The 53,993-nt window shown below is 40.7% G+C and overlaps 4 protein-coding genes across 5 annotated transcripts; 1 reads left to right on the top strand and 3 right to left on the bottom strand.

Moving 5' to 3' along the window:
• Positions 1–723: 723 nt before the first annotated feature.
• LOC311492142 (protein-glutamine gamma-glutamyltransferase 2-like) lies at positions 724–13,106 on the bottom strand (the record flags this gene model as incomplete). Its single annotated transcript, XM_084550321.1, has 16 exons — positions 724–874; positions 1,456–1,589; positions 2,115–2,269; positions 2,706–2,827; positions 4,437–4,659; positions 4,768–4,894; positions 5,181–5,296; positions 5,472–5,581; positions 5,850–5,973; positions 6,060–6,237; positions 6,313–6,441; positions 7,328–7,446; positions 7,715–7,966; positions 8,715–8,882; positions 12,404–12,630; positions 13,102–13,106. The coding sequence occupies 16 exons, from the start codon at positions 13,104–13,106 to the stop codon at positions 724–726; spliced, it is 2,340 nt and encodes a 779-aa protein (XP_084406447.1).
• Positions 13,107–14,027: 921 nt separating this feature from the next.
• Positions 14,028–22,426, bottom strand: LOC311492133 (protein-glutamine gamma-glutamyltransferase 6-like; the record flags this gene model as incomplete). The annotated part of the gene is made up of 15 exons (XM_084550308.1): positions 14,028–14,809; positions 15,460–15,593; positions 16,085–16,239; positions 16,694–16,868; positions 17,186–17,406; positions 17,559–17,685; positions 17,986–18,101; positions 18,276–18,385; positions 18,622–18,745; positions 18,832–19,009; positions 19,085–19,213; positions 19,961–20,079; positions 20,346–20,597; positions 20,948–21,115; positions 22,417–22,426. The coding sequence occupies 15 exons, from the start codon at positions 22,424–22,426 to the stop codon at positions 14,659–14,661; spliced, it is 2,169 nt and encodes a 722-aa protein (XP_084406434.1). The 3' UTR covers positions 14,028–14,658.
• Positions 22,427–23,212: 786 nt separating this feature from the next.
• Positions 23,213–40,639, bottom strand: tec (tec protein tyrosine kinase). 2 transcript variants are annotated; one of them, XM_084561878.1, is made up of 18 exons: positions 40,255–40,639; positions 38,255–38,458; positions 37,407–37,508; positions 36,347–36,428; positions 35,052–35,180; positions 33,649–33,701; positions 33,348–33,562; positions 32,267–32,332; positions 31,425–31,479; positions 31,074–31,156; positions 27,364–27,497; positions 27,192–27,266; positions 26,933–27,104; positions 25,806–26,022; positions 25,629–25,693; positions 25,435–25,553; positions 25,196–25,353; positions 23,213–25,025 (listed from the first exon to the last, which is right to left on the bottom strand). In XM_084561878.1, exons 2-18 carry the CDS (start codon positions 38,390–38,392, stop codon positions 24,942–24,944), a joined length of 1,947 nt encoding a protein of 648 aa, XP_084418004.1. In that variant the 5' UTR covers positions 38,393–38,458; positions 40,255–40,639; the 3' UTR covers positions 23,213–24,941. The 2 variants fall into 2 exon arrangements, with proteins under 2 accessions (XP_084418004.1, XP_084418003.1); XM_084561877.1 differs by having other exon boundaries at positions 37,407–37,511; positions 40,255–40,637.
• A 3,449-nt stretch (positions 40,640–44,088) lies between these two features.
• txk (TXK tyrosine kinase) lies at positions 44,089–53,756 on the top strand. Its single transcript, XM_084543943.1, has 16 exons — positions 44,089–44,269; positions 47,966–48,017; positions 48,436–48,517; positions 48,600–48,725; positions 48,804–48,868; positions 48,961–49,020; positions 49,159–49,213; positions 49,839–49,918; positions 50,256–50,380; positions 50,474–50,548; positions 51,278–51,449; positions 51,535–51,751; positions 52,043–52,107; positions 52,470–52,588; positions 52,981–53,138; positions 53,311–53,756. The coding sequence occupies exons 1-16, from the start codon at positions 44,257–44,259 to the stop codon at positions 53,380–53,382; spliced, it is 1,536 nt and encodes a 511-aa protein (XP_084400069.1). The 5' UTR covers positions 44,089–44,256; the 3' UTR covers positions 53,383–53,756.
• Positions 53,757–53,993: the final 237 nt, after the last annotated feature.

Below are 53,993 nucleotides of genomic sequence, written 5' to 3'. Positions count from 1 at the left end.
CTGGAAATAGTCCCTTACTTGGGTAATGTTTGCAAAAGACAAAAAAATAAAAAAAACACATTCTAATCCCACCTGTGAATCTTTATTCTGATGTTTTTAAAGACATTTTTTATCACACATCATTTAATTCACCACCAAATAACTTTTCTTTAGATTTCTTGTTTCTACAATTACAGTCGTGATTTTACACATAGAAAGTACTTAATGTTTTTACTATGAAAAATTAATTACTTATATCAAATCAGGGTTTTTTTCATCAGCTCTACGTTATTATTCATTAGTTACTGCCGTAGTTTCAAAGATTTCTCTTTCAATAAAATCGCTTTCATGTCAAATGAGGCAACATCTGTAGTTTGCACTTATCGCCACAGGGGTCGCCAAAGACAATATGATAATATGAAGTCATGACAATAATTAATAAAAAAAAATAATTTCATACAAATAAGATAAATGCCAGTAAAATGTCAGAAAATACAATTGCACAGTTCACCACAACCGTCCAAACTCTTTGCAAACAGAGAAACTAAACTGGTTCTTTGCAATTAAAAACAGTTGTTGATTAATTTTCAATTTCAAAATGTTTAAAATAATTATCTCCAAGAAAAATATCGTCCTTCACCACATGATTAATAATAATGATTATTATAATGATTATCCATTTTATTTTAGCCATAATAAGAGATTCCAAATGCTCTCTGGAAGTTGTAAATGTTGCGTGGAGAATCATGGTTTGACGTCCACAATGCAGCTGCCCTTCAGGTCCCTGAAGGCGCTGCAGTCAAAGTCAGCCACCACCATCTTTGGTCCGATCTTATAGGGGGTTGTAGTGATCTGAAGCTTCATTGTGTCGTTTGGCCCCATCTCTTTGATGTCACTGGTTACACAAAGACGCATTGGAAGACACGTTTTACCTCAAATGTTATGGTCTCAACAAAAATCCACCAACTAACACATCTTAACTCTATTAACATGACACAGGACGTGTGCTGGAACTATTTCCTAACAAAGAACACCAAAAGACACACATAGAATTAACATCTGGATTTCATTATGGGGCGTGTTTCAAAGGACGGATAGAAATAAAACACCTCTGGATCAACTGGATAGTCCAGCAACCAATCAGAGCCATTTATTGTTAACAAAACCAACTCCATGGTGCTCAGATGACATATATGTCTACTGTTACTCTCCTGTCCATCACCACATAAAGCCACACCCCCAAACGATTTAGTTGGCCTGGCAGATCTTTGCTGAAGCAGAATCAGTTCCCATCGGAGATGTTGTTTAGATGACAGTTTGACCGTCTTTATGCTATGCCTCAAACTATCTATATAATAAAGCAAATTCTCTGTTTTTTTGCATTAAACTAAGAGGAAGGCATATTGCCTTTGAGAAGGGTCAGTGAATAAAGATGTGGGTATGAAATAAGAGGTGATAGTTAGTCTGAACACTGACCTTGCTACGTAGTCTGAAGGGAAAAGTCCACATCCGATGACGGTCAGAGAGCAGTGCCTCAACGTCTCGTTGAGCGGGTTTTTAAATTCTACCTCCATAGTCATTGGACGGTTCACGTGGACTGGACCCAAAACCTAAAACAGCAGAACATTTATTTACTACACACTGCATACACTCGTCAGTGTACATCAACAAGTTATTTTTATCTCTACAAAAAGCATTGAATGTTGGTGCATATATTCATGCTCCCCCGAGGGTGAACTGCAATAAAATTGACGATCCATAAACTTGTCTAGCACCACAATCAGGTCAAATTTTAACTCTCCAAGTCTTTGATGAATAATAATTTTTATACATTTGCTACTGTTTCAATAAACACTAGTATTCGTCTAATCATTGGATTTAACTTAAGAACAGACTGATCTGATCAGAAGGAGTTTTCAATCAGATCTAGAGGAGCATTATAAATTATACAACCTAACACAGCGGAATGACTGTAGATTCTTAGCTCTTAGTTTCTGCTTTGTTGCAGCAATTTTCCGTTCAACATATTCCGCCACTGTTGTTGCAGACATTGGCTGATGACTGATTGTACTCTTAGGTTGGGTTTCTCTACATTAAAGAGAGAAACCTTTAATTAGCTGATGGATTTTACTGACCTTAATGGAGATGGAAGGATCCTGCAGGACAATGTCCGTCTCGGTCTCATAGATGTTGTCGGTGTCGATGGCCATGGCTGAAACCTTCATACTGTTGCAGCCTATCATGGCTACACTATAGACTGAGAATGGAATCTGGATAGGTATGGTCACGGCTGCAGGACACACGGAGACAAAGGGAAGTGAAAAGTAAACTGTGGATTCTGGACAGGAAACTAGTTCAAACTATTTTAAAATCTTAGTATAATTTTGTTATGCTTTGTGTTTTAGGGAGCGTTTTAAGCCTGAGTAACATCTGGATTTCATTATGGGCGTCTTTTAGCCAACACAGAGAAAGAAAAATACCCCTGCAGACAACTGGATAGCTTTCAACCAGTCAGAACCGTGTTGTTGTAAACAAATTCAACTCCACGGCACTCAGATGACGTGTGCGACTACTGTCACCCTTCTGCCCATCACCACTTAAGGCCCTGCCCACATGGTTTGATTGGGTCAATTATGCTACCTGTTTTGTATAATACTCTTGGAATACCGACCATGAAGAACAGATGTGTTCAGTTTGATGTTACATTTACGAGAATGACAGCAGACCTTGTCCAGACAGCAGCGTCTTCTCTTGCACTGTGCTCAGTATGTTGCGTGCCGGTATCCCGTTGTACCGCATGGCTTGGGCATTGACACGGATGAACATCGTCCTGTTGGTGAAATCTTTACTGCACAACCGGAGCTTCAGGTTAACATCCTGGCCATTTTGCACACAGGACTCCTGGTGGGGGACAAGAAAGCGAGTCACAATGAAACTTTGACCTTTATTTCTGCAACAGCTGTTGCAGAAATCATGGCTCCACTGATTGGAATGATTGTAAATAACTGCACTTCTGATGCCAACACTTTCTTTTCTATACTTTCATTTGAGGAATATGACCTAATATGAACCTAAATACACTATATTACCAAAAGTATTCGCTCACCCATTCAAATGATCAGAATCAGGTGTTCTAATCACTTGGCCTGGCCCCAGGTGTATAAATTCAAGCACTCAGGCATGCAGACTGTGAAACAAGACATTTGTGAAAGAATGGGCCGCTCTCAGGAGCTCAGTGAATTCCAGCGTGGAACTGTCATAGGATGCCACTTGTGCAACAAATCCAGTCGTGAAATTTCCTCGCTCCTAAATATTCCACAGTCAACTGTCAGCTCTATTATAACAAAATGGAAGCGTTTGGGAAAAACAGCAACTCAGCCACGAAGTGGTAGGCCACGTAAAGTGACGGAGAGGGGTCAGCGGATGCTGAAGCGCATAGTGCAAAGAGGTCGCCGACTTTCTGCACAGTCAATTGCTACAGAGCTACAAACTTCATGTGACCTTCAGATTAGCCCAAGTACAGTACGCAGAGAGCTTCATGGAATGGGTTTCCATGGCCGAGCAGCTGCAGCCAAGCCACACATCACCAAGTGCAATGCAAGGCGTCGGATGCAATGGTGTAAAGCACGCCGCCACTGGCCTCTAGAGCAGTGGAGACGCGTTCTCTGGAGTGATGAATCACGCTTTTCCATCTGGCAATCTGATGGACGAGTCTGGGTTTGGAGGTTGCCAGGAGAACGGTACATTTCAGATTGCATTGTGCCAACTGTGAAATTTGGTGGAGGAGGAATTATGGTATGGGGTTGTTTTTCAGGAGCTGGGCTTGGCCCCTTAGTTCCAGTGAAAGGAACATTGAATGCTTCAGGATACCAAAACATTTTGGACAATTCCATGCTCCCAACCTTGTGGGAACAGTTTGGAGCGGGCCCCTTCCTCTTCCAACATGACTGTGCACCAGTACACAAAGCAAGGTCCATAAAGACGTGGATGACAGAGTCTGGTGTGGATGAACTTGACTGGCCTGCACAGAGTCCTGACCTGAACCCGATAGAACACCTTTGGGATGAATTAGAGCGGAGACTGAGAGCCAGGCCTTCTCGACCAACATCAGTGTGTGACCTCACCAATGCGCTTTTGGAAGAATGGTCAAAAATTCCTATAAACACTCTCCTCAACCTTGTGGACAGTCTTCCCAGAAGAGTTGAAGCTGTAATAGCTGCAAAAGGTGGACCGACATCATATTGAATTCTATGAGTTAGGAATGGGATGGCACTTCAGTTCATAGAATGAGTAAAGGCAGGTGAGCGAATACTTTTGGTAATATAGTGTATCTTGACTGTTACTGGATCAATTGCCTTAAATGTTTTGTCAAAAATTGGATAGACGTTGGACATTGTGGATGTGTTAGCATGCTGATGTTTAGCTCAGTACCAAAAAGGTTTGATGCTGAGTCCTACATCTTGCTGAAAAAAGCTCTGAAAAAAGCTCTGAAAATATCTGAAGGGATACCTTCAAGCTGTAGACAATTATTTGAAGCTAGCTCTTGTTCCCATTTGGGTTTTACCTCTTCGATCTCCATCTCCACCTTCATTGGCTCCTCTCTACCTTGAGCATCTCCATCATCCTTTGAGTTCACTCTTTTGACTGCACGGTCGAACACCACCCTCTCCATTGAGCTACCTGTTGGGAATATATTCAGTTTAATTTGGGTTGGCTATCAATGGCCGCTGTGGTATTCTAGATGGTGTGTAGTGGCTACGTAGTTGGGTTTCGATCCTTCATCTCTACCTTCTCTGTGTTTGTAGCTGTTTGTGATATCCTCTCTGCTGTAGGAGCCCACAGCCTTGGTAGAGATGTTCTGACCAACTTTCTTGGTGTCAGAGGATATTTTCCTCTTTGAACCATCAGCACAGATCTGAGAACAAGAAGAAAGGAAGGTCATTGGTCTTTAGCCACAATCACTGGAAGAATCTTAGGAGGGAAAATATCACCATTAAGCCAGGTGGCATCAGCTTTTTCCAGATACTGGAAAAATACTCCACATATTGAGTAGGGATCAGTATTGCAGCATTTTTAAAATGATCAGATTGTTATCGACTTCAGCCAAGCCTGATCTTTTGTAGTTATTTATTTCAGGTCTGCTACAAATCACACATTAACTTTGACAGAAAGATTTATTGGAGTGGCTCATTGGTACTGACCATCCACTTGACAATGTCTGCGTTGACCTCAGCAAAGACAAAGGGCACGTCATACTTGAGGTCAGTGTCACCCTGGAGGATGGCCTTAACAGGAGCTGGACCACAGCAGAATGTACCTGAGGCAAGAAAAACAAAGTTGAAAGGGTTCCATAGTGTAGTGGTTATCATGTCTGCATCCATATGTCCTGGTTTCAGCTTGTGTTTTTTGATATAATATTGACCTGGATGACTGACAACCTTCACAGACGTACAAAGCAGGCATGTTTCTGAACATAGATAAAAGCTATTGACCTTCACTTATTTCCTGTGGAGTGGGATCCAGCGCCTGCCAACCATCGTAGCTGTCACCCTTCATGAGGTCTGGTCGCTTCATCCATCCCTCCACCCACACATGGAAGTTCCTGCATGGCAAAGATAAAGTCTGTGATACACCAAGCCAACGGTCAACTGCCACCTACAGGACCATCAGTGAGGGTAAGTAGCCCTGGTTTTGGAGATGGACCCCACACCGTTGGCATCAGACCCCTCATCTGCAGCTTTTCAGCCAAATGAGCTTGTTGAGAGATCACTCTGATCTCGTATCATAGTAGCTCTTCCTAGCAAAAACAAATCAAAAACAATAAAACCAGTCCTCTGTCCGGACATGAACTGTCTGAAAGTTTATCTTACCAGGTCTTCTCGTTTTCTACTCCAGAGTCACCAAAATACTGATCAATAGTCAGGTTGCTGTCGGTGTCGTGAGCCGACTCGAAGTTTGTGACGACGCGACATGGGATGCCGAGGAACCGCATCACTGCAAACATCAAAATCTCTCAGTCCCGCTAACAGATTTTGACAGAATCATTGTGATGCACATTGACAAGAAGACAGGTTTGGTACCTGTACACATGACAGCAGCAAACACCCAGCACTGTCCGTACTTGACCGCCCGGCAGTGGTTTTGAAACCAGCGTTGGAGGATGCTGAGGCTGCCAGTCCAACGAGTGGGGCTCACACCGTCATGATATTCTCCATCCCAGCGTCCCAGTAACACACCCAGATCACCAGCGCAGTTGATCTATAAATGAGATCAATGTTACCTTATGCAGTTCACCACAAATTTTACTAATCATCGCACAAACTCTGGTCCTACCATGGCACTGACCACACGGCTAACGTAGATGGGGTTACAGCGAGCAGACACATCATCAGCTGGGTTTCTCATGTGTTTTGGGTTAACGTCCAACAACTTGAGACAGATGTCCACCATTTCCTCCTCGAACTGGACAAGAAGACACAGGTTAGAGCTAACAAAAGTGATCACTGTTTGGGATTGCTGGGATTCCTGGTTTCACTGATTCCGACGGTAGCTAGAAAATATAAATGTTACTGCTTCTGGATGCTTGAATTTCTTTCGGGATCAATAAAGTATCTATCTATCTATCTATCTATCCATCTATCTATCTATCGATCTATCTATCTATCTATCTATCTATTACAAGGGTAAGTCGTGCGATTAACAATGGTTTCCTAATTGTCTTCCAATTTGAGGTTTGACTAGTGCATTTTTAATCATGTCACCTCGTTGCCTTCCTTGATTCTGCTGTGGTTTAAGGGCAGCTAATTGGGGAATTAGTGCCACAAATGGTTTATCGCAAAAAAGCTGATATATATGAATTAATAGTCCTAAAAAAGCTTCTTTTGTGTATAGAAGAGCATACGTGGCCATTAAACCCAATAAAGTAAATATTCATACTTAAATATCAGTAACAATATAAGTTAGATTCTTAAAGTTGGTAAACACCTTGCTATAAAAAACTGAATAGTCTTCAGTCTTCTGAAAAAGTCTTCTATACAAAGTTATTGACTGCAGAGCATGGATAAATCCACCAGGGGGCAGATGAGAGGTCTCACATTGTTTACAATAAGCTTTTCAACAGGCAGTGAGTATGTGGGTGGAACAGGAGTCTCAGAAACTCATGTATTAAATATGATGCAATTATCCTGACACATGTCGCAAAGTCGCTGATTAAAATGACTTAACAATTAATTGCGAGCTGACTTTGTGACAATTGTGACAGCTCCAATTTTATTATCTTTCATTTTCTGTCATCCTTCAGAAGACATGTACAACATAATTCAAAGTAAAAAGCAAATATGATACTCACCTGTCCAAAGATCCAAGGCAAATGACTCATGCAATGTGACGCCCCAGTAAAGATGAGTCCCTGTTCATTCATCACATATTCTTGTCGCTCCCTTTCATCAGGGAGATATACCCAGTCATCTACAAACAAAACCAAATATGATGTTTAACAGCCGCAAAAAACAGTGCTAACAGCTAGTTAGCAAAATAGTTAGGTTAATGGCTTCATCTTTTGTAGAATTAAAATTGTGCCATAATTTGAAACTGCAAAAAAAAACAAAAAAAAAACAACAAATTTGAACAGTTAAAACTAATGTTTTCCTCTCAAAGGGTTGGTACTGTCAAGTGAAAGGAATTTAAATTACAGCAACGTTTCACCTTTGGTGTTGGATGTTTTCTTTCTACATACCAGAGCACCAGGGGTTGAAGAGCACCACTAGGGTTCCCAGAGTCTTCTTTTCCATGTCGGTCGTCACAGACAGCAAGTACTTCCCCACGGGAGCATCGGCTGGCGGAGTCACGTACAGGGTCACAGTGCCCCTTGATGCAGGGGTTCTTTTGTCCATCTCATACTTCCATATCGCCTTGACATCGCTGGTGTACATGGGGGACGGGTTACCGAACTCAGACCGGGTCCCACGACTTTCCAATGGGACAGAACCTGAGGTGAGGAAGACGCAATTATCATTTCCAACCTGTTTATATTTGAGCCTAAATCTGTTTCAGCACACAGTTAAGAACAAATGATCAGTTAAAACAACAGCATCATCCCCAGATAATGAATCCCAGATGACCCCCCTGACTTTCCGTCTAGCAACGATTGATAAATGTCAGCTGGATTGTGCATAGATTGAGTGTATGGCAGAGAAACAAGGGTTACCAATGTAACTATTCTATGATTAATTCTATGGTCTATGAATTAATCGCCTCTGTGAAATAGAATCTGGAAATTGTCCAAAAAAAAGTTAGTGATGCTCTAGACACAAAATAAAGAAGGATTACATTCTAAAAAACAAAGTGATTAATGGTGAGGATATGTGCAGATTATAATAGATGTGTTTGGGTAAATACTCTTGCTGGGGGTAATCCTTTTATGTTCTAAATAGCATGTTCCCCAGAGGATGAATCGTACTCTTGTTGATGATCCCTTGGCTTTTTCTTTAGCGCCACCACAAGATTAAAAATTGTGATAATCCCAATGATCTCAGGTGCACTACCGTGAAATTTCAGACATACATTTTTTCCATCCATCTCCATCTATGTTCTTGTGTCAGGTCGACATTTCATCTTCTCCAGTACTCTGAGGAGATGTGATCTCCTCTAACTTTTCATCTACCAATTGACAAAATTCTGTCTGTGTAGCACAATGACAGAGCGTTCAATATTCACTGTATACAGTGTCTGTCTACCTGTCTCCACGGTGAGGAGGAGTGTGTTCCAGGAACAGGAAGGCTGCATCGTGTCCAGGGTCAGGAGGAAAGACTGGCCCCGCCTCACGATCAGCTGCTTCTTAGAAATTTCAATGGTGCGGTGGGCGGTGTTATTCGCCTGGCAGTGGAAGTTCACGTTCTTGATCACTGTAACAAGAATACACAAAATAAACACAAACTCACAAATTAGTAATTTTGTAATAAGTGAAATTATAAAAAAAGCAAATAAAACAGACAAAGGACAAAAATTGTAACAGTTTCATATAGTAGCTGTAAGATAGTTTACAGGTTTTGGTATTTAAGCGGGCTGTGAACAAGCCAGTGACAGTTTTGTAGTATACACTACTACCGAGGAGCCTTTCGCAGAAAAAGTTACTAATGTAATCTTGGTTCTATGAAATTACTTTCTAGTAAGGACTCCAGCTAATCTTGTCAGGTTTTTGATGGTCCAGATAAAAAAGTCTAAAAGAGAAAGTGACTGACAGCGAGCAACAGATGTTTGTTTGTTTTCTGGTTTCCATTTTCACAACTAATCTAGATCCCTGTTTTTACATGCCGTAACTATCAGTGATAATCTCAGATTAGTGAAAACTTTCTATGGTACGCACCACACCCATGTAAATGAAACGTCCTCAAAACAACCTGCTGTTACTGTCAGTGATGTACAGTATCAAGGGTTCAGCTACGTTTAATGGACATGCTTTTGGACAACTGATCATTCTTTAATCTAAACCTGTAAAAAGGACAGAAACAAGAACAACCAACAGCTACTGACCTGACTGTGAATTAAAGTATTAAAAATACGGAATTAAAAACAGACAGAAGCTACAAACTGTTAAATAGATTAACTGATTTTCTTAAAGTCAATCAGGACTTTTATGAAGCAGCTTTAAATTGCATTACTGAAACATATATTATATATCATAACATATAGACACAAACATAGTTCGTGTTTAAACACGCATCAAAAATGATCAGTTCACTGTTTCCCATCAATGTGGTGGAAGTATTTTATCAGTTTTACAAACGCTTTTCGCAAGTCTGTAAACAAAAAGTTATTTTGCATTAACTGCAAATAATCCATACTCACTCTTTGCTGCCGTCTTGTCAGTGTTTGCAGTCGTTCGTCCTGAATCGATTCAAGAGTCAGCTGTTCTGCAGTGTCCAGCATCAAGCCTCCCGCCTTTTAAACACTGACACACTGATGCAACATCTCAACTTCCTTAACGTGATAAAATTCCTGCTGATAAAAAAAATGTTGTGGCAGATGGGCAGAGTTACTTACAAATGTGTGATAACATTATTAGTGTGCTCACACCGGGTCATCGTTTAACTGTCAGATTTTATCGTGCGTGTGAATTCTTCTTTTCTGCAGGCGCCATCAAACTCATGAATCTCTAATAAACATGGGCAGTATTCAGTCATGACTCTGCAGCAGGGTCGGTGAACTCAGCTGTACCAGGTTAAAGGATAATACAACCTGCAATAGTCTGACATATCTGTGACTAGTGAACACAGTCAGTGCAGTGGATCCTGAAATAACTGTAATAGGTGCATGTCAGGCTTACATCCCTTGAGATTTATTGGGGAGCACCTGGGAGGTGGACTGAGATCGAACCTATAATGGATTCATGATGCGGTCGGAATATGTGTCCCCAAAACGTTTCACCGTCAGCGGACCGGAGTTTTTTTTCTGTTTTTTTTTTTTTTTTACAGTACTCGTGTTTTCTAATTGAATTAAACGGATTCTGAAATTTTAAAATATGCATTCATTTATTTCATAATAATGGGACTTTTTGAGATATTTGTATGTGATTTTTTTCCATTTTTTTTTTCTCAAAAAAAAAGTGGTCAGTAAATTGCCGTAAATGCTATAAAGAATCAAATATCATACAAAAAACTAAATAAGTTTTATTTTTAAATATATATACCCAAATTAAAATAAATAAAAAATACTTTTTTTATTTGGACACATATACATATATATATGTGTGACCTCAACTGACAGTTAAACGGTGACCTGGTGTGACCACACTAATAATGTTATCACTCATCTGTAAGTGACTCTGCTTTCCTGACACGGCATCTTTTATCAGCAGGAATTTTATCACGTTAAAGAAGTCAACATGTTGCATCAGTATGTATGTATACAGTACATACAGACATGGAAAATGAAAGGTCGAAATTAAACAAATTAATAGTCAGTTGACACGTCTGGAATTTCTGGCTTAAAATATATTTGAGCTTTTCCTTTTACAGTTCAGAAACATGGACACATCTCAGTTTATCCTTCGCATATGGCTGCATGATCCAGATAGATCTGAGAGTGGCACGGCATCGAGCTTGACTGATGAAGGAAAACACGACAAGGCCTTTATCAGATAATACAAGAATCAGAGGAGGCCATCAGGCTAGCGTCGACCGACGTCTGTCCTCATATTACCCCATCTCGTGAGACAAGGAGGAATGCCGTAAACGGGATTTTATCTAATTTATTGCAACGATTTGATGAGTCAAAAATTATATGTTCTAAACATATAAATGAACACGGGCCCACACATGAGACTTGTATTTGACAGTATGGTGCTATTTATTTTTATCAGTACAAAGCACTAGTGTCTTGAACGCTGCAGCTTCTTCTCCACAAAACAAGATTATGAAACAAAGAAAACTTTTGCTGCCGGTGAGCAAAAATGGTAGAACCAAAGAAACACTAGATAGCAAGTGAGCCAAACATCAGACCTACACCGGTGCCGAATGAGAGCAGGAAGTCAAGCAAATGGCAGCTTGCCTTAAGCTCTACAACATATTTTTCCCACGCTGTGTTAAAAAACTGTATATACACCAATCAGGCATAACATTATGACCACCTTCCTAATATTGTGCCGGTTTTCCTTGTGGTGCCTGGTCTGATCTAGTTAAGTGTTACAGCCCTTTCACCCCTGCATTAAGCAAACTGAACATCAAGTCTTTTCAAGTGAAATGGCGAGCCACACAGATAAATCCTTTTCTCTATATAGTACTTTAATATTAATGTGCAGAATGTGATGTAAATAACACCTAAACAGATTTGCGCTGTAGATGAATTTGTCAGTGGAGTTACACAACAAAGACACAGAAATCACGACTCGGCAAGATTCCTTAAATGTCACAGACAACTTTGCACAGTTCAGCTTAAGTTTAAGGAAGATTTGTGTTCTGTCCTGTGACTTGAAATGCTTTACTTAACCAAGTGTCTTAAGTTAACATTTAATGTCATTGCAGACTTTTTCTAAGCTCTGATTCAGTTTTTATGTGTTTTCTTGATCGTCATCCTAGAACACATCCAACTTGTGTTCACCGCTGTCAGTGTTAACTGTTCAAGTCTGAAGTGACCGGAGAATCATTGGTGGCTGAGCAGAGAACAGCTGTGATTGGTCCATCTTCTCCATTGATTGGTCCATCCAAGATACAGTGAGCTTCATCACGTGGTATTCTCCATGTGGCTGCTGCCCTTTCTCCTGTTCCAGAAATCAGACTATGGCAGTACCCTAGCGACTGTCAGGTCATGGAGGTGTGGGGGGGTGTCAACATGGCCGCCACGGATAAGGCAAATGCTTTAAGGAGCTGATTGGTCAGTTCAGGGAAGAGGCATCGCCCTCAAGAGCGCTGGAGATCATGGCACAAACACCAAGTTGCCAGGTCTCTGTGGATGAAGCCGTTGGCCTCCAGGTGCTCCATGCCCTCGCTGACGTCCAGGGAGATACTCAGCAACGACCCCAGGTCCAAGTTGCCCCGCTGCTGCCTGAGGTAGTTCAGCAGGCATCTGTTGGCCATGAACTCTGTGACGATGTAGCTGGGTCGCTGCTTGCTGCGCACTCCATACAGCTGTACCAGGTTAGTGTGGGACAGCTTCCTGTAGAAAACAGGGGTGATTTTGTTGAAGAAGATGAGGCAAAATATTCATCAACAACCATTTTTTTCTGCGTTGGTGAGCTAAAACTTATATCTGATGATAAAAACTGTTAACAAGACAAGACAGGACTATAATGTTATTTGACATTTGGACATTTAAAACGTGCATCCCTGTTATTGGACTGAATAAGTGCTGTTTGCCTATCTGATCTGAGCTGACAGTAGTCTACCAAAACTAGCAAGCTGCTACAAGCAATGTGGCCACAAATTAGGCGGAAGAATCACCACCCTGATATTTCTGAAGCCTCAATCACGGTCAGCAAAGCTTCACAAGAGAGTTTCTTGAAGAAAACTTCCTAGTGAAGGTTCTCAGTTGTCCAGGTCATGGTATATCATGTTTCTTGAAACACTACAAGTCCAGTTGCTGTTGTTTCATTGTATTTTTTGAATATATGCATGACCTGAATATTACTTCATTATTTCAAGCTGATAACTGTTTCCCAGTTGTGGTATTTCCATTTGACTTAGGCTATAGAACAAAACACCAAAACAAATCTGTCAGAAAGATACCAGGGACATTAGGAGCAAACAAATCAACAGTTTGGTTCAGTTTTGAGAAAAAAGTAACATAAACATAAAAAGTCCCAGATGTCCACAGAAGACAGTAGTGGTGAGACAAATAAAGTTTTTTTTTTCTTATTTCCACTGTGAAGAGAAGCATCCATCTAGCAAATCAAACCGGTGACTTCTTTTCTTTGCAGATTTGCTCCCTTGCCTAGATGTTCTGTTTGTGTCCTGTTAAATATTTAACTAAAGTAGTAGTACAGTTAGTTTAGCTTAGCATAAAGACTGTAAAACGGGGAAACAACTAGGGTAACAACTGCTGCCTCGCCAATATTCTTTAAACAAATGTTGTTGTTGTTTGTTTTTTTGTTGTTGACAACCAACCCAACAAAAATGATATATTTTTTAGTCTAACAATACAAAATTAAAAGTTGCAAAAGAAAAAGATGCAGAAAGCAAAGGACATAAATTTAGAAATAACTGACTGGAACTTTTTTCGTTGCTCTGACTTTGAACGGAAGTTGTTTATATTTGTGTCTAATATCTGTTACTAATAGACAAACTTTCTCAAAAATAATGAAATAGACAGTTTAGGCTTTAACGCACTCGTATCGATGATATAGTGGTTAATTTTGGAAACGGTGGAGTCCCTTAAAGAGACCAAATGTGCATTAATCCACCACTGGAAATAGTCCCTTACTTTGAGTAATGTTTGCAAAAGACACACACACACACACAAAAAAAAAAATATATATTTTAATTCCCACCTGTGAATCTTTATTTGGATGTTTTTAAAGACATTTTTTTTTTTTTTTTTTATCACAAGTCTGTTAATTCACCACGAAATAACTTTTCTTCAGATTTCTTATTTCTGCAGTTATGATCGTGATTTTACACATAGAAAGTATTTGATGTTTTTACTGTGAAAAATTTATTACTTATATCAAATGAGGGTTTTTTCATCAGCTCTACGTTATTATTCATTAGTTACTGCTGTAGATTTCTCTTTCAATAAAATCACTTTCATGTCAAATGAGGCAACATCTGTAGCTTGCACTAATCGCCACAGGGGTCGCCAAAGATGACAAAAGAAACATCTTTGAGATTGCCGCTTCAATGTACCAGAAAAACTGATAATATGAAGTCATCACAATAATTCATGAAGTAATTAATTTCATACAAATGAGATAAATGCCAGTAAAATGTCAGAAAATACAATCTCACAGTTCACCACAACCGTCCAAACTCTTTGCAAACAGAGAACCTAAACTGATTCTTTGCAATTAAAAACAGTTGTCGATTCATTTCCAGTTTCAAAATGTTTAAAAATAATTATCTCCAAGAAAAATATCGTCCTCTACCACATGATTAATAATAATGATTATTATAATGATTATCCATTTTATTTTAGCCATAATGAGAGATTCCAAATGCTCTCTGGAAGCTGTAAATGTTGTGTGGAGAATCATGGTTTGACGTCCACGGTGCAGCTGCCCTTCACGTCCCTGAAGGCGCTGCAGTCGAAGTCGGCCACCACCATCTTTGGTCCGACCTTGTAGGGGGTCGTAGTGATCTGAAGCTTCATCGTGGAGTTTGGCCCCATCTCTTTGATGTCACTGGTAACACAAAGACGCATTGGAAAACACGTTTTACCTCAAATGTTATGGTCCAACTTGTTTTCCAGTTTTTGATTAGCTTAGCTTTGCACTGCAGCTAGCTTAGCGGCGCTCAAATGCAACAAAAATCCACCAACTAACACATCTTAACTCTATTAACACGACACAGGAAGTGTGCTGGAACTATTTCCTAACAAAGAACACCAAAAGACACACATAGAATTAACATCTGGATTTCATTAAGGGGCGTGTTTCAAAGGACGGATAGAAATAAAACACCTCTGGATCAACTGGATAGTGGATAGCAACCAATCAGAGCCATTTTATTGTTAACAAAACCAACTCCATGGTGCTCAGATGACATATATGTCTACTGTTACTCTCCTGTCCATCACCACATAAAGCCACACCCCCAGACGATTTCATTGGCCTGGGGAGATCTTTGCTGGAGCAGAATCATTTCCCAACGGAGATGTTGTTTAGATGACAGTTTGACAGTCTTTATGCTATGCCTCAAATTATTTATATAATAAAGCAAATTCTCTGTTTGTTTGCATTAAACTAAGAGGAAGACGCATTGCCTTCGAGGAGGCTCAGTGAATAAAGGTGTGGATATGAAATAAGTGGTGATAGTTAGTCTGAACACTGACCTTGCTACGTTGTCCGAAGGGAAAAGTCCACTTCCGATGACGGTCAGAGAGCAGTGCCTCAGCGTCTCGTTGAGTGGGTTTTTAAATTCCACCTCCATAGTCATTGGATGGTTCACGTAGACTGGACCCAAAACCTAAAACAGCATTTTTTTTACTACACACTGCATACTTTCATCACTGTGCATCAACAAGTTATTTTTATCTCTACAAACAGCACTGAATGTTGGTACATATATTCATGCTCCAAATTGATTGTCCATAGCACCACAATCAGGCCAAAATTTAATTGTCCAATTCTTTGATGAATAATAATTTTTATACATTTGCTAATGTTTCAATAAACACTGCTATTCCTCTTATCATTGGATTTAACTTCAGAACAGACTGATCTGATCAGAAGGCGTTTTCAATCAGATCTAGAGGAGCGATGTAAATTATACAACCTAACACAGCGGAATGACTGTAGATTCTTAGCTCTTAGTTTCTGCTTTGTTGCAGCAATTTTCCGTTCAACATATTCAGCCACTGTTGTTGCAGACATTGGCTGATGACTGATTCTACTCTTAGGTTGGATTTCTCTACATTAAAGAGAGAAACCTTTAATTAGCTGATGGATTTTACTGACCTTAATGGAGATGGAAGGATCCTGCAGGACGATGTCCGTCTCGGTCCCATAGATGTCGTCATTGTCGATGGCCATGACTGAAACCTTCATGCTGTTGCAGCCTATCATGGCTTCACGGTACACTGAGAATGGAATCTGGATAGGTATGGTCACGGCTGCAGGACACACGGAGACAAAGGGAAGTGAAAAGTCAACTGTGGATTCTGGACAGGAAACTAGTTTAAACTATTTTAAAATCTTTAAAAAGCAAACTTTCTTTATGTGCTTTAGGGAGCTTTTTAAGCCTGAGTAACATCTGGATTTCATTATGGGGTGTGTTTCAGCCGATACAGATAAAGAAAAATACCTCTGCAAACAACTGGATAGTCCTACAACCAATCAGAACCATTTTGTTGTGAACAAATTTAACTCCACAGCGCTCAGATGACGAGTGTGACTACTGTTACTCTTCTGTGCATCACCACATAAAGCCCCGCCCACATGGTTTGGCCCTGCAAACATCTGCCGGTCCGATCATGCTACCTGTTTTGTATAATACTCTTGGAATACTCAACCCTGAAGAACAGATGTGTTCAGTTTGATGTTACGTTTACGAGAATAACAGCAGACCTTGTCCAGACAGCAGTGTCTTCTCTTGCACTGTGCTCAGTATGTTGCGTGCTGGTATGCCGTTGTACCGCATGGCTTGAGCATTGACACGGATGAACATCGTCCTGTTGGTAAAATCTTTACTGCACAACCGGAGCTTCAGGTTAACATCCTGGCCATTTTGCACACAGGACTCCTGGTGTGGGACAAGAAAGCGAGTCACAATGAAACTTGGACCTTTTCATTTCCATGAGCCATGATTTCTGCAACAGCTGTTGCAGAAATCATGGCTCCACTGATTGGAATGATTGTAAATAACTGCACTTCTGATGCCAACACTTTCTTTTCTATACTTTTATTTGAGGAATATGACCTAATATGAACCTAAATATCTTGACTGTTACTGGATCAATTGCCTTAAATGTTTTGTCAAAAATTGGATATCGGACATCGTGGATGTGTTAGCATGCTGATGTTTAGCTCAGTACCAAAAAGGTTTGATGCTGAGTCCTACATCTTGCTGAAAAAAACTGGACAAGCTCTGAAAATATCTGAATGGATGCTTTCAAGCTGTAGACGTTTATTTGAAGCTAGCTCTTGTTCCCATTTGGGTTTTACCTCTTCGATCTCCATCTCCACCTTCATTGGCTCCTGTCCACCTTGAGCGTCTCCGTCATCCTTTGAGTTCACTCTTTTGACTGCACGGTCGAACACAACCCTCTCCATTGAGCTACCTGTTGGGAATATATTCAGTTTAATTTGGGTTGGCTATCAATGGCCGCTGTGGTATTCTGGATGGTGCTGGTGGTGTCTGGCTACATGGTTGGGTTTCGATCCTTCATTACCTAAAGAGGGTTTACAGGCTGTTGTTCATTAACATATTTACCTTCTCTGTGTTTGTAGCTGTTTGTGATATCCTCTCTGCTGTAGGAGCCCACTGCCTTGGTAGAAATGTTCTGACCAACGTTCCTGGTGTCAGAGGATATTTTCCTCTTTGAACCATCAGCACAGATCTGAGAACAAGAAGAAAGGAAGGTCATTGGTCTTTAGCCACAATCACTGGAAGAATCTTAGGAGAGAAAATATCTCCATTAAGCCAGGTGGCGTCTGACAGCAGCTTTTTCCAGATACTGGAAACATACCCCACATATTGAGTAGGGATCAGTATTGCAGCATTTTTAAAATGATCGGATTGTTATCGACTTCAGCCAAGCCTGATCTTTTGTAGTTATTTATTTGAGGTCTGCTACAAATCACACACAATACATTAACTTTGACAGAAAGATTTATTGGAGTGGCTCATTGGTACTGACCATCCACTTGACAATGTCCGCGTTGACCTCAGCAAAGACAAAGGGCACGTCATACTTGAGGTCAGTGTCGCCCTGGAGGATGGCCTTAACAGGAGCTGGACCACAGCAGAATGTACCTGAGGCAAGAAAAACAAAGTTCAAAATGTTCCATAGTGTAGTGGTTATCGTGTCTGCATCCGAATATCCTGGTTTCAGTTTGTGTTTTTTGATATAATACGACCTGGATGGCTGACAACCTTCACAGACGTACGAAGCAGGCATGTTTCTGAACATAAATAAAAGTGATTGACCTTCACTTATTTCCTGTGGAGTGGGATCCAGCGCCTGCCAACCATCGTAGCTGTCACCTTTCTTGAGGTCTGGTCGCTTCATCCATCCCTCCACCCACACATGGAAGTTCCTGCATGGCAAACAAAAAGTCTGTGATACACCAAGCCAACGGTCAACTGCCACCTTCAGGACCATTGGCGAGGGTAAGTAGCCCTGGGTTTGGAGGTGGACCCCACAGTTTTGGCATTAGACCCCTCATCTGCAGCTTTTCAGCCAAATGAGCTTGTTGAGAGATCACAACAACAAATCAAAAACAATAAAACCAGTCCTTTGTCTGGACATGAACTGTCTGAAGGTTTATCTTACCAGATACTGTCTTTTTCTACTCCACAGTCGCCAAAATACTGATCAATAGTCAGGTTGCTGTCGGTGTCGTGAGCCGATTGGAAGTTTGTGACGACGCGACATGGGATGCCGAGGAACCGCATCACTGCAAACATCAAAATCTCTCAGTCCTGCTCACAGATTTTGACAGAATCATTGTGATGGACACTGACAAGAAGACAGGTTTGGTACCTGTACACATGACACCAGCAAACACCCAGCACTGTCCGTACTTGACCGGTTGGCAGTTGTTTTGAAACCAGCGTTGGAGGATGCTGAGGCTGCCAGTCCAACGAGTGGGGCTTACTCCACCATGATAGGGTTCATCCCAGCATCCTTTTAACACACCTAGATCACCGTCACTGTTGATCTATAAATGAGATCAATGTTACCTTCTGCAGTTCAGCACAAATTTTACTAATCATCTCACAAACTCTGGTCCTACCATGGCACTGACCACACGGCTAACGTAGATGGGGTCACAGCGAGCAGACACATCAGCAGCCGGGTCTCTCTTGTGTTTTGGGTTAACGTCCAACAACTTGAGACAGATGTCCACCATTTCCTCCTCAAACTGGGCAAGAAGATACAGGTTAGAGCTAACAAAAGTGACCACTGTTTGGGATTGCTGGGATTCCTGGTTTCACCGACAGTAGCTAGGAAATATAAATGCTGTGATTACAAGGGTAAGTAATGCGATTAACAATGGTTTCCTAATTGTTTTCCAATTTGAGGTTTGACTAGCGCTTTTTTAATCATGTCACCTCGTTGCCTTCCTTGATTCTGCTGTGGTTTAAGGGCAGCTAATTGGAGAATCAGTGCCACAAATGGTTTATCTCAAGAAACCTGATATATATGAATTAATAGTCCTAAAAAAGCTTATTTTTTTTGCATAGAAGAGCTTATATGGCCATTAAACCCAATAAAGTAAATATTCATATTTAAATATCAGTAACAGTATAAGTTAGATTCTTAAAGTTAGTAAACACTTTGCTATAAAAAAACTGAAAAGTCCTCTTCTATACAAAGTTAGTGACTGCAGAGCATGGATAAATCCACCAGGGGGCAGATGACAGGTCTTAAATTGTTTACAACAGGCTTTTCAACAGGCATATGTGGGTGGAACAGGGGTCTCAGATAAATATGATGCAATTATCCTGACACATGTCGCAAAGTCACTGATTAAAATGACTTCACAAATAATTGCGAGTTGACTTTGTGACAATTGTGACAGCTCCAATTTTATTATCTTTCATTTTCTGTCATCCTTCAGAAGACATGTACAACATAATTCAAAGTAAAAAGCAAATATGATACTCACCTGTCCAAAGATCCAAGGCAAAGGACTCCTGCAATGTGATGTCCCAGTAAAGATGAGTCCGTGTTCATTCATCACATATTCTTGTCGCTCCCTTTCATCAGGGAGATATACCCAGTCCTCTACAAACAAACCCAAACATATACCGATAATTTGTAGCTGCACAAAACAGTGCTAACAGCTAGTTAGCAAAATAGTTAGGTTAATGGCTTCGTCTTTCGTAGAATTAATATTGTGCCATAATTTGAAACTGCAAAAAAAAAAAAAAAAAAGTTTTGAAAAGTTAAAACTAATGTTTTCCTCTCAAAGGGTTGGTACTGTCAAGTGACAGGAATTTAAATTACAGCAATATTTCACCGTTGGTGTTGGATCTTTTCTTTCTACATACCAGAGCACCAGGGGTTGAAGAGCACCACCAGGGTTCCCAGAGTCTTCTTTTCCATGTCGGTCGTCACAGACAGCGAGTACTTCCCCACTGGAGCGTCAGCTGGAGGAGTCACGTACAGGGTCACAGTGCCCCTTGATGCAGGGGTTCTCTTGTCCATCTCATACTTCCATATCGCCTTGACGTCGCTGGTGTACATGGGGGACGGGTTACCAAACTCAGACCGGGTCCCACGACTTTCCGATGGGGCGGAACCTGAGGTGAGGAAGACACAATTATCATTTCCAACCTGTTTCAGCACACAGTTAAGAACAAATGATCAGTTAAAACAACAGCATCATCCCCAGATAATGAATCCCTGAATAATCTCAGGTGCATTGCCGTGAAATTTCAGACATAATTTTTTTCTATCCATCTCCATCTACGGTCTTGTGTCAGGTCAACATTTCAGCTTCTCCAGTACTCTGAGGAGATGTGATCTCCTGGAGAACTCGGAGAACTCACAACGTTTTCCCCCTAACTTTTCATCTACCAGTTGACAAAATTCTGTCTGTGTAGCACAATGACAGAGCGTTCAATATTCACTGTATACAGTGTCTGTCTACCTGTCTCCACGGTGAGGACGAGTGTGCTCCAGGAACAGGAAGGCTGCATCGTGTCCAGGGTCAGGAGGAAAGACTGGCCCCGCCTCACGATCAGCTGCTTAGTAGAAATTTCAATGGTGCGGTGGGCGGTGTTATTCGCCTGGCAGTGGAAGTTCACGTTCTTGATCACTGTAACATGAAAATCCAAAATAAACACAAACTCACAAATTAGTAATTTTGTGATAAGTGAAATTAGATAGATAGATAGATAGATAGATAGATAGATAGATAGATGTCACATGCACAGTTATACATAGTATAATGCACAGTGAAATGTATTCTTGTACTTGCAGCCAGTAGTTAAAAAAAAATATAAAGCAAATAAAACAGACAAAAGACAAAAAATTTAAATAGTAGCTGTAAGATAGTTTTCAGGTTTTGATATTTAAGCGAGCCGTGAACAAACAAGGCTGTGACAGTTTTGTAGTATATACTACTACTGAGGAGCATTTGGCAGAAAAAGTTACTAATGTAACCTTGGTTCTATGAAATTACTATATCTAGTAAGAACTCCAGCTAATCTTGTCAGGTTTTTGATGGTCCAGATAAAAAAGTCTAAAAGAGAAAGTGACTGACAGCGAGCAACAGATGTTTGTTTGTTTTCTGGTTTCCATTTTCACAGCTAATCTAGATCCCTGTTTTTACATGCCGTAACTATCAGTGATAATCTCAGATTAGTGAAAACTTTCTATGCTACGCACCACACCCATGTAAATGACACGTCCTCAAAACAAACTGCTGTTACTGTCAGTAATGTACAGTATTAAGGGTTCAGCTACGTTTAATGGACATGCTTTTGTTCTAAAACAACTGATCATTCTTTAATCTAAACCTGTAAAAAGGACAGAAACAAGAACAACCGACAGCTACTGACCTGACTGTGAATTAAAGTATTAAAATACGGAATTAAAAACAAACCATAAAATAGATTAACTGATTTTCTTAAAGTAAATCAGGACTTTTATGAAGCAGCTTTAAATTGCATTGCTGAAAAATATATTATATATCATAACATATAGCCACAAACGAATGTAAAGAGTGCCAAGAGAATAAATCGTTGGTGTTTAAACACGCATCAAAAATGATCAGTTCACTGTTTCCCATCAATGTGGTGGAAGTATTTTATCAGTTTTACAAACGCTTTTTGAAAGTCTGTTAACAAAAAGTTATTTTGAATTAACTGCAAATAATCCATACTCACTCTTTGCTGCTGTCTTGTCAGTGTTTGCAGTTGTTCGTCCTGAATCGATTCAAGAGTCAGCTGTTCTGCAGTGTCCAGCATCAAGCCTCCCGCCTTTTAAACACTGACACACTGATGCAACATCTCAACTTCGTTAACGTGATAAAATTCCTGCTGATAAAAAAAAAAATGTTGTGGCAGATGGGCAGAGTTACTTACAAATGTGTGATAACATTATTAGTGTGCTCACACCGGGTCATCGTTTAACTGTCAGATTTTATCGTGCGTGTGAATTCTTCTTTTCTGCAGGCGCCATCAAACTCATGAATCTCTAATAAACATGGGCAGTATTCAGTCATGACTCTGCAGCAGGGTCGGTGAACTCAGCTGTACCAGGTTAAAGGATAATACAACCTGCAATAGTCTGAAATATCTGTGACTGAAGTGGGTCCTGAAATAACTGTAATAGGTGCATGTCAGGCTTACATCCCTTGAGATTTATTGGGGAGCACCTGGGAGGAGGGCTGAGATCGAACCTGTAATGGATTCATGATGCGGTCTGAACATGTGTCCCCAAAACGTTTCACCGTCAGCGGACCGAAGTCTCTTGACATTTTTTACATTTTTTTTTTTTTTAATAGTACTCGCGTTTTCTAACGGAATTAAACGGATTCTGAAATTTTAAAATATGCATTCATTTATTTCATAATGGAACTTTTTAAGATATTTATATGTGATTTTTTTTTTTAAATGTGGTCAGTAAATTGCCTTAAATGCTATAAAGTATCAAATATCATACAAAAAATAAATAAGTTTTCTTTTTAAATATATATAGCTGAATTAAAATAAATAAAAAAAAATACTTTTTTTGTTTGGATATATATACATATATATGTGTGACCTCAACTGACAGTTAAAGGTGACCTGGTGTGAGCACAATAATAATATTATCACACATCTGTAAGTAACTCCGCTTTCCTGCCACGGCATCTTTTATCAGCAGGAATTTTATCACGTTAAAGAAGTCGTACTGATGTACGTATGTATACAGTACATACAGGCACAGAAAAGGAAAGGTCGAAATTAAACAAATGAATAGTCAGTTGACACATGTGTCAGGAATTTCTGTCTTAAAATGTATTTGAGCTTTTCCTGTTACAGTTCAGAAACATGGACACATCTCAGTTTATCTCAGATGATCCAGATAGATCCATAGGGCCATTTGAGGTTTTGCGCCTGACATGGTAGTGGCACGACATCGAACTTGACTGATGAAGGAAAACACAACAAGGCCTTTATCAGATAATACAAGAATCAGAGGAGGCCATCAGGCTAGCGTCGACCGACGTCCATCCTCATATTACCCCATCTCGTGAGAAGAGGAGGAATGCCGTAAACAGGATTTTGTCTAATTTATTGCAATGATTTGATTAGTCAAAAATGATATGTTCCTCAAAGACTCCAAGAACCGTCTACCAACATGCTAACTACAGTTAGCCAGCGAGCTACACTAACTGCTTGCTACCTTCTGCTTGTTGTGTTACCTCCTATGTTACAGACAGAGGGTTCGTCCAATCATTGACAATAATTTTTTTATAAGCGACTTCCCTAGTGATTCTTGGTGTGTCAGCATTTTTCATTGTTAGCATGTTAGCTAACTTTAATATTGACCCGTGGTCTGTTTTTAACTAGCCCGCTGCAAATTCTAAACATATAAATGAACATGGTCCCACACATGAGACTTGCACTTGACTGTATTGTGCTATTTATTTTTATCAGTACGAGGCGCTAGTGTCTTGAACGCTGCAGCTTCTTCTCCACAAAACAAGATTAGAAACTTTTGCCGCAGGTGAGCTAAAATGGTAGAACCAAAGAAACACTAGATAGCAAGTGAGCCAAACATCAGACCTACACCGGTGCCGAATGAGAGCAGGAAGTCAAGTAAATAGCAGCTTGCCTTAAGCTCTACAACATATTTTTCCCACGCTGTGTTAAAAAACTGTATATACACCAATCAGGCATAACATTATGACCACCTTCCTAATATTGTGCCGGTGTTCCTTGTGTAGCCTGGTCTGGTCTAGGTAAGTGCTACAGCCCTTTCACCCCTGCATTAAGCAAACTGAACATCAAGTCTTTTCAAGTGAAATGGCGAGCCACACAGATAAATCCTTTTCTCTATACAGTACTTTAATATTAATGTGCAGAATGTGATAACACCTAAACAGATTTGCGCAGTAGATGAATTTGTCAGTGGAGTTACACAACAAAGACACAGAAATCACGACTTGGCAAGATTCCTTAAATGTCACAGACAACTTCGCACAGTTCAGCTTAAGTTTAAGGAAGATTCGTGTTGCGTCCTGTGACTTGAAATGCTTTACTTAACCAAGTGCCTCAAGTTAACATTTAATGTCATTGCAGACTTTTTCTAAGATCTGATTCAGTTTTTATGTGTTTTCTTGATCGTCATCCTAGAACACATCCAACTTGTGTTCACCGCTGTCAGTGTTAACTGTTCAAGTCTGAAGTGACCGGAGAATCATTGGTGGCTGAGCAGAGAACAGCTGTGATTGGTCCATCCTCTCCATTGATTGGTCCATCCAAGACACAGTGAGCTTCATCACGTGGTATTCTCCATGTGGCTGGCTCCTGTTCCAGAAATCAGACTATGGCAGTACCCTAGCGACTGTCAGGTCATCACAGACATGGAGGTGTGGGGGGGTGTCCACATGGCCGCCACGGATAAGGCAAATGCTTTAAGGAGCTGATTGGTCAGTTCGGGAGAGAGGCATCGCCCTCAAGAGCGTTGGAGATCATGACGCAAAGCTGAGCAAATGATGGGCGCTCCTCCGGTCTCTGCAGACAAAGAGGAGATACATGAAATGAATGCCGATGTAAACTTTTGCAAAAGGGGTGGGGCTTCTAGAGGATAGTTAATGTCAATACTGGATACTAAATTGAACCAGATACATTTAGGAATATAAACAAGATTAAAATAATCCACAGAAACATTATTTTTTTCTCACCTCGTGCCAACAAAGCTGCATGATGTCATAGATGGCAGGCGTGGCCATTTTTGGCCTGTACAGGCGGTGACCCTGGGTTACCAAAGTAACCACCTCGTGATTGCTTATCAATTCAAACGGCATACGACCTTCTGTGAAAACCTCCCACATCAACACACCTGGTTGCACAAACACAAGCACGTTTAATGAGAGCAGTTGTTTTTGTTGCTCGTGACTTATTGACATTAAAGTTTTCTTACTGAAGGACCAGACATCAGACTTGCTGCTGTACTTGCAGAAGTTGAACACTTCAGGAGGCGACCACTTCACAGGAAACTTGGCGCCTGATGAGCTGGTGTATTGGTCGTCTAACACGTATCTACAGAAGCAGTTTTAAAGTGAGATCAAGCTCTAATCTTATTTGTTGCAACAAGACATCTCGTCAAACTCGTACCTGGCCATGCCAAAGTCCGACACCTTCACTACCAGGTTGTCGTTCACCAGACAGTTTCTAGCAGCCTTGAGGAGACAGAGAATGGGGAAAGAAATGAACCAACAGCCAAGCATTGGAGTCTTAATCGGTCTAAAAGCAGCAACTGGATCCATTCAGGTTGGACAAACACAAAGTTACCAGGTCCCTGTGGATGAAGCCGTTGGCCTCCAGGTGCTCCATGCCCTCGCTGACGTCCAGGGAGATACTCAGCAACGCCCCCAGGTCCAAGTTGCCGCGCTGCTGCCTGAGGTAGTTCAGCAGGCATCCATTGGCCATGAACTCCGTGACGATGTAGATGGGCCGCTGCTTGCTGCACACTCCATACAGTTGTACCAGGTTAGTGTGGGACAGCTTCCTGTAGAAAACGGGTGATTTTGTTAAAGAAGAAGATGAGGCAAAATATTCATCAATGACCATTTTTTTCTGTGGAAAGTTATTTGACTATCGGACATTCAAAACGTGCATGCCTGTCACGTGATTGGATAAGGGCCATTTGCCTATCTAATCTCAGTTGGCAGCAGCTGACCAAAACTATCAAGCTGCTACAAGGGCTGTGGCCACAAATTAGGCGGAAGAATCACCACCCTGATATTTCTGCAGCCTCAATCACGGTCAGTAAGCTAACTATGAAGTTTAAGAAGTTTCATCTGAGTGCTTTACTAGTTGCTGTTTTACACAACATGAAGTTATAGCCTTCAGACTTTCAACTGGCACACATTTAAACAGTGGACAGTAGAGTGTATAATGGATTAGCATTTAGCAAACTGAAATAGTGCATAAGTGTAGTTCCTGGAATGAATCCTTCTTGTTTATGCTGGCTCTTTTATCTCTCTGTAACGTCTGATCCAACCTTATAAATATTCAAGGGCAGCACAGCAGGTTGATAACCAACTCTGGAAAAGGGATATGTAGAACTGAACAAGTACTAAGAGTGCCAGACCTGGATTCAAATCTCTGCTACATATATAAGCTTTAATTAAATTGGCTTAAGACGACGTATAAAATTAATGTTGTTAGTTGCAGTTTGACTAAATGTAATAATTAAAATTTGACATCAAGTTGAATAAAAAAAATTGGCTGTCAAACTCAATGCTGATAAATTCGACTAGAGTTAGTACTCAACAGTCCCCACTAGATGGCGGTAGACGTCAAAGGTAACTTCTGCATATCCATGTAGGGTCATAGTCTTCTTTCATTCGCCGTTACTTAAGCATAACATTTCAATGGCACCTCCTCCTTCCTCTATTTCTTCTCCCCTTCCTTACATCATGACCTTGGCCTCCTCGATGAAGTCCTCCTCGGACATGGCCCCCTCCCTGATGGCTTTGATAGCCACTTTGTGCTGAGCCCTCCACTTGCCGAGCCTCACCAGGCCGAACTGACCGCTGCCCAGCTCCTTCATGAACGTCAGGTCGTTGGGGTTTATCTCCCACTTCTCTGGAGGATGGAAAGAAAAGAGTTTTTAGAAGTCAGGATGGAGAGCAGGGGTTAAGGAAAAATAAGTTGCACTCTGTTGGGTCTCACCGTAGCTGAAGCCAGCCGTGGACGGAGCTGATTTGTCTTGTTTTCCTACAGGATACCTCAATCTGGCTACAAGACCTGAGGCCGACAGAAAAGATGGTGATAAATAACTTCTATGTCTCTACAGGATTCTGGTAGTAGAGCTATATCTCCCTGTTAAGATTGTGTTTTGTACCTGCTGCGTTGTGTTTGTGGTACTCGATCAGATCGGGGATGGAGCTGAACAGGTGTTTCTCAGCCAGGTAATACTGTTTGGGCGAGCCTTGTGTCTCCTTGATGTGGTAATGTTTAATAGCTGGAAGTCCCTCCCTTAAACACAACAACACAGAAAAGTCTTTAGGCACTCTTGGATGTTTGGATTTTTATTAATGAAGCATCTGATTTGCTTCAAATTCATTCTGCAGCACGACAACAACCTGAACACTGAACCATGATTAGCTCCAAGGAGAATAAGGACTCCATGTCCGATACAAATCCAAAACAACATCTAAAAGCTAAAATCAGTGCAAAACCAAGACCAAAGGCAAATCGAAAAACAGTCCAAAATCAAGTCTGACACAAAACCAAAAGAATATTTAAAACTAATCCAAAGGCAGTCTAAAAGTTGCTGATACTGCTAGTGGGAGGCTGGATTGGACAAATCTGACCAAGGAGGATTTAAATCGATATTTTACTGAAACTGAAAACTTATTAAGTAATATTGCACTCCCTATTGATGCTCTTCTGTGTCTTAACATGAACTGTAAAAATCCAAATCATTGTATCAAACTTTGTGGCATGTATGACAATATTGTGGCTGCCCTTAATGCTTCTAGTAAGCCCTTAAGTAAACATAAAAACAAGGCTTCTAACATCAAACCTGGATGGAATGACTTTGTAGCTGAACAGCATGCCGCAGCGAGAGAAGCTTTCAAACTCTGGTCACATGCAGGGAGGCCTAGACAAGGGTCTTTGTTTGAGCATAAAAAACTTACAAATGCAAAATATAAATATGCACTTCGTTATATAAAAAGATATGAGAACAAAATGAGAGCTGATTCCCTCGCCAGGAAGTTGAGGGTTAATAATCCCAATGATTTCTGGAAAGAGGTCAGAATTATGAACAACTGTAAAACTTCCCTACCATCTAATATAGAGGGTGCTTGTGAACCTGCCATGATAGCTGAGCTCTGGCGTGAACACTATTGTAATTTATTTAACTGTGTTAAAAGTAATGTATTGATGGTAGAAAATGTTGACCCTTCTGAGAACATGATTATTAGACCTGACAATGTATATGAAGTCATTGGAATGTTAGAAAGCAACAAGGCTTGTGGTATAGATCTTATAACGGCTGAGCACTTAAAAAATGCCAGCTATAGGCTTAGCCCTCTGCTCGCAATGTGCTTCACAGGTTTCATGATCCATGGGGTTCTCCCAGATTCTCTCACCTCTGTTCTGCTAGTGCCTGTCATTAAGGATAAGATTGGGAAACTAAACTGCATGGATAACTATAGACCTATTGCCCTTGCTAGTATTTTGTCTAAAGTGCTAGAAAGGATCTTGTTAACAAGAATAGAAATGTTCATTCTAACCATGGATAATCAATTTGGTTTTAAAAGAAAACATAGTACAGACATGTGCATTTATGCTCTTAAAGAAATTGTTGGCCATTATAAAAGTCAAAATTCCACTGTATTTTTGTGTTTCATAGATGCGTCTAAGGCATTTGACAGAGTCAATCATGAAAAATTATTTTTGAAACTGTCAGCCAGAGGTATTCCAAAGTTCATACTTAGAATACTTGTATTCTGGTATGCCAACCAAACAGTGAGGATTAAATGGGGTAATGTTGTGTCGGCCCCGTTTCATGTAAAAAATGGTGTTCGCCAAGGTGGCATTTTGTCTCCTATTTTGTTTAATGTCTACATGGATGACCTGTCAAGACAGCTGAACACATGTAACACAGGCTGTCTTGTTGGAAATACTGTTGTAAATCATTTAATCTATGCTGATGACCTGGTTATTTTTAGTCCGTACAGTGCTGGTCTACAAAGTTTGCTAAAGGTATGTCCACAGTATGGAAAGGATTATGACATTAAATTTAATGTCAAGAAGAGTAATGTAATGATAGTCAGGAGCAAAGAGGACAAGAGACTAGTGTTTCCTTTGTTTATTCTAGATGATAATCTGCTCATGATATGTCATGAGACAAAGTATCTTGGGCATTTTCTTACTGATGATTGGCAGGATGATAGAGATATTTATAGGCAGTGTTCGAAGCAATATGCACAAGCTAATATGCTCCTTCGTAGGTTTAGTATGTGCTCAGTTGATGTTAAATGTTCCCTTTTCAGAACTTTCTGTACACCTATGTATACAGCTCACCTCTGGTGTAGCTATAGGAAAAGCAGTATGCGGCGGCTTATAGTGGCCTATAATGATGGATTGAGGTTGTTGCTTCAGGTGCCCAGGTGGCACAGTGCTAGCCAACTCTTTGTTTATTTAAATGTACCCAATTGTGAAGCACTTTTAAGAAATTTAATGTATCGTTTTATGTGCCGCCTGGATAACTCGGGGAACAGCATTATTGTGGCTTTGACTAGCCCAAATAGGAGCTGCTATAGGTATTCATCCAGGCTTAGAAAACATTGGTGGGATAGCCTGCTTATGAATTATGTGGAGCGTTGATTCTCTATCTGTGTGTCTGTCTCTTTATCTCTCTGTTTTTATCTTGTTTGTTGTCGTTGCTATGGACCGCATATTGTGTCTGGAATAAAGATTTAATAAAATAATAAAAGGTCCGAAAGTGGTCTAAAACAGTCCAAGTTCTGGATTGTTTATTCTTGTCTGAAACAAAAGACCAAAAGTTGTCAAAATTATTCAAAACCAGTCCAAAATTAACACAAATTCAAACAATGTCTAAACCTAAACCAACTCTAAGGCAAATTCCAAAACTAAGACCAAAAGCTGTCTAAAGTGATTCCCCACCAGTCCATAACAAATCGAAAAACACAAATCCAAAATATTATTTAAAACTAAATCCAAAGGCAGTCCAAAATCAGGTCCCAATGTGGTCTAAAACGGTCCAAATCATGGACTGATTAGTCTTATCAAAACTAAAGACCAAAATATGTCTAAAATTGCTCAATTTTAGTCCAAAATCAATGTCAACACAAATCCAAACAATGTCTAAAACCAAAGACCAAACCAGTTTGAAACCAAGTCCTAATGTGGTTTCAAACAGTCCAAAACTGACTCCAAGGCAAATTAAAACCAGCCCAGAAACCAACACCAAAAGCTGCCTAAAACGGTTCACAGCCAGTCCAAAACCAATCTCCAAGACAAATCGAAAAACTGCCCAAAGTCAAGTCCAACACAAATCCAAATCTTCATCTTCATCTTCTGTAACCACTTGGCCTGTGAAGGGTCATGGGGGATGCTGGAGCCTATCCCAGCTGTCATCGGGCGAGAGGCGGGGTATACCCTGGACAGGTCGCCAGTCTATCGCAGGGCACAAATCCAAATCAAAGTCCAAAATCAGCTGAAAACCAAAAGCTGTTGAAAGTTAATCCAATTAGGTCTAAAGTCAACGCCAACATAAATCCAAACTGTCAAATTCAAAACTGTCTAAAATTGAATCAAAAGCAACATTTAAAATGAAATCTAAAACCAAACAAAAGTGGCGCCCAACCAGAGCCCTGCTGTCGGTATTACTTAGCCAGTCTGGTATTAAAACACCAAGCTCTTCTAGATGATTAGAACCATCGGACGAATCTTGAACAACGGCAGAAGTTGTTTTGAAGGCAAGCTAACAGTCCTGTGTTCCCTGTTGTAAGACAAATATACTAAAAAATTGAAGCTCTAGGATGCTCGGCCATTAAGTTAACAAATGTGTAGCATTACCCTCCAATGGACTTGGTGTAAAGAGAGACGGTGTAGGCTCCTGGGGTGCTGGAGTCTCTGACAATGAAGGTGCCTTCTTTGTCCTACAAAGGGACACGACAGAGAGATGGTCATGGAGAGGTGTGGAGGGACAAACTTGGCTTAAAAAAATACTAAAAGTTCCTAAGCACTGCAGGACAAAAGACAAAACTGCCCAAGGACAAGTTCAGGGAGTCAGCAAGGTGCAGGACAGAAAACACTGAAAGTGGAAGGACGCATGACGGACAAAGGATAGAAAATGAAGAAAAGTGTCAAAGAAGTAATTATACAAGAAATAAAAACAGACCAAGAGAAAACAAAACAAAGACTAACCTCCTTTCTCAGCAGCTCCTCCGCCTTGTTCCTGTTGACGTGTTTACTGTACCAACTACAAGAAACAGCAGAGAAACTGGGACCGTCAAGATGTCCGACTGGTGGTGCAGAGCTACAAACTGGTTAAACCCTAATGTCTGAGGTAAAATGTGCCGTGTAGTACCTCAGTTATTCAATAGGAGGACATACACACCGATCAGCCACAACATTATGACCACTGACAGGTGAAGTGAAAAACATAGACCATCTTGTGACTATTCAATGTTCTGCTTGCAACATTTGGACCTTGCATTCATTGGTGTGGATGTTACTTAGACATGAAGCCCCCACCTAGACCAGATCAGACACCCCCACCCCACAGCAATGACACTCCTTGATGGCAGCAGCCATCCCCAGCAGTATCCAGCTTGACACAGGCACATACACAAAAACACTTTAGGAACAACTCAATAAAACATGAAGAACAGCGCAAGGTGTTGACCTGGCCTCCAAATTCACTAGATCCCAAACTGATCAAGTATCTGTGGGATGATCCACAGAGTCATCTCCCCTCAAAGACCCCCCACTAACAACATTCTGTTGACAGACACCACAGGACACCACAAGGGAGACCTACACAATATTAGGAAGGTGGTCATAATGTTGTGGCTAATCAGTGAAACTTTTGAACCCAAGGAGCAAAAGTTAATCAAATCGTGAGATTAGCCAATATATGCCATGAAAAACTACTCTGTGGTAGCTGGATTTACGCCTAAAGGCCAGTCAGACTTGTTATAATAAGACCAAGCAAACACTGAGTGTTACATCAACTCGACAGAGGAGGAAATGATTAACACACTCACACGAACTGCGCCAGGTTTCCAGATTTCTTCTCGGTTATATAGTTACTTGGGATGTAGCCCTCCTCGCTGTGGAACACAAACCAAGTCACGACAACACACAGAAAAACACAAATCACGATTGTGAAACATAAACGTACAGCTTTCAACTGATTTCTGAGTCACTGTATATCCACCATGTTTCTCAGTATGTGATGTCAACGAGTTATTGTTCCAACTTGGGGATTTCCATTTGAATTTCACTTGAAGAGCTCAGCATCAAAAGCGGCCACACTAACCTGACATTGGGAGGTTTATTATCCGTTTTTTTTAGCTTCAAATGTTTATTTATCGTTGATCTAAGGGAATCGTCTTGACACCAACATGAAGGGAACCAGCGTGACGTCAGAAAGAAAGCTGTTACGACGTCAGCTAAAAGTTTTCACCACTATTCTCTCCTGAGCGTCTATCTTGCATCTGTTGACATTTTGTGAAACCGCTGCAACTGAAACATCAGCAGAATTAGCTGAATTAGTAGTTCCAGTTTGTAACATACTACGGTGATGCTGACTTCTAAACGTCTACTGCAGTCAATTTATATTAAACTAAAATAAAAAAATACGTCTGCATCAGTTGTATAGTCCTCCAACCAAACAGATCCATTTTGTTGTCAACAAATTCAACTCCACGGTTCTCAGGTGACGCGTTTGACTACTGTTAATCTTCTGTACATCGGCGCATTAGGCTCCGCCCACCCAAACGATTTGAGACTTCAGACAAACTCCAACATTTTGTTAAGCAGAGAATTCGGTCTGGCTTCCAGGTTATATTCCATCCAGATCAATGAATTTGTTTGCCATCGCGTGGAGTATTTTATGTCCAACCTTCTATTATAATGTTATTTCCATCCACAGAGAGCTAACAGGGACTGCCATTTCCATTTTTTCTTTGACAATGCACCACCTTTTTGACTTGGCAACCAAGTTCTCGACTCTCGGTAAAAGTCACAGTTCATTTTTCGGCCTGCTGTATAAAACACATGAAATAAACAGTCACAGTGTGAAAGCTTAGACTTTCTAAACTATATTTAGATGTCCACACTCACCCATACGTGTTGCGTGCCTTGTACCAGTTGACGTCATTCTTCTCCAGGATGACGTACTCGCATCCTTTGACCAGGGTAAGGTCATGAGGCTCGACGGCCGGGAAGTTGTACAGAGCCACCACCACCTCCTCCTCCTCCTCGACCTCGGCATCATCATCTTCGTCTTCGTTATTGGTATCCTCAGCATTCGGAGGGGTGGGAGGAGGACGCCGACGCTGCAGGAGGGAGGGATGACGAAATGCTTGTAGGTTCAATTCTGTGATTGATACGGTACCATGACTCTTTATGAGTGTGAGATTACCCTCCCGTCTTTACGTTCCTCTCCAGGAATCGGGGGTAAGGGTTTTCTGGAAACTAAAGAAAGAGGAACAGAAACAGTGAGTCAAGCATAAAGTTTCAACATTTCTTTATTTTTTTCTTTGGTTTTATGCTGATGTTAGATCTGAGACCTTGTGACCTCTTACTCCAGATCAGGCTGATCAACAAGTGAAGATCGTTGTAGCGTCGCAGGAATTGCACGCTCAAATGAGTGAGGCAACGGCTTATATTTAAAGTTCTTAAATGAGATTTCCTGTTTTTGTTTTCCATGTGGTAAATCAAGTGTTTCAATTTCTACCGTGCAAAAAATATCAGCTTCTTAAATGTGATAATTTAACTGTGTAACAATCACATAACTGCAGACAAGAAGTAGTTAATTTCGGTTTCTGATTTTCATTGACTGCATTTTCTATCTGTAGCTTTAACTGTGCAAGTATATTAGGAATCAGCGCAACTAAAACATTTATTTGATTATAATTTAAAGACACAAAATGACATTTAAATGCACTGAAATTCATAGCATAATTCATCCACATACATGTTTAGCAGTATGTGGAGGAACGTAAAAACAAGTACCAAAACAGTGAGCTAATAGAGGCTGAAATAAGCTGCTATGAGGACATTTTGGTCCACCCACACACAATTATTTTAAGCTACAGTGCTACTAAAACTCTATTTTAAATTTAAAATTATAATTTAAAGACACAAAAAGAAATTCGCATGCTCCGAAGTTCCTCATCAAAGTTTTAAATAAGGCTAAATTAGCCTAAAAAGCTGCAGAGTGGATAGCTAATTAAAGTCCAGGTTTCAATCGTCTTGGTATTACATTTTAGTCAGTCCACACGGAAGTATATTAGGCATCAGCACAACAATTTAAAGATGCAAAATTAAAATGAAACTCATAAAAGTATCAAAAGTACATCTGACCATTGCCGTGGTTGCACAAGAACCCAAACTAGTGAACTAAAAGAGGCTAAAAGAGACAGGAAAGCTGCTATGAGGACATTTCCGTCAGTCGACACACAAGTATTTTAGGCTTCAGCGCAACTAAAATACAATTTAAATATAAGTTAAAGACACTAAATCTTATTTAAACTAATCCAAATTCCTAAAAGTACTTTTAATATATCAAAATACTTGAAATGGCAGCTAAATAACCAAAACCTTGAGGTAAAAGAGGCTAAAAAGCTGCAGAGTTGATAGCCAATTAAAGTCCAGGTTTGAATCGCCTTAACGAGGACATTTTGGCCTGTCCACACCTCTTCTGTTTGAAGGTTAGCTTGTTTGTAGCACAGGGACACCTGTGACTGTTAGGGGCCCGGAATGCCATATAATTACTCAGGGTCCCCACGAGTGGCGGAAGGCGAACACAAGTGTGTCTCTTACTGTCTCCAAACAGGTTGTACTCCTCGCAGCCCAGCGCCTGTTTTTCCGCCTGGCGACAGCAGAGCCATGCCCCATCTTGCCAAAACTGCGGGTGAAACTTCATCATGACCGCTGGGTTGTCTTTGATTTCTGGATGGACACACACACACACACACACACAGACAGACAAATGTGATCGACACAACAAAATGGGCGTTGAAATCAAACCTTTAAGAATTACATGTTTAAATATTAATATTGCTGATAAGATAATGTGCTCATGTCTTGAGAATATATCTCCTATAATAATTTGGGGACGTAAGAAGGAAGTGTGAGTGATTTTTAGTAAATCATTAGCTTTAAAAATATGCTCAGCTGGTTCGTATTGGTTTCCGTTGGCAGTACGTGCAGATATATACCGATGTAGACATGAATACTTGGATACTAAAAGAAGCTCATGTGTTCAAGTGGCCGTAAATCATAGCTCCGCGTTCAAACTGGGGCAAATGAGGCAAACTACAATGACCAACTTCCTGTTAAAACAGCAGCATGCTTCACCACACACGCTATCTTCATGCGAAACCTCTGCCTCCTCCCTCAACTTCACAGTTTGAAGCCCCCTTTCTGCGCTACATTAACCAAAACTCTAACCAGTGGCCACAACATTAGTTACATGAGCCGTTTAACCAAGTCGCACGTCGACCAGAATTTAGGCTAATCTCAAAACCTATCAGCATTTCAAAGTTAATAGTTGTAAGTGTTGTTTTGTAATAAATAAAAACGTATTTTATTGTCATTATAACCGAAAAAATAAACAGAAAAATCAAAGTATTTGCACACAAACGAGGGTTGCTACAGTTTCATCCATTGTACCAGGCTAACGTTTCAAAAGCATTAAAAGCCGATTTCAAGCATTGCAGATGCTTCTTCACTTCAAGCCACGAGCTGTGGTTTATTTGTGACGATTGCACGAAAATTGACCCTAATCCCAAAAGAGGCTACAGAAGCAGGTCAACTCACCAAGCAGGTGAGTTACAATGCAGTAAAACACAATTTACAACCTCGTATTTTAAAGCGCCTTAAACACCTCAGTCTGACCACCGTGTGAGAAAACAAGAGGATATGGAAACAGAGTGGGCTGGATGGAGGTCGGCCCCCTCTGTGAAAACCTGCCCGAGGTGTGTGGTTTTAAGTGTGAAAACGTCTTCGCAGCACTTCTTCCAGATAAAGAATGAACTCATCGTGAGTACAGTTGTGTTCTTTTACCACCTTAATAGACCAGTCTGCTGTGTCTGTTGTACTGAGCGTGAACTGACCATCCTTGAGGCTCTGCACCCACAGGCTTCGGCTGTCGTGGCTCGGCGCGAACACGTACAGGGTGTTGGTATCGTACACCACCTAAACACAAACACAGAAACAGTTCCTTTTTTACAGCTTGCAGATTTTTTTCAGCCGCTTTCAGTCGTCGCCTCAAACTCGACCCCCTCGTCGTGCATTTTGTGAACATTTCCGTTCACTTCTGAGGATAAACGAGGCTTGAGATGCATCAAGTTATATTTGGGTTTATATTGAGCTTGACCAAAAAAAAGAAAAAAAAAAGTCAATGAGACGTGACTGAAACCTCTGGAAATTGTGTCAGTGAAGGTTCTCAGTCATCTAGGTCGTGGTATATGCAAAAAAAACAAAAAAACAAAAAAACAAAAAAAAAGCCTTGGACTTGCAAGGAAACCATTAGCCATTTATTCAAGAAATTTGTGTTCACCCCAAAGACAAAACACCCAGCAACCGTCAGAGCAGTGTAGCCCTGGCGGAAACAAGGCAACTCATTCAAAAGCACACGGGTTGGCACACGAGATCCAGCTCTTCAGGACAGGATTCAACCGTCCACCAACACCTGAAGGACTTAGGACACTCCTTTGAGGACAACAATGTCCATAGATGTTTTAAAAGAGGCGTAAAGGAAGCCATGTATGTATCTGAACATCTGAGACATAATCTACATTTTAACATCTGTCCGCAAGAAATTTCATCTCCTTTCACTTGACTTGAGTCAAAACAGTTTCCTCCGATTGGAGGTGCGTATCTGGTTCATTAACAGACTCTAGTCACGAGTTCCAGTTCCTGTTTAAACCCCAACTTGGGTGAAACGTCTTCAAGAAACTTGACAAGTCTAGCTGCCCTTGTTTCAGCTTTGTTTTAAGGATACTCTGGAAAGTAAGTGATTGTCTAAACCTTGTTATTTGGAGGCAAAAGTGACAGTGAGTCAGTACGTTGCGATGTGATGTGTCTTGACCCATTTAAAGTCTATTTACTCATCGGTTATGGTTAAAAATAACAATACAAATTACATGTAAGATAAAGTGTTTTTTCTTTTACCTGAAATGGGTATTTGTTCTCGCAGGGGATGATCCCTCCTCCGTTCTTGACAATCTCCACACATTTGATGCGGTTCAGTTCGATCGAGCCCCGCTTGAACTTCTTCTGTAGATGGAAACAACAAAATTTTTTTGTGTTGGTCTTTTGTTATTTTTATCATATCTTATCACCTGCCAAGACTTCTGACTTCCTCTTTGAGCTGTTGTACCGCTTCTTTTTTTTTTTTTTAATCTGCGGCAGATGCCGATCAGAAGTAATCAAACGATCAGGGCTTTTGATACCAACTGTTCTTTCTTACAACAGTTTGTTTTGATGTGATCGCATGCAGATGTGTGGGGCGTTTCTATCAAAAACGAAACTGCACATGATGTGAAAACTAAAATATTGAAGTTATAAAATATTGGTCTCCAAGTTTTAAAAGACACATTCGGATCTAAAATACATCACAGATTTTTATGTAAAGGTGTAGTTTGACATTTTGATTAATGCAACTTCCATGGTTTTATATGAAATTAGCAGTTAGCAAACAGCTAATCTGGCTCAGTCTAAAGTTCATATAATCTACCAGCTTGATTTGTATAAAACTTGTACATAAAAGTGCACCGCTTTTTTTTTTTTTTTTTTTTTGGAGTTAGCATTCGTTTTTCCTGACAGAAGCTAGGCTCACTATTTCCCTTTATTTGCCATTTTTTTCTACTAATTTAAACTGACTGGCTTAAATTTGATTCATATTTTAAAATGTACCTATGTGTGCTAAAATGTAGAACACGTATATGACATGTGTGAAATGTCCCAATATGTCATGAAGCAAAAACAGTAATAAAAAAAATCAGAATAAAAAAAATGACCTCGGGCCTTCCATCGTAGTACGTCAGCCGGCTCTTGGTGAGGACGAACAGTCTCTCCTTGTAGTTCAGCGGCGACGTCCTCTTCTTCTGCTGAGAACGCTTGATCAGCATCTCCTCCAATAGCACATTGGAACTCATTCTGGCCACGCCCACGCCCTCAGCCCATTGGTGGATGTCATCAGACTACAGAGGGCTGAAGTTGAGCTACGTAGAGATGATTTCAATAGAAAAAAGAAAAAGAAGAGTTAATGTATTCCTAGAATACCGTTTTCAGTCTGACCACATAGAGGAAGTGTCTCCCATACTAGAGCTGTAGAAACTGCAAATTAAATTATGCCCCAAAGTGCTGACAGTTCAGACAGTATCCTAAAGCTTGACCACTACTCTCCGTTTAGCTTTCGTCTTCACATCCTCCTGCGTTCTGATGAAATGCCGCTGAGAACTCACATTACCCAGCTTTCACTTTGACTTATTTGCTTTGTGTGAACCTCTGTTCCTGAAGCTGAATGTCGGCAGGGCCGGCGTAACTTATGTTGTATTTGTTTCATTTTGTGCTCCTGTAGCCAAATGTCAAGAATATTCACGGGCATCCACATCTGAGTCATTCACATATTTCCAGTGATCTGTTCCATCCTGGCGGGTAGAGATAATCAGTCCTAGGAAAAGCCTAGGCCTTATAGTTGTACTAGTCCATGTGTTACAATTTGAAAGATATCCCTTTAGCGCACTTTGTGAAACTTTGTGATGCTTTGTGACGCTTTAAAGACAAAAAAAAGATGACCAATCAACAAACGTTATGGATAAACATCATGTTTTTCCACTTGTATTGATTTGGTGTTCGTGCTGATTGCATCGACTAGCATCCCTAGGCTGGTCACTAGGATTCCTAGTCCTTAGGTTAGCAACTAGCATTCCTATGCTACTCAGTCCTTTCACTTTAAAACTAGTTACTAGGCTTGTCACTAGCATACCAAGAGTAGCCTCTAGGATCCACAAGGCAAGAAACTGATAGCAATTAGCATTCCTAGAATAACAACTTGGCTAAGTGACTAGTATCAGCATTCCAAGTTTAGCAACTGGCATCCCTAGGCCATTCACTAGCATCCCTGAGCAGATCACTAGCATCCAATGCCAGTCACTAGTATCCCTAAACTCGATGCTAGGGTCCCTAGGCCACTCACTAGAATACTTAGCGTAGCAACAGGTGTCCTAAGTAGCACTTGCAGTGACTATCATCCCTAAAGTTGTTCTTATCACTTGTCAGTTAATCAAACGTATGTGCTTTATTTTTGCTGCATGTGTGAAAAAAACGAACCATAGTGTCATAAAATACGTGACCTCTACCCAGATTTATATCCTGTGGATTAATCCAACATAAAAGCATGTCTGGGCAGATTTGTGAAAAGCTTTCATGTTTTCTGATGCAGCTGAATATGAAACACTTTTCTTTACGCTCATATGTGTAAATCTTAACGTCTGAGTACAGTTTTATCTTAAATGGTTGATTGATTGTGGATTTAGACGCTCCGTGTTTCCGACAGGACCTGAATGCAGCAGAGGGAAGCAGAAAAAGTAGGCGCTCCTGGGTATGGTGGAGGTGTGCACCTGCTCCCAGGTGCTTTAGTTGTATTTGAGGTGTGTTAGTTAATACTTTAACGTATTAAAACAACTATTTAAGAGTCATTTTTATATTAATTATGACAAAAAGCCTTTAATGTATCTGCTGCGACACTTGAACCCACTTTATTTTTACAAACCAGCTGTGATATATTTCTGTTGCACTATTCAACAATCACATATTTAATTTTTTTCAAATGTCGTTATTGTAGTTATTTCTTCTCACTGGTTGTCGCTTTTGCGCACTGACGGACGCAGAATTTGCGCAGCAGCAGCAGCAGGAACAGCAGACCATTGAGAATAAATCCAAACATAAATAAATAAAAACTTCCCGGTGCGAGTTTCTCTTGAAGAGCATGAACTTGTAAAAGTGTCTCTCTTACCTCTGCGCTTCATTGTCCGGCGTCTTTTCGGTCCCTGGCTGAGAGTGGGTGTTCCATGTCGCTGTGAACCTGTGAGGAGTCGGATTCAGGAAATGAAGAGAGGGAGGCGGACACACGACAACAGCAACCAACATGCAACTGAGACACTCATCAACTTCCTCGTACTCATCTACCCGCAGTAGGCTGTGTGTGTGCGTGTGTGTGTGTGTGTGAAATCATTTCAGTAGTCAAATCAGGCCGCAGACAGAGTGGAAAATATTCAATATCTGATACTGCATGAACGTGTTGCGCGTGGGTGTGCTCGTTTTTAAAGATCAAGACAGTTTAGGAGAGTGGAGACAGCTGTAAGGGGCAGCTGCAAAAGTGACGGGCATCTTTGACGATGCAAAGTTTGTTGAGAAAGATTTTTTTAGAATGATTTTAGGACATTTTGCCCATTTTTTTATTATTATTTTCATTTAATTTAGTTTTTATTTTTATATTAATTTTTGTTTAGCGAGAAAAAAAAATCCCCCCAAAAAGTGAAAAACATTTTAACAAAATTTTGGGAACATTTTTCAAATATAGCGACAAAATTGAAAGTGAGATACCAGAAAGCCTTAAAATGCTTTAGTCTTTAACTTGTTTTACGACATGAATGGCGCCCTCTTCTGGTTCGGGGGTGATGCGGACAATTTCAAAAACGGCTGAGGGGGATGGTAACTTAATAGTTTATCAAATAGACTTGAAATTTCATGATATTTCTGAGGAGATTTCAAAATATGTACTAGAAAGCAACGCTGACATTTTAACAACATGTGCAGCGCCCCCTTGTGGTGTGGAGTAATAGTGGAGGTGGATGGCAACTTGATGTACTGTAACGTACTTGTATACAGTTTCAGTTTTACAACATTTCTGAGGAAAATGTTGATAATACATGTCCAACATCACGTTCATCACTGGCCGTTAGCTTAAACACCGATCATTTTATATTTTTCATTAGATTTAAATCTAATTTAGTCGTACAGAGGTTACATTTTATAATCATTTTTAAGGAAAATGTTTCCCGTAATCAAGTTGGCCTGGTTGTTAGCTCTCTAAACTGTTAGCTAGGTGGCTTTTAGATGCAAATAGATGTTGTGTTCTCACAACTTAGGATGAATACCGCTTGAACGCCAGCAATTTATAGCCTGAAAGAAGAACTAGCATATTTATAGACTCAGAAACTGAAAGCTTTAATAAAATAATCAGTGAGTTCAAAAGTTCCAAGTTTAATCATCAACCGGGAATGTTGGGGATTGTAGTTTAATATTTGACAAGCGTGACCTGTTTCAGCCCAACTACAAGTCAGTTGTAGCTCACACTGAACTGACTGTACTTTATTCTTTGTGTTTCACGGCAGTCAGCAGCTGGTTTCAGTTCTTCTCGAGGAAAATCTGCTTGTTAGAGAGTTGAAACTTCCTGTGGGTACATAATTCATCAGACGACATTCATTCAACCACTGTTATTATTAGAAGCAAAGTAGGAGTAATCTTGTTGGTGTGTTGCCGTAATCTGACACTCTGATTATTGTTTCCATTTAGATTTCAAAACTGACTCAGAGTAGGCCTCGGACAGCAGCGCTTTATATGTTCATGTGATGGCACCATCTACTGGCTGTAGCTTGTATAATGGAGACGTTTATGGACTTACAGTAGTTTATCAGCACCAAGAATATGAGCTTCCGACTTTTGTACTTGGTAGTTTAGATTTGACCAGACTGATTCAGAAGAGGACGAAGGATAGTCATTCTGGAATTGGATCAGCAGCGCATTTGAAATGCATTCTGGGATACCCGGTTGTACAAAGTCCACAGAAGCTACCTAATAATGTGTCCTTGATGAAATGGGCGGGGCCAGAACACATCCTGGTATTTGGAACATACTTGATCGGATGTGCACAGTGTATTGAAACAGTACTTGGGTGGCGACTGATGTGACGACCATAGTGCCTTGTAGAGGAGGTCAGGGTGGACGGATGGGCCAGCACAACGTGAGACTGTTGGCATCGCTCTTTTGTTTCATAACCCTAGCTATGTTTTTATTATTGTAATCATGACAACAAAGATCCTCCAACCTTAGCAGAAGTACTTTAACAAATTAAAGTTTAGCGCATGCCAGGAAGTCCAGCTAGCTACTATAGTAAGAACATAGCTAGCATGTTGGCAGAAGATTCTCTGTGTAGTTAGAGTAAGGAATAACTGCTGGTAGGTCCTCACAGCAAGCTGATTGGTCCACACCTTTGCAGGTAAGACACAGCCAATTAGAAGCATTGCTGTGAGAATCCAGCTCCAGACTCAAAGGGTATTGCTGCCTTCAGTTGCTGTTCACCGTGTTGATGCTGATATTTCCAACAGTAATTTTCTTTCTTTACACATTTGTAGCTGTCGTTAGCTTGCTAATTGTTAGCCTCGGTGGCTTCTAGATGCCAACAGTTGCCTAGCAACGTCGTTCTCGCGACTCAAGGTGAACATGACACGACATTGCGTGTCATAATCAGGAGCTCAGGAGTTCTATTTGATCACAGTACATGGATCCTTGCAACCCCATGACATGTTTATAGCTTTAGTATTATATTTTGTTTTAGGACGAAGCTCAACACCTAGGCAAAAGGTTGACTGAGGGATTCGTGTGCAACAGTTACTTCATTTAACAGTGTCAGTTGATAAAAAGAAAACATAAAATGCGTCATCGTGACATTAACAAGTAGCTATTTGGATTTCATTATGGGTCATATTTCAACCAGTAGATAAAAAATATACATATATGCTTTGATAGTCCTCCAACCAAGCAGAGCCATTAAGTTGTAAACTAAGTCAACCCCATGGCGCTCTGATGACATATATGACTACTGTTACTCTTCTGTTTGTCACCACATTAAACCCTGCCCCCAAACCACTTGACTGGTTGTGACTTTACAGAAAGTATTGTCTTTGCTCTGTACAGTATTTCATCTATGGGCATCACCAGACCAACAACAAATTAATTAATTACATTTAGTCATTATCTGTTTTTAATATCTTAGGAGATGAAAAAGGTCAGATGCTTGATATAAGAAATTCTAACGTTGACAATGTAGTTGTTGTACTTGTCTGTGAATTGTGGTCGTTCCAATTTTAAGCATTAACTTACCACAATAACAAGTTATACACGTTTATTAAGAGAATTCAATGCTCTAAAACACAGAAACTTCCTATTTTGCCTTGATTTAGTCCGACTTCAGTTTTTGCAATGTGGTCTGAACTCCATGACTGGTGGTTGGTTGGTTTAGTGCCACCGTGCTACATTTAGTAAATTTAAACCTATTAAAATATCATCTTGTGTGGTTTCACTCAGGTCTGGTGTCTCTGAGTTAATGTTAGCTCAGAGTTTAAGACCTGCTTAAGTCAGACGACCAAATTCTGAGGCTAAGAGCGACACAGTTTAACCAGAGTTCATTTGTGCATCACGAGCTTTACAGTATTAGTGTCGCTCTTCCTGGAGTTATTCACAGCGACGGATGCTCGCGGTTTCATTCACGTCATTCTTTCACTTCCTCTCTACCTCTTTGTCTTTATCTCTCTCCCACTCTCTCTCTCTCTCTCTCTCTCTCTCTCTCTCTCCCTGTGATCACTGTAAATATAAATGATTTGAGTTTAAATCAGACATTCAGGACTTGATTGATGTGGCGAAGGCAGACAACAACGGCAACCGTTGCACAATAAAAAAAAAAACTTATTCTTTCACCCCGTTTCTTCTTTCTTCTGTGTTCTTCACTTGTCTACTTCCTCCACCCACCTGCCTCTCTTTCTCTCTTTCTCTCTTTCTCTCTTTCTCCTCCTCCACCTCTTCTGTGTCCCTTGTCGCTCAGCTACTTCAAGGTTCCCCACCTGTGGCATCACATCGACCCCTCATAAAGTCGAGGCAAGGAAGAAAAGCTGGAGCTGAGGAAGAGATAGAGGAGGAAGAGGAGGAGGAGGAGAAGAAGAAGAAGAAGAAGACAGTCATGATTCACTCAAGTGAGTACCTGTGCACACACTGTCGAATCTCCATATTTAATCGGAAACTCGGTTCTCTGTGGTGGGAACTTAAAAACGTCTGTGATGAGGGTTATGAGATGAAAACTTTCTAAAGTGCAGCCGGGTACAAAAAAACAAAGGCAGCATTGGAAACATCCACAAAAGCCACACTTTACGCAGAGCAAAAGGAGCATTAACTTTCATGCTCTTCCGCTGACAAAGCTTCATAGTTTTTGAGCATCGATCATTTATCACTTCGGCGTTTGTGCCCAGGCAACATGGAGATGTGGACCGAAGAAAGGCAGAGTAGCACATCTGATCTACGGAGTACTGAGAAATGTCTCTTTGCTAAAATGGTTTCAGTTGTGTTTCAGTCAGAGACAGGAAGATCACCTCAGGTCTTCAGTCTAAGCTGGTTTTTCATGGCAGAATAACTCGAATTAGAGCCACAGTTTACAGTTTGTACACCGATGTTTTTAATGTGGAGTCCGCATGCAGCGTGCAAATACACTCGTAGGTAAACTTGTGCAAACCTTTTATTTATTTATTTATTTATTTATTCATTTAACTCGTGATTAACACAGTCGCACATCTGGTTATTGTGACCAAACAGTAGTTTGAGAGACTGGGAAGGGATCAAAGCAGCAGTAACACTGTGGAAAGCAAGCAGACTCTGAAGTGCGGTAAATGATTTTACCATGCAGGGGGCAGTTTTACACGCTACAGGATCAAAACTACCCGAAATCCCAAAAGAAGAAGAAACAAATGAGCAGAAGTTAATGCGTCTTTTGAACAACAAGTTCTAAGTTTCTCTTGGCGAGAACAATTTTTGTCAGTGTGAACTGAGTTACGAACTGAGCAGGTCACCTGAGCACCTGAGATGTAGATAAGAGTTAGAACAAACTTGGCAAATAGCAAAAATGGGATTGGACTTGTTCAGTAGCGTGGGACTCAAAACCTGGAGTCAAACAGGTTTGACTAAGGTTTCTCAGTATATGACTCAAGTTGTCGCAGAGGGAACCGGTTTGTTTGGTCAACAGCTGTGGCCCAGTCACAAGGATTTCAGTTGTTGTAGTTCTTGTATGAGTTCATCTGCAGGAAATGTAATGTCATGTAGGCAATAAAAGTTATTATTTTTATTATTATTACTGTTTTACTCATGATTAACACAAAGTATGTACTGGTATTTTGATCAAACCGCAGAATGGGAGATCAGGACGGGATCAAAGCAGCAGAAACACTGAGGAAAGCAAGTAGAATCCAAAGTGTGGCACGTGAATTTACCGTGCAGGGGGCAGCAATACACCATGTAGCATTAAAACTACTGGAATGATCAATTAAAGTCCTGACAGGTGTTTAACTTGAGTTATTTGCATTTACTGTCGATTCGAACTGAATTGAGCAGGAAGCTTTTTGAGCAGCTGAGCTGTCGATAGGAGGAAAACAAAAAATTGAAAATTACACAAATACACAAAAAATTCACAAATAGTGTGAATATTTGGTTGGTGATGGCCTGCCGGTAGAAACTGTTTTAAAATCTGTTTGTGTCTTCAAACCCAACATCTCGTCTAATGTCAATATGTTAATTTAGAATTAGGATTAAGTAGTGTTCATGGTCAGGGTAGGTGGGTAAGGAGGAGGAGGACAAGAAAAAGAAGAAATGGAAGGAGAAGACAAAGAAAAGAGAAGAAAGAGGAGGAGATGAACAAGAATAATGAAGAGGAGAAGAGGAAGAAGGTAAATGAGAAGAAGACGATGTAGATGAAGAAGTCTTTCCTCCAGTCCTGAATGTCTTAAGTGTACAACTTTGTTGCGGTCAACAAGCCAGTCGTAACAAGAGTCTTAGAAGATGACCAAGATGTCTCCACGTCTCCATCGTCTCTGTCCACATGGATTCCAACTTGGTTCATCTTTGTTTTTCTACCTCCATGTTTCTGTCCCTCCTGGAAACTCCTCAACCTGATGTTGATTTATTAGTAGATGAGTAGTAAAGGTTACCACCAGAACTTCTACACCTCGTCCATCAGGAGGTTTTTATTCAGATTTCTGACTTCTGTTCAGAATTCTTGTGCCGTAGATCACATTTATATAAAAGTATGCGATGTAAAGACCTTTGTAACAACAGGAAGGTCAGTTTGTTTTTCTTTGTTGTCAAACATCAGAAGCTCTGATTGTTCCCTTTGTCCAAAACTCAAATGTTGCGTGGAGGTTTGAAACATCAGAAGAACGAGTCAATGGGCTGTCGGTCGGTTCGCCGCAAACCGCCAGACGAGAGTTTGTCATTCCCCGATGATGGCGACGACTTCGTCTTCAGGGATTTGTCTGTTTGTTGCCGTCACCTGGAGATCACATGACAGCCGTCGTCTCGCCCGCGTATGTTTTTCTCAAGCTCCGTAGTCACACAGGAAGACATGTAGCCGTGTGTCTCTGCACACGCACACACCTATATGCATAGGCACACATACACACAACGAGGGTGTTAGTTATGCTGAAAAGGAAACTATACTTCCTGACAAAGACCTCCTACTCAAAACCACATTGAGAAGAGAGACAGTTCAACTAAAACAGACAAACTCCTCATGCTGTCAGTTATTTCTGGATGGAGAGCAGTGACCAGTGAATATATGCTTCAGCCTCTTTACGCCACTTAAATCACCAATAATACGAATAATAATTAAAAACATAACTGCTGCACTGAAAAGACACTTTAATATTGTTTAGTGCAGAAAACGGAGCCTTATCTGATCAACAATTTACTGTAGTTGTAAGAGACTAGTTTTTAATCTGGCTCCATAAAACCTCAGATTGGGACGATTTTACGTACAGTGAACATACATTTGTCAAATATAGCCAGGCTTGTCACAAACAGGGAAAACAAAGGAATTATACGATTCGTTTTACAATCATTTAATTTATCAATTCTTTTTCAGAGAAGTCGATCCATCTTTTGGTTAACGACTGAAATAAACAATTATTTTGACGTTCCAACGAGAGCGCTTGACAGAGCGGTTGTCAACGGCAACTGTCAATCATTGTGATGTCATGTCCCCTTTTTGTAGAAACAAACAACTCAAACGCAACTTCTCAGAAAACACTTGAACATGCATCAGTATTATATTAACAACTTAAAATGACGGATAAAAATGATTAGTTTTAGTTTGGTCTCACTAACATTGAAGGGGCGGAACTTATCAACGAGCCACCAGGGGGAGCTATACTCGCTTTCGCTTCACTGTTGAGGAGCAGTCATGGCGTCCATTTTTCTACCAGTCTATGGTTTGTGACAACGTTACCGTCAAAGTCACTGCTGTAAATCTCTGGCAAGTGCAGTTGCAGCTTACCACCACAGGTGTCGCCAAAGACTATCAGCATTTTCACCATTCATTCCGTCATTCATTCGTTCATCTTCTGTAACTGCCCATCCAAGCTGTCATCGGGCAAGAGGTGGGGTACACCCTGGACAGGTCTCCAGTCTATCTCAGGGCTAACACAGAGAGACAGACAACCATTCACACTCACACCTACGGCCAATTTAGAATCACCAATGAACCTAATCAGCATGTCTTTGGACGGTGGGAGGAAGCTGGAGTACCTGGCCCATGGATTCAAACCCGGGACCTTCTTGCTGTGAGCTGTGAAGCCCCCATTTTCACCAGTTCTGATGTAAGTTTTTGTCTGTTTTGTTTCCTCTTCCAGATCACTCCATCCACTCTATCTTCTGCTGCTGCTGCTGTGCCGTTCAAACCAGGTATAGTACAGACGCTGGATGTCTAAGGGTGCAAACGGTCTACACGGTTCACATCTAATCTAATAACTAACATCTTTACAGCTTGTTCCAAAATATGCCTCATGTAGCCAAGTCATGACACACACACGCACAACAACCAGCTGTTCATGGTTCTGATCCAACAGTACGTAGAGATCCATTAGAGACAGCAGCTGGTACAATATTCTACTGACCACATGATATTTGTTTGTATACAGAGTTTGAAACTGAGATTAGATGTCAAGTGGTGGTTGGGGACACATTTTAATGCCCGGTGTGAACATATGTAGTTAAAGTTAACCACTTGTGAACATATGCTCGAATGTTGACGCGAGGTCTAAACGAGTCCACAAACGTAACACGGATTGCATTTATTTATTTATTTGTTTATTTATTTCAGGGAAATCAGTACCAGGATGGAGGTGGAAGACCGCAGCTCTCGTTGTTTCCCGGGTCGACGATACCCCGGACATGCCCGCCCGGTAGGACCGAGTGTGTTAAGGTGCTTTTGTCCTTTTTCTGACTAATTTCTACTCATTAATGTTTCCTTTGTCTCCCTTGCAGGTCGAGCGGTCGAGGAGGAAGCTCCCCCTTCCCCCACCCGACGACGAGGAAGGCGAGGGGTTGCTCAGCGTCGTCGCCATGTACGACTTCACCGCCAAGGAGGACACCGACCTCACGCTCAAACAGGTACAAACACACGCAAAACTCTCAAGAAACACACAAACTAAAACGAAGACGTGTCGAGGTAACGTGTCGCGTCCGCAGGGCGAGGAGTACATCATCCTCCACAAGCAAGACCAGCTGTGGTGGAGGGCGCAGGACAAACACGGGTACGTTAGATTAAATCCATCAGACGTCTACATCGTCACTGAAAACGTCCTGAAGTGGCGTTGTCGTTCATGTTTTTCTCTGTTTCCATCAGGAATAAAGGATTCATCCCCAGTAACTACGTGACAGAGAAAAATAGAATTGAGGCAAATCCGTAAGTCATAATATTGTCCATCAGTTTCAAATTGTTATTTTATTTAATGGTGTAAGGCAGAGGTGTCAAACTCATTTTAGTTCAGGGTCTCAGAACTGCGACCCCTAGTGATCTAAGGCATGGTTTTCCTTCTTAAAGGTGGTACTGCAAGAACATCACCAGGACAGAAGCCGAGCAGCTGCTGAGACAGGAGGTATTTACCTTTCTACCTCCACATCTACATGTATATGTGCAAAATATCAATTATACGACATTTCCTAATTATTTCCTAATTACAGACTAATTATTCTGTAATTGATCCAGTTGTTTGTTCTAGCGTGTTCCAACTACTGCTTGTCTTTGTGTTATCTGACAGTAGAATGACATGTGAAATAATAGTCATTTCAGACTCACGCGCTTAAACGACCTTTAAATAAAATCCCCTTGTTCAGGCAACAATTGACAGAAAATCAAATGTTTGTGTCTCTGAATTTCTTCTCTGAAGTGATCGAGGACGCCAAAAGACAATAATTACTAAGTGAACCTCTGTGTCGTTAGAACATTAGGATATAAAGCAATATTCTGTAATATGTTAAGTTAAATAAATATTCATGTTGAAATATCAGTTACAACATAAATTTTATTCTTTTCGTCACTGAAAAATTCCATGAAAGCTGTCAAAGGTCAAAGGCTACTGATTGCAGAGCCTGGATAAATCCACCAGGGGGCAGAAGACACATAAAGAACATGAATTTCAGGGAAATATCGAAAAACAAATTAATTTGGGCCTTATAGGGTCACATTAATAACCACTTTTATTACATCCTGTTGTTTTCCAGGACAAAGAGGGTGGCTTCGTGGTGCGGGAGTCCAGTCAAAAGGGAGTCTACACCGTCTCTGTTTACACCAAGACATCAAGGTGATTTATATAAGAATAATAAGAAAAACCTTTATTAGTCCCGCAATGGGGAAATTGCAGTTTACAACAGCTTACAGAAAATGTAGAATAAAAAATAACAAGAGCAAAAAGAGTAGCTAAAGATAAATAATGAAATAGAATCAGATAGAAATATTGTGAGAAATTTTTACACTTGTGGTGTAGTAATACTGCACATATTAAGAGTGTTCGTTGTGGAGCCTGACAGCAGCAGGAAGGATCTGCTGAAGGATATCTTCACAATCAAGATCCCAGACTGACTTTAAAATCCACGTTTACAGTGAATATTTACCTTTAAACTTCTCTGTCTTGTGTGCAGTGCTAACGGGGACATTCGGCATTACCAGATCAAAATAAGTGACACCGGACAATATTACTTGGCTGAGAAACACACCTTCAGCTCCATACCTGATGTTATACACTACCACGAACACAACGCAGCAGGTACAAAGACACATGGGTCGTCTGTGAATGCGAAGGCAACTGTTGCGTGCAACATTTAATGCTTCACTCTATATGACGTGTGTCAATGTGTAGGTCTAGTGACCAGGCTGCGATACGCAGTAGGACCGATGGGGAGATGTGTGCCCGCCACGGCAGGATTCAGCTCAGGTGAATAAATACTTTACATATTTTACTTAAATCTGTTCTATGTATCATTTAACAACTAGAAATCAGTAATATCTTTGCTAAGTTTTTACCAGGTATAATATATTCTGTGTCTAGTAGTTTAAGCTGCCAGGTAGCGGTTAAGTTTGTTTTTAAAACCAGGAACGAAAACTGGAAAAACACTTTTATTTTTAAATCCAAAAACAAACTTCAAAAAATGCAGAAGTAGAAGAAAAAGAAACATTTCCCCCTGTTGTCTGAAACAAACAAGAGAAAGTTAAAATTAGACTTAATTTAGATGTATTTTCCTTCAATAAAACAGGAAGTAGTCTCCACGGTGACCACTGGTCCAGGTCTCTCTGGTCCAGGCATGGATCATTGTGTTCAGCACTAAATAAACCTGGTTCTTCTCCAGATTCAGAGAGAAATTCAGATGACCAGATACCCTGTGTCAGCAGAAAGACCAGATGTCTATAACTTTATATGCAGACGATCTCTTGTTTTACACATCAGATGGTACAACTTCTTCCCTAAGAAAGGTTGGATTGTAAATTTAAATTTTACCTCCAGAGATGATTTATTGGAGCTATTTAGCCTAAATTCAGGATGCCATAATCATGTGATAAACTAAAAGTAAATTTTGGGGAGCGTATTCTCCCTGTTTGAACTTCTTTTTAATTAGACTTTCTTTGTCTTCCCTCTTGTCTTCCTGCTTTGGTTTCCATCCTTCAGAGAAGTGGGAGATCAACCCCAGTGAGTTGACGTTCATGAAGGAGCTGGGTAGCGGCCAGTTCGGCGTGGTGAGGCTTGGCAAGTGGAGGGCTCAGCAAAGAGTGGCCATCAAAGCTATCAGGGAGGGGGCCATGTATCAGGAGGACTTCATCGAGGAGGCCAAAGTCATGATGTGAGGACGGAAAGAAAGGATGAAGATCGGCAAAATAAGTGCACCTTCAAACTTTCTGCGTTTGTTTTTTTCTTCTCTTTCGCAGGAGGTTGTGCCATCCAAAACTGGTGCAGCTGTATGGCGTTTGCTTGCAGCAGCGCCCCCTGCTGATCGTGGCTGAGTTCATGGAGAACGGCTGCCTGCTGAATTTCCTTCGGCAGAGGGGCGGAGCTCTGAAGGACTCGTGGCTTCTGTCCATGTGCCAGGACGTTTGCGAGGGGATGGAGTACCTGGAGGCCCATAGTTTCATCCACAGAGACCTGGTGAGTCACCTGGTACATGGTGTTGGTGTCCATGACATGCACCGATGCATTTTTTTATTGGTCACGATGGAACTAATTGCAAATATTTCATATTTTATTAAGCTCTGTAATCATGTGTCATGTGCTGTCAGTGCACAAATGTTGAATGTTCCTTTAGCTAGAGCTTAGCCCAGCTTTTTATCACCTCATAGTATTTGTGTGAATATATTTTAAATTGTACTACCTGTTGCACAGCCTCTTGGGTAAAATGGCTCCGTAGCCCATTTTTCTTATTTTGTTTTTCTCACGCAGGCAGCCAGGAACTGTCTGGTTAGTGAAAACAACGTGGTTAAGGTTAGCGACTTCGGAATGACCAGGTATGGCCGCCATTTTACTTTTACAAGGTTTAAAGGGGAAATATGCCATAGAGTGCTACAAGTTACATCAGTTTAGCTTAGTTTAGCTTAGCTTAGCTTAGCATAACAACCTCCCAGAAAAGTAACAAAGTTTGTCTGTTTAGCTAAATAATTTGAATAATATATGACTTGGAGTCTAAAATGTTGTTTCTAGAAATACTGAATTGGTGAACTGGTGTAACGTGGGCTTAAGATGTCGCCGAGAGTTAGGCTAGCGCTGTACCTTGTTATATGTGCTAGGCTAAGCTAGGCTAAGCTCACTAGCTGCTGGCAGAAGCCTTACAGGTATCCTCAGACGTTCTCCTCTGTGTTCGCGTTTCCAGATATGTTCTCGACAACCAGTACACCAGTTCCAGTGGTGCCAAGTTCCCGGTGAAGTGGTCGCCTCCTGAAGTTCTCCACTACAGCAAATACAGCAACAAGTCCGACGTCTGGTCCTTCGGTGAGGAAGACTGACTTCACCATAATAAGCTCTGCGTCTTATTATTAGTAAAACAAATGCCTGAGAAATTGTTGATGCACTGTACTTTTTGTTCTAGCTCGGAATTTCCACACACTTTAATATTTCATTATAGATCATCAACTGGATAGTCCTCCAACCAGTTGTTATACATTAAGCCCCGCCCCCCAAATGGTTTGAGTACCAGATCTTTGCTGGAACATAATCAGTTCCCAGTTGAGAGAATCCAGACCAACTTTCCACCACAAAAATGTTTGGTCAGGGAAGTCCATCTCACTTCCACGCTACGTTTTTACGTTTCTGCTGAGATTAAAGAATATAATCTACAGGCGGCATTAACGGTACATTATGTTCATGTATGTGTCCGTGTGCAGGTGTGGTGATGTGGGAGATCTTTGCCGAGGGTCGGACTCCGTTTGAAAACCGCTCCAACTTGGACGTAGTCAACGACATCACCAGAGGGATCCGGCTATACCGACCTCATCGCGCCTCGCAATCGCTGTACGCCATCATGTACCGCTGCTGGCACGAGGTACCGCACCACTCCTTCATATATTCATTGGACTGGTACACATTTGCAAATTTAGATTGTCACACTTGAGTTGATTTAGTCAAATCCAGCACATTTCTGGTCTTGATTATCTTCTTCTTCTTCTTCCCCTTCAATGTCTTCGGTTCTTCTTCGGTGGTAATTCGTGGTGTAGAAGCCTCAGGGTCGGCCCCCGTTCTCTGAGCTCCTGGAGGATATCCGAAAACTGGCAGAAAATCCAGATTAACACACACAGAGTATTATACTGCTGATCTTCAAACTGCCTTTTTTATTTTTATTTTTTTACTGTTGACATGACTGTACAGAAGCTGTATTTTGTAATTGTAAATATTTTATTTTAATTAAGTTTTGTCTCCATACTGTGATGTATTTGTAGTTTTGAAAAAAAAAACTTTATAACTTTTCTGTGTATTATTTTGCATTTGAAGTTTATTTTGCACACGGGAAACTCAACATTTTATGACAATGGCCTGTTACAAACTAATGCAGTAGATTTACGGGTTTTTGAAGTTTGCATGCGCACAATGGCTGCCTCACATGGATTAACAATAAAGAATTTGGCAAACTATGTAAGTCCTCCACGTTTGTAGTAGCACACATGTATGTGTTTGTATGTAATTGTGTCCACGAGGTGTATAATAATAATAATTTATAATTTAGCCTTTTTATGAGTTTTTAATGAGCTCAGATTCTTCATATATATATATATATATTAATTTAAATATGTTCAGTGCTGTGAATTATAAAAGGAAGCAGCAATTTCAAAAATGTGCAGTTCAGCAAAAAGGACAGTAGGTGGTGGCAGAGAGCCTCCTTTGACTTCAGGAATGAAATTAA

The sequence above is a fragment of the Chelon labrosus genome, assembly GCF_963514085.1.
Source record: "Chelon labrosus genome assembly, chromosome: 1".
NCBI lineage: Eukaryota > Metazoa > Chordata > Actinopteri > Mugiliformes > Mugilidae > Chelon > Chelon labrosus.
Note: the sequence above shows the minus strand (reverse complement) of the source record. Positions and strands in the feature narration are given on the sequence as shown.

What these genes read in the sequence shown, in the direction of transcription:
- tec (XM_084561877.1), bottom strand. Translation starts at nt 38,392, where the DNA reads ATGAGTTCCAATGTGCTATTGGAGGAGATGCTGATCAAGCGTTCTCAG. An exon ending in AGGAACGTAAAGACGGGAGG is followed by an intron (nt 33,563 to 33,648) that starts GTAATCTCACAC and finishes TCCCTCCTGCAG; the next exon opens with CGTCGGCGTCCTCCTCCCAC. An exon ending in CCACAAACACAACGCAGCAG is followed by an intron (nt 27,267 to 27,363) that starts GTACAAAACACA and finishes TGTCGGCCTCAG; the next exon opens with GTCTTGTAGCCAGATTGAGG.
- txk (XM_084543943.1), top strand. An exon ending in CCGACCTCACGCTCAAACAG is followed by an intron (nt 48,726 to 48,803) that starts GTACAAACACAC and finishes TCGCGTCCGCAG; the next exon opens with GGCGAGGAGTACATCATCCT. An exon ending in CCACGAACACAACGCAGCAG is followed by an intron (nt 50,381 to 50,473) that starts GTACAAAGACAC and finishes GTCAATGTGTAG; the next exon opens with GTCTAGTGACCAGGCTGCGA.